General features: G+C 38.5%; 1 protein-coding gene across 2 annotated transcripts; it reads left to right on the top strand.

Moving 5' to 3' along the window:
• Positions 1–28,495: 28,495 nt before the first annotated feature.
• On the top strand, positions 28,496–53,540 carry LOC126203399 (ankyrin repeat and SOCS box protein 14-like). Of its 2 annotated transcripts, XM_049937705.1 has the most exons (8): positions 28,496–28,572; positions 38,166–38,438; positions 44,136–44,261; positions 46,412–46,607; positions 47,468–47,711; positions 49,147–49,385; positions 49,922–50,131; positions 52,138–53,540. In XM_049937705.1, exons 2-8 carry the CDS (start codon positions 38,185–38,187, stop codon positions 52,243–52,245), a joined length of 1,377 nt encoding a protein of 458 aa, XP_049793662.1. In that variant the 5' UTR covers positions 28,496–28,572; positions 38,166–38,184; the 3' UTR covers positions 52,246–53,540. The 2 variants fall into 2 exon arrangements, with proteins under 2 accessions (XP_049793662.1, XP_049793661.1); XM_049937704.1 differs by lacking the exon at positions 28,496–28,572 and having other exon boundaries at positions 38,148–38,438.
• The last annotated feature ends 18,549 nt before the right edge of the window (positions 53,541–72,089 follow it).

The raw sequence follows: 72,089 nt of genomic DNA, 5'->3' as shown, positions 1-72,089 counted from the left end.
AAAGCAGTGGCGTCGTGGTTAAGGTGTTGGCCAACCACGCGGGCGAGCTGTGTTTAAAACTCCCTCGTGCCAATTTTTTTTTTTTCACTGTTCGCTTTATTCAAATTTGTGTCTGTGTCGTAGTGTAACGTCCGTTTGCAACAGCGACGTGTAAGGTAGGGACCTATAACGACAGTTGATTCTGCATAACTACTCTATTAGCAGCCGAAAGGAAGTGGCTTTCGAATGGGAACCGCAAACGTTTGATGACAAGGAGACGAGTCAACAGAATCCACCGGAAAACACATCTGATGTGTCATACACGGCGTTAGTGACAGTACATGTGTCATACGCAGTGCTTTTTTTCTAAAAAAAAGTTTGAGACTATTCCGACATGGGATATAATGCAGCGAAAATTAGTTATAACTGAAGCATGTGATACCACCCGTCTGCTTTTAGCCATGACGTCATCAACATGTCGAACTACAAAAAAATATGGTATCGGACTCTTCAGTTGCCTTTGCAACCAAATGAAGCAGGCGATACCGAGAAACACACAAATATACAAGATAAAGTGGTATCGAATACTTCAGTTTACATCACCTCAAATGAAGCATGCGATTTGACCGTACGTATATCTGTTTAACACTACCGTCGCCCACTATTAGCGGGCGAAGGCACTGCATGCTTGTCGAACTGGCTGCCAGCGATTCAGTTGTCAAGAACGGTTGCCGCAGCTTCGAAATGCTTGAAACAGTCAATGACATCGATTTTCCCACCAAAAACTGCACTGGTGTCGTTCGTATTGCAATTACCAACTCGAAGAAATGAAATAAAAAATTTAAGTCCGTGAAATAAATCTCTGGCACTCTTCCAAGTTCTCGACATCGTAAAAAAATTACTTTGTCGACGAAAAAGTTTAGGGGTACGCATCCCCCAGCGTTTCTTCAGTAAAACAGCACTGGTCATACGATGGGAATCTCTTATCGACGCATCTAATTTGTACACTGATCAGTGAGTGAGATATGCCTCCTTGCCCGATATAGGTGTTCGTATGAATGTGAATGTGGTCACTCTCAAAGAAATGATGAAAACATAATAGTTTGTCACGTAAGTTTCAACAGATAAACGCAACAGTTCCACAATCACACAGTTTCCACGTGTTTCATCAAAATATATGTTTTTAACATTTCTGAAGTTGCGTTCCATTTTGGAGGTCTTGACCCTTGAATTCCTTTGTTGTAACATAGTTCACACCTGTTTCTATGTGGTATCTCGCCTGCTCCCACTATTCATGACATTTACTTGCGACGGTAACGTATTCTTACCACATGAATCATATACTATAACCAAATATATAGTAAGACTACTGCCAAGACTACAAAAAGAGAATAAACATTTCAATGACCAGACGGACAGTTCATAATGTTATGAAAAAAAAAAAACAGTATTATGTCACAAGGGAATTTTGAACACGGCTCCCCCACTTGGCAGTCCTACACCATGACCCTTACCCACAACGCCATTGCTGCCTGAAGCTGTTCTTTATTGCAATTGTTGTTCTTGGACTCTTCACTGTTTCTATTTTGCTTTTTTTCACAGTTCAATACGTCCTCCTCCCGTTTTCATGTTTGGTCGGTATTCAGTTTTTGACGGGCTATCCACTGGGAGCTCTCTAAAGTACTGGAGGCGACTAGGAAATGCCGTTTAAGGTCCGAGACCCGATGAAGGGAAACTCCTGATCTACACCTCCGCGCGGTAGAGAGTGGGCAACGACACTTCATGTGATGGCTAACGTAGACAGGGACCGAGGGATGACCGGGATAAGTCATCACCCCAGCATTTGTTGGACAGGACATCCTCTTGCCCTGGAAATGAGAAATCATTTCTAAAGGCGGAAGAACGAGCTGATGGTCAACGGCATAGGATGTGGAAGGCAACGGGAAACCACCACATTAAAGAACTACGGTTATCAAATGGTTCAAATGCCTCTGAACACTATGGAACTTAGCTTCTAAGGTCATCAGTCCCCTAGAACTTAGAACTACTTAAACCTAACTAACCTAAGGACATCACACACATCCATGCGCGAGGCAGGATTCGAACCTGCGACCGTAGCGGTCACATAAAACAAATAGTGGGAAAAGCAGGCGCCAGGTTGAGATTCATAGGAAGAATTCTAAGAAAATGTGACTCATCGACGAAAGAAGTAGCTTACAAAACGCTTGTTCGTCCGATTCTTGAGTATTGCTCATCAGTATGGGACCCTTACCAGGTTGGATTAATAGAAGAGATAGACATGATCCAGCGAAAAGCAGCGCGATTCGTCATGGGGACATTTAGTCAGCGCGAGAGCGTTACGGAGATGCTGAACAAGCTCCAGTGGCGGACACTTCAAGAAAGGCGTTACGCAATACGGAGAGGTTTATTATCGAAATTACGAGAGAGCACATTCCGGGAAGAGATGGGCAACATATTACTACCGCCCACATATATCTCGCGTAATGATCACAACGAAAAGATCCGAGAAATTAGAGCAAATACGGAGACTTACAAGCAGTCGTTCTTCCCACGCACAATTCGTGAATGGAACAGGGAAGGGGGGATCAGATAGTGGTACAATAAGTACCCTCCGCCACACACCGTAAGGTGGCTCGCGGAGTATAGATGTAGATGTAGATGTAGCGGTCGCGCGGTTCCAGACTGTAGCTCTTAGAACCGCTCGGTCACCCCGGCCGGCACTACGGTTATCCCAAGCATCAGCAGTAAACCATGTCAGTATATTTTGTAAAATTTTCCGGAGATAAATAGTCTCCGGGTGGGGACTGCAAAAGATACAGACAACGTAAAGGAAAGGAATCCTAATATTAACATAGCCACTTGGAATGTGAGGACACTGCTTCAGTGTAGCAAGCTAGAAAATCCAAAACTTGAAATGGAACGACTGGAAATCGATATCCTAGGCATATCGGAGATGAGATGGCTCCAATCAGGTGATTTCTGGTCTGGAGAATACAGAGTCATTCACACCGGAACTGACCAAGATAGACCAGGAATGGGAGGAGTTGGAATAATTTTGAGGAAAAACTGTAGCTCACGTGTCAAGGGATATAGCTCTCGAATAATACTAGTCAAACTTGAAACTAAACTAAATGACACTGTGATAATACAAATATACATGCCAACGTCCAAAGAAGAAGATGCGGTCATTGACGAAATATACGAAGAAATAAGTAAGGCGATGAGAAATGTAAGGGAGGTGAAAACCTGATTGCCATGGGGGACTGGAATGCAATTGTGGGTGAAGAACTGGAGGAAGGAATTGTTGGCAAATATGGACTTGGAAGAAGAAATGAAAGAGGGGATCGACTTATCGAGTTCTGCTCGAGGAACCAATTAGTTGTTGCGACCACACTTTTCCAATATCACAAACGAAGAAGGTACACATGGAAGGCCCCTGGAGGCCTGAGGAGACAACACATTGATTACATTCTAGTGAAAGCACGTTTTAGGAACCAGATAAAAGATTGCAGGAGCTATCCATCTGCAGACATAGGCAGTTATCATAACCTGGTCCTGATGGAAAGTTCACTGAGATTCAAACGTTTGAAGAAGAAGCCAGTAAAACTTAAATGGGAACTAGAAAAACTGAAAACTGAGGGACTGACAAAGCGCTATGCTCATGAAACAGACAACCTAGCTAAGAATTTTCAACATGGTGGAGTAAATGAAGACTGGGATAAAATTAAATCTTGTATATACACAGCAGCAAAAAAGATAGTTGGAAGAACTCAACCCAAAAACAAGAGGAAATGGATTACAGCAGATATAATTGAGCTTATAGAAAACAGGAGACTATACAAAAATGCAACTGATGAACAAGGAAAAGCTGAATACAGAAGACTAAGTAATTTAGTTAATAGAGAGCTACGAAAGCAAAAGAAAATTTTCTTGATGAAATGTGCAGAGAAGTGAAAGAAAATATGCAAAACGGAAGAACTGATTTAGCCTACAGAACAGCAAATCAATTTTGTAACAAACGTAAAACAACACTCTCACGCACAAAAGAAAATAAAGAGGAGAAAATGCTGTTTGGTGAAGACATTGTGAAGAGATGGAAAGAATACATAGAGTTGTTGTATGCCGGAAAACCTCTTTCGGAGGAAGTAATAGGAAGAGAAGAGCAAGTAGACGAAGATGACCGGGGAGATGACATTCTGCAAGAAGAATTTGACAGAACTCTAAAAGAACTACGGGACAACAAAGCAACGGGTATTGATGACATCCCTGCAGAACTAATAAAGAATGCTGGTGACAGCACGAAAATGATGCTGCTTAAACTTATTAGGTCCATCTATAACACAGGAGAGATACGGACAAACTTCCAGAAATGTATCATTCTTCCTATACCAAAGAAGGCAGCAGCTACAACATGCGAACAGTACCGAACTCTAAGCCTAATATCACATGCATCAAAAATTCTCATAAAAATAGTTCTGAAGAGAATTGAAGAGAAGGTGGAGGATATGCTGAGTGAAGATCAGTTTGGTTTCAGAAAGGAATTGGGAACAAGAGAGGCGATTCTGCCACTGAGACTCGTTATCGAAAAGCAATTACAGAAAAATAAGCCAACTTTTATAGCCTTTGTAGACATGGAAAAGGCATTTGATAACGTTATCTGACAAGAGATGTTCAGAGTGCTGAGGAAAAGTGGAATAAAGTTCAAAGACATCCGTGTGATACTCAGTTTCTATAAGAATGAGGTGGCAGTGATTAGGAATTGTCCCCAGGAACAAGAAGCAAATATTAGAAAAGGGGTAAGGCAAGGATTTGCTCTCCCTCCTCTTATATTCAATGCTTACATCCAGGAAGCTATAGACCAACTTCGAGAAACTACTGAGGTGGGGATCAAAATTAATGGACAGAAGATAGACATGCTACGTTATGCAGATGATATTGTTATAGTCACGGAGACAAAAGAATATCTAGAGGAAGTCCTCAGAACAATGGAAAAAATTCTATGCAATCAGTATGGAATGAGAATGAACAAGAAAAAGACTAAAGTGATGATATGCAGTACAGGAGCAGAACATGAACCTCTGAGAATGAGAATTGGAAGAGAGGAGCTGGAAGTGATAGAGGAATTTACTTACCTGGGAAGCAAAATCACAAGAGATGGTAGAAACCGGAAAGAAATTGCGATCAGAGTACAAAAGGCCAAAATTGCATTTAATCGGAGAACTTAATCACCAGCAACATCATCAGTCTGGAAATAAGGAAACGTATCATGAAAGGTTTCGTTTGGAGTGTGGCCCTATATGGATCTGCATCTTGGACAATTTGAAGAGAAGAGAGAAGACGGATAGAGGTCTTGGAGCTGTAGTGCTGTAGAAGGATGATGAAGATCAGCTGGAGAGACAAAGTAACAAATGAAGAAGTGCTTAGAAGAGTACAGGAAACCAGATCTGTGTGGAGGCGCACCAAACAAGAAGAGACAAACATGTAGGGCACATCCTACGACACAACAACATCATTGGAACAATAGCAGAAGGAGCTATTGAGGGAAGGAATCGGCGGAAGCGACCAAGGATATCATACATGCAACAGATCATGAGTGTCGTTGGATGTAACACACGTGGAAATGAAGAGGAAGGCAGACAGAATAGAGGAATGGCGCTCTGCTGCAAACCAACCTCAGCGATGAACACTAAAAGAAAGAAGAATCCACTGGGATTGGGTCATCTTACCACTAAATCTCTAAATCTGAGGGGCGGGGGGGGGGGGGGGGTGCGATGTGAAGTTTGCCTTGTGAGATCAAGTGGCGCAACAAAGTGCCTTTATTTGCTAGTTGTTATCCTCATTGTTTATACGAGTATGACGCAAGCATATAAATACACTACTGGCCATTAAAATTGCTACACCACAAAGATGACGTGCTACAGACGCGAAATTTAACCGACAGGAAGAATATGCTGTGATGTGCAAATGATTAGCTTTTCAGAGCATTCACACAAGGTTGGCGCCGGTGGTGAAACCTACAACGTGCTGACATGAGGAAAGTTTCCAACCGATTTCCCATACACAAACAGCAGTTGACCGGCGTTGCCTGGTGAAACGTTGTTGTGTTGCCTCGTGTAAGGAGGAGAAATGCGTACCATCACGTTTCCGACTTTGATAAAGGTCGGATTGTAGCCTATCGCGACTGCGGTTTATCGCATCGCGACATTGCTGCTCGCGTTGTCGAGATCCAATGACTGTTAGCAGAATATGGAATCGGTGGGTTCAGGAGGGTAATACGGAATGCCGTGCTGGATCCCAACAGCCTCGTATTACTAGGAGTCGAGATGACAGGCATCTTATCCGCATGGCTGTAACGGATCGTGCAGCCACGTCTCGATCCCTGAGTCAACAGACGGGGACGTTTGCAAGACAACAACCATCTGCACGAACAGTTCGACGACGTATGCAGCAGCATGGACTATCAGCTCGGAGACCATGGCTGTGGTTATCCTTGACGCTGCATCACAGACAGGAGCGCCTGCGATGGTGTATGCAACGACGAACCTGGGTGCACGAATGGCAAAACCTCATTTTTTCGGATGAATCCATGTTCTGTTTACAGCATCATGATGGTCGCATCCGTGTTTGGCGACATCGAACACACATTGGAAGCGTGTATTCGTCATCGCCATACTGGTGTATCACCTGGCGTGATGGTATAGGGTGCCATTGGTTACACGTCTCGCCTCGCATTGACGGCACTTTGAACAGTGGACGTTACATTTCAGATGTGTGACCTGTGGCTCTACCCTTCATTCGATCCCTTCGAAACCCTACATTTCAGCAGGATAATGCACGACCGCATGATGCAGGTCCTGTGCGGACCTTTCTGGATACAGAAAATGTTCGACTGCTGCCCTGGCCAGCACATTCTCCAGATCTCTCGCCAATTCAAAACGTCTAGTCAATGTTGGCCGAGCAACTGGCTCCTCACAATACGCCAGTCACTACTCGTGATGAACTGTGGTATCGTGTTGAAGCTGCATGGGCAGCTGTACCTGTACACGCCATCCAAGCTCTGTTAGACTCATTGCCCAGGCGTATCAAGGCCGTTATTACGGCCAGAGCTGGTTGTTCTGGGTACTGATTTCTCGGGATCTATGCACCCAAATTGCGTGAAAATGTAATCGCATGTCAGTTGTAGTATAATGTACTATTTGTCCAATGAATACACGTTTCTAATCTGCCTTTCTTCTTGGTGTAGCAATTGTAATGGCCAGAAGTGTATGTTGAAATTGTCCATAGGCCATAATGGATAATTCCAAGGTAGTAATACCGGCTTTATGGCCTATCATTTGCCTGTTGGGTGATTGTACAACGGGCTACCTGATAGTTCTTAAACATCTTGAAAAAATTCGACGTAGGGAACTCGGGCATGCTTTATGCACCATGAACCTTTTATATTGGCCACAAAATCTTTTGTTACAGAGGTACTTGCACCTTTCAGTTATTATTATTATTATTATTATTATTATTATATTCATATGCAGAGAATATATGGCGGGTATCGTCAACTTCTTGTATCTTTAAGATAACTTAGTGAAACATTCACAATAAAATCAGAATTATGAATCTGAATAAAATAGTTTTGTATGATTACTACCCAAAGAGGAATAGCTTCCACATTGTACATCTACATGTACATCTACATGAATACTCTGCAAATCACATTCAAGTGCCTGGCAGAGGCTTCATCAAACCACCTTTACAATTCTCTATTATCCCAATCTCGTATAGCGCGTGAAAAATGTACACATATAGCTTTCCGTACAAGCTCTGATTTCCCTTATTTTATCGTGGTGATCTTTCCTCCCTATGTAGCTCGGTGTCAACAAAATATTCTCGCATTCGGAGGAGAAAGTTGATGATTGGAATTTCGTGAGAAAATTCCGCCGCAACGAAAAACGCCTTTCTCTAATTATTTCCAGCCCAAATCCTGTATCATTTCTGTGACACTCTCTCCCATATTTCGCGATAATATAAAACGTGCTGTCTTTCTTTGAACTTTTTCGATGTACTCCGTCAGTCCTACCTGGTAAGGATCCCACACGGCGCAGCAGTATTCTAAAAGAGAACGGACAAGCGTAGTGTAGGCAGTCTCGTTAGTAGGTCTGTTACATTTTCTAAGTGTCCTGCCAATAAAACACAGTATTTAGTTAGCCTTCCCCACAACATTTTCTATGTGTTCCTTCCAATTTAAGCTGTTCATAACTGTAATACCTAGGTATTTAGTTGAATTTACAGCTTTTATACTAGACTGGTTTATCGTGTACCCGAAGTTTAACGAGTCCCTTTTAGCACTCATGTAGATGACCTCACACTTTTCGTTTTTTAGGGTCAACTGCCGTTTTCGCACTATTCAGGTATCTCTTCTAAATCGTTTTCCAGTTTGTTTTGATCTTCTGATGACTTCATTAGTCGATAAACGACAGCGTCATCTGCAAACAACCGAAGACGGCTGCTCAGATTGTCTCCAAAATAGTTTATATAGATAAAGAACAGCAAAGGGCCTATAACACTACCTTGGGGAACGCCAGAAATCACTTCTGTTGTACTCGATGACTTTCCGTCAATTACTACGAACTATGACCTCTCTGACAGGAAATCACAAATCCAGTCAGATAACTGAGACGATATTCATAAGCACGCAATTTCTCTACGAGTCGCTTGTGTTGCACTGTGTCAAAAGGTTTCCGAAAATCCAGAAATACGGAATCGATCTGCAATCCCTTGTCAATAGCACTCAACACTTCATGTGAATAAAGAGCTAGTTGTGTTTCACAGGAAAGATGTTTTCTAAACCCATTTGACTGTGTGTCAATTGACCGTTTTCTTCGAGGTAATTCATAATGTTCGAATACAATGTATGTTCCAAAATCCTGCTGCATATCGACGTTAACGATATGGGCCTGTAATTTGGTGGATTACTCCTACTACCTTTCTTGAATATTGGTATGACCTGTGCAACTTTCCAGTCTTTGGGTACGGATCTTTCGTCGAGCAAACGGTTGTATATGATTGTTAAGTATGGAGCTAATGAATCAGCATACTCCGAAAGGAACCTAACTGGTATACAGTTTGGACCAGAAGACTTGCTTTTATTAAATGATTTAAGGTGCTTCACTACTCCGAGGATATTTACTTCTACGTTACTCGATTCGAATTCTGGAATATTTTTACTTCGTCTTCTTTTGTGAAGGCATTTCGGAAGGCTGTTTTTAGTAACTCTGCTTTGGCAGCACTGCCTTCGATGGTATCTCCATTGCTATCGCGCAGCGAAGGCATTGATTGTTTGTTGCCACTAACATACTTCACACACAACCAGAATCTCTTTAGATTTTCTGCCAGGTTTCGAGGCAAAGTTTCGTTGTGCAAACTGTTATAGGCATCTCGCATTGAAGTCCGTGCTAAATTTCGAGCTTCTGTAAAAGATCGCAAATCTTTGGGATTTTGCGTCTGTTTGAATTTGGCATGTTTGGCAAATGGTTCAAATGGCTCTGAGCACTATGGGACTTAACATCTATGGTCATCAGTCCCCTAGAACTTAGAACTTCTTAAACCTAACTAACCTAAGGACATCACATAACACCCAGTCATCACGAGGCCGAGAAAATCCCTGCCCCCTGGCATGTTTGTTTCGTTGTTTCTGCAAGAGTTCTAACCCGTTTTGTGTACCAAGAAGGATCAGCTCCGTCGTTTGTTAATTTATTTGTTATAAATCTCTCAATTGCTGCCGATACTGTTTTTTTTTTAATTTAAGCCACATCTTGTCTACACTTATATTATTAATTTGGAATGAGTGGAGATTGTCTCTCAGGAAGGCGTCAAGTGAATTTTTATCTGCTTTTTTTGAATAGGTATATTTTTCGCTTATTTTTCGAGGATTTGGGGATTACAATATTCGTCTCGCTACGACAGCTCTGTGTTCACTAATCCCTGAATCGGTTTTGATGCTCATTATTAACTCAGGATTATTTGTTGCTAAGAGGTCAAGTGTGTTTTCACAACCGTTTACTATTCGCGTGGGCTCATGAACTAACTGCTCGAAATAATTTTCAGTGAATGCATTTAGCACAATTTCGGATGGTACTTTATGCGTACCATCGGAATTAAACATGTACCGGGTGATAAAAAGTCAGTATAAATTTGAAAACTTAATAAACCACGGAATAATGTAGATACAGAGGTAGAAATTGACACACATGCTTGGAATGACATAGGGTTTTATTAGAACCAAAAGAAAAGTTCACAACATGTCCGACAGATGGCGCTGGACAGCAAAACGTCAGTGACTGCGCATGACAATCGTGTATAAAAGAAGCTGTAATGAGAGAGAGAATCAGATGCGCCAGCAGTCGCAGCATGTTGACGTTACCTGAGAAGACGTTTTTAGTGAAGCTGTATTATCAGAATGGAGAATGTGCTAGTTCAACGTTACGATCCCATCGCCATAGGAAGGGGATTCGAACGGGTAAAGGTCCGTTGACAAATGCAGCTGTGGCGAGAATGATTTCGAAGTTCGAAGCCACGGGTTGTTTAAACGATAGACCCCGTAGTGGCCGACCGAGCACAAGGCGTAATGCTGCTGAGACAGTTCAGGAAGAAATGGAGACTGTAGCGGGTTCGTCTATGCACGGGGAAGTCAGCTCTCGTGCAGTCGCACGTCGCACCGGCATTCCGTACACTACTGTTTGGTTGGCACCTAGGCGTAACCTCCGATGCTATCCGTACAAAATCCATCGGCATCATGGACTGTTACCTGGCGATTTAGTGAAGCGGAGGGCATTTGCGGTGTGGGCGTTTCAAAAGATGACGAGGGTCTGTCAACGCCCACAACTACCGAAAATCCTAGAACTGTCGTGGAAACTCCATTGCCCGACGAGAAAGTCACGGTATGGGTTGGGTTTACCACATCTAACGTTATCGGGCCTTTTTTCTTCGAGGAAATGCGTGATTCTGGTTTTGTTACTGCCACTGTGACGGGTGAGAGGTACGCCGATATGTTACAGAATCGCATCATCCCCAGCCTGGCTGATAAACACCTGCTGGAACGTTCTATGTTTATGCAGGATGGCGGACCACCCCATATTGCTAGGCGCGTGAAAGATGTCTTGCGCGCGTCGTTTGGTGATGATCGTGAGCTCAGCCGCCACTTTCGTCGTGCTTGGCCTCCCAGGTCCCCAGACCTCAGCCCGTGCGATTATTGCCTTTGGGGTTACCTGAAGTCGCAAGTGTATCGTGATCGACCAACATCTCTAGGGATGATGAAAGACAACATCCGACGCCAATGCCTTACCATAACTCCGGACATGCTTTACAGTGCTGTTCACAACATTAGTCCTCGACTACAGCTATTGTTGAGGAATGATTGTGGACAAATTGAACAATTCCTGTGAAGAGCACCATCTTTGCTTTGTCGTACTTTGTTATGCGAATTATTGCTATTCTGATCAGATGAAGCGGCATCTGTCGGACATTTTTTGAACTTTTGTATTTTTTTGGTCCTAATAAAACCCCATGTCATTCCAAACATGTGTGTCAATTTGTACCTCTCTATCTACATTATTCCGTGAATTATTCAGTTTTCAAATTTATACTGACTTTTTGATCACCCGGTATTTTCGCCAACATATCGAGGGTAAATTAGTCACCACCAACTATTATCGTATGAGTCGGGTACGTATTTGAAATCAAACTCAAGTTTTCTTTGAACCTTTCAGCAACTGTATCATCTGAATTGGGAGGTCGGTAAAAGCATCAAATTATTATGTTATTCCGGTTGCCAACAATGACTTCTGCCCATACTAAGTCACAGGAAGTATCTGCTTCAATTTCGCGACAAGATAAACTACTTCTGACAGCAACAAACACGCCACCGCCAACCGTGTTTAGCCTATCCTTTCGGAACACCGTTAGGTTCTTCGCAAAATTTCGGCTGAGCTTATAACCGGCTTTCTATTAGCGCTTGGAGCTCTGGTACTTTCCCAGCACAGCTACGGCAGTTTACAACTGTTATACCAATGGTTCCTGTATCTACGTTCTTCCTGTGTTCAGCCCGCACCCGTTGTGACTGAAGCCCTTCTTGCGTGTTCCCGAGACCCTCTAACCTAAAAAACCGCCCAGTCCTCGCCACACAGCCCCTGCTACCCGTGTAGCCGCCTCCTGCGTTTAGTGGCCACCTGACCTATTCAGCGGAACCCGAAACCCAACCACTCTTTGGCGCAAGTCGAGGAATCTGCAGCCTACACGGTCGCAGAACCGTCTGAGCCTCTGATTCAGACCCTCCACTCGGCTCTGTACCAGAGGTCCGCAATCGGTCCTGTAGACTATGCTACAAATGGTCAGCTCTGCTTTCATCTTGCAAGCAAGGCTGGCAGCCTTTACCACTTCTGTTAGCCCCTCGAATCCAGAGAGAATATCTTCTGATCCAAAGTGACACACATCGTTGGTACCGACGTGAGCAACCACCTGCACATGATAACAACACTGTGAGGTAGGTAGGGAATGTAGTGTTTCACTTTTGGGCCCGTTTGTTTCATTATGCTTGAAATAAGCAGTTTTTGGCATACGTGAGAGTTATCTGAGACTTGAAGGGGAACAAACAGCATTCCTCTCATTCACACACACATATTCATAGTCTGCACACAGTATGTGATCATAATTGCAGTGCTTGGTGAAATGCTGGTAATTATGAGTGCACATTTCAGTGTTATATTGCGTAAATTATGACATTGTCAAAGCCGGCCGGAGTGGCCGTGCGGTTCTAGGCGCTACAGTTTGGAGCCGAGCGACCGCAATCGCAGGTTCGAATCCTGCCTCGGGCATGGATGTGTGTGATGTCCTTAGGTTAGTTAGGTTTAATTAGTTCTAAGTTCTAGGCGACCGATGACCTCAGAAGTTAAGTCGCATAGTGCTCAGAGCCATTTGAACCATTTTTGACATTGTCAAAATTTATTTCTGTTGAAGTTTTTAAACTAATTGTGTGACACACGCAGGCCTACTTCTCAATTAATAGACATATGTTTACCCAACTGCTATATTTCTCTGAACTGCAGTTTCTTGGGCCACATGCCAGTGTGAGGTACTAATGAAAACAAATTATTGTTACTACATTAAAACGTTTTATTTTTGTGATTATTATTATAGTAAAACCTTTTATTGTTATTATTATTAAAACCCCAGGTATCTGTTGTACACTAACAATGTGGGTTGATGCGAGATAACTAAAGCTTGTAACAGTGGAACAAAAACGTGTGATCATCAAGCAATTGCGGTTGTGAAGTTTCGGACTGGAATAAAAGAAAGTACCTTAATACGGGAACTCTACGTCAGGATCTTTTAGCAGCAAATTTGTTTGTCCACACCTCAAGTCATAGTAACAAGCATAAGAACTGTTACATTGTGCTTAAAATAACTTATCGAGTGAACCGAAGCTATCAAAATCGAGTGAACCAAAGCTATCAAATGCCCACAACTTTTGTGTCTAAAAAAAATTAAAATAAATAAAATAAATAAAAAAATTTGGAAACTGAAGCATTGGGAAAAGCAAGTGTTTTGACTGATGCAGTAAATCTTCACTTCGAAATATCAGAGGTGCAAAATAACGACACGAAAGTGGATAGCAGAAACAGACCTCCACAAAAACAGTGCCATGAGTGATAAAAAAATTAAGATGCCGCTTCTCTCCGATCGCCATGGACGTAATATTTCGCAGAAACTTCAATGTGATATTCTTCGTAAAACCTGGGATACCTGTGTGTGAAGTAATAAAAGTCCGCAAAAATCTATCCGAGTTTTAACGGGAAACGACGTCGTTGTGTTAATGGGAGGATCTAACAATGTATCATAATAGCGCAAAACAGACTGAGCAAAAGAGAAGGCCCTCAACAGTATAGCAAATGAAAATTTCATCCTCTCCAGTATACCCATACGCTATGATTTAATTCATACTCCGTGTGTAAACAAAGAAATCGAAAAACACTGATAGGAAACTACAGAAAATATGTAAAGCGTTGTCAGATGCACCCTATCTTGAATTGCATGTCTATGAAAGAACACATTTCACCAAGCTTGGCCTTTAGTTAAACAACTCTGGTAAAAGATTTCTTTTCCATGAAAGAAGAGTCCGTAGCTCGTGGTAGCGTTCTCGCTTCCCGAGCACGGGGTCCCGGGTTCGGTTCCCGGCGGGGTCAGGGATTTTCTCTGCCTCGTGATGACTGGGTGTTGTGTGGTGTCCTTAGGTTAGTTAGGTTTAAGTAGTTCTAAGTTCTAGGAGACTGATGACCATAGATGTTAAGTCCCATAGTGCTCAGAGCCATTTGAGCCATAAAAGAAGAGAACACAACAGAAAATCAAAACCACCAAAACAAACCTAAAATTATCGTGAATATGGAATCACAACGACAGACGAAAACATCTTCTTAGACTGATATCGTGAAATAGAAAAATGCTTCGCCAACTGACCAACAACTGGAAACACAAGATTCATCTAAAATTACCTCATCTGCTGAAGTTGTGCCCTTACCAAAAAAACATCGTCAGCAAAAGAAGAGGGAACGTAATCTGCAAAAGAGATGGTACCAACCACAGTATCAGTAGTATAGCATCAACAACAACAGCAGTGCAAACATCAGCAGCAAATCTTCCGACAGCTGCAGGTGCAGCACCTGGACCCACGGAAACAAGCGCAAGGAACAGGAAGCCCACACAAAAGGACCAAAATCTTTGGTACCAGAGAACGATTGGTAGGATTAGCGGACCTCTCACAAGAGAAATAATCTAACAAAGTGATCCAACAGCCAGAAGAATGGGTATGTGAGTATCAGAACACATACCGTCATAGTGCACTAGAATTAAAGCATTAACTGAGCCACAGCGTCGAGAACTGAGACAAATAGCTCCCAGATGAATACAGACGGAGGCAAACTACTCACTTTTCTGCAAATTAACATATGTTGCATTAGAAATAAGCTTTTAAAATTAGAACATTTGTGTAACATTAAGCACATTGATATTATCATGTGTGGGCGAGCGTTGTCATGGAGAATGTGTACGCCCTTGCTCAACATTCCACTTCTCCGGTTCTGAATTGCCCGTTTGAGTTTTTTCAGAGTGTCACAGTACCTGTCAGCGTTAATTGTGGTCCCAGCGATTCAGTTCCGACGATGAGGTGAAAGAAGAGGTTCATCTTTCTGAACAACATGGCGGTGAGCTGGTATGACATTGGCATACAAAAACTGTCACAGCGTCTACAAAAATGCATCGACAGGAATGGTGATTATGTCGAAAAATAGCTAAATGTTCAAGCTGTAAACTGATGTAAACCATTGTAGAAATAAACAGGTCTATATACTTATTTAAAAAAAAGAAGACCTTACTTTTGGGATTACCCTCATGTATTTGTTCCGTAATAGTATGTTTTTACAGACATAATGCGTAGAAAACAGAGAAATTATGCTGGGGCTGGATATTTTTATGTAAGAAGAAGTAAAATGCATCAGAATTTATTTATCTACATGTTACTCAGAACTGGATGGGTAATTTAGTTGTGTAAAACTAGAGAATAAAAATATAGGCGCAGTTAGGCTGTACAGGTCTCCGGATGGAGATGTAAATCTGTTTATTGAAAAAATGTGAGTTAATAGTTTAAAAAATCCTGAAAAATAAGGCAAGAATTGATATATATTGCGATTTTAACATATAAACGGCAAGCAGAGATGGGTAAGTCACAAGGACATTTCTCAATATGTTAAGAACATTGGACCTATATTGTAAAATAACTGTCCTACATGTAAGAATGCCTGCATAGACAACATTATAGCGAATATCCACAAGGAAAACTTCATAGTCAGACTTGCAGGACGAGGTCTGGCAGATCATGAGCCTTTACTCCTCACACTGTATAACAATTATTGAAATCTAATTATAACCTGAAGTGGTACTGGTAAGAAGGAAAAAGGAGGAGTACATAAAGAGTGTTTATTGCAGGACAAGGTGTGGCAGATCATGAGCCTTTACTCCTCACACTGTATAACAGACAATTATTGAAATCTAAGAATCTGAAGTGGGTACTGGTAAGAAGGAAAAAGGAGGAGTACATAAAAAGTGTTTATTGAGAGACTATGTCGTACAAACAGGGACTTTGTATATAAATGCCAGTCAGGGAAAAAAGGAGCAGAAATGGCCTTTGATAATTTTTTAAAGAAATCTGTAGATTTGTGATATTCTTGTTCTCCAGTAACAAAAATTAGATCTCCAAGTGTACCGAAAAATAAAAGATTGAACTGGTTTTCTGAAGAATTTGCAGAAATCGGAGGGAGGCAGCACAGCAAATAATAAAATAAGGGGACACACCAAAATACACACATGCAGCTCTACTAGAACCTGAGGAATTAAATCGCTAAAACTCGGTGAAAGGAAAAGATATTAAAGCGACAAGTTCATCTGCAATGAACCTGATTGATGCTCCACTGCCCAGCCACAAGATATTTCAGTGGAGTACTATCACATCTGCTGATATTACAAAACCTGTTTCCAAATTTTCAAATTCTAAAGGTACGGACTGCTGTTGGTTGTCGAATTATGTCATTAAAAAGGCGGTAAAATCAAGTCTCTAAACCATTAGCCCTTATTTTTAACAAATGTGTAGAATTTGGAGTATTTCTGGAATCACTAAAGGAATGAAAAGTTATCCGCCTTTAAAAAAGAAGACAAAAACCTTCCGCAAAGCTAAAGAGCAGTTTCAATTGTGACAATATTTTCAAATATATTTGAGGGACTGTTACTCGCGCAAATAAGCAGCTACTGTGAAAAGCTTAATTTCCAATGTAACCGTCAGTTTGGTTTTTGCAAGAGGAGAAACACAATAGCAGCCATTTTCGAAATTGTGGATCAGACTGTAACAGCTCTTGGAGACAAAACATGGTATCACTACTATAGTGTGACCTAAGCAAAGCATTTGATTACATTTCTGTTGACATATTAATAAGGAAGCTGGAGTTTTATGGGGTGTGTGGTAATGTAGCACATTGGCTGTGATGCATTCTTATTTAAGCAACAGAAGACTGTTTGTCTTAGTCAGAAACGTAAATTTCTCCTTCATGGAACTCAGCATAGGTGTTCCACAAGAGTCTATTCTGGAACCCTTCTTCCTCACTAGAGCAGTCAATGATTTATCTAACTCCTGCAGCTAATAAACTCATGTGTGATTCCAATAAAACCGAACAGCTCCTTATGGGAATGTCTAATGAAACAGAAAATAATTCAGTAAAAATTTAAGTTTTTACATCGACTCCAAACTCCGCTGGGACGAACATATCAATAATGTATGTGGAAAAAATATCTTGGTTATGAGAACACTCCCCTCACATCAAGAATATTTTTAAAATCTGAAAAAAGTCCTACATATAATTTGTGAAACAGGACGCATGGAGCACTGTCGTCCTCATTTTTTCTGGGCCCAGAGTACTCAAAATCATAATTTTATACTTCATTGTCTGTACTCTATGTTAAAAATAACGTTTCAGAATTTGCTGTTAGGAGGAAAACTCACGAACACAACACCAGAGCTATGGCGAATCTAGATGTACCAATGCACAGATTAGCAAGAAGTAGAAATTCTCACAAAGTGAACTCACAAAGAAATTTTAACGAATCACGAGGCTGTGTTCAGTCTATGGATCTAAAGATTTATTTTAAAATAAATGGCACAGCTGGATACTGGATCACCCACTATACCATATTAAAGGATTCCTTGACATGTCTGAGGAGGATATTAGCATTTAACACAGTTTCCTTTAGTCTATTGTATCATTATGTGTTATGTTTATGTTTCATATAATTATGCTTTGATATTTTGCATATTATGCATTATATATTCTATCCAGTTATTATTGCACAATGTGTGTACCATACTACTTCATAGTCTGTGTTATGGACACAAGCTCTTAGAAATCTTCCTGTAGCATGTTTTATTATTGTGGTGCTTAATATGTGTACTACAGTTAATTGACATTAGTTCATTTTATTATTATGTACCAGTATATGACACTACTTCCTATACTATACAACAATGAAAATGCCTATTTCATTGTAAGTTGATCAATGGTGAATAAAAATTGTCAGTTCCTAATTCTTGATTTGGGAGGGAGGAGATGGTAGTAATAAACTGCGACCTATTCCAGAACTGATCTGTGGACCTGCACCTTGACCTAGCAGTACCAACTCCTGCCCTGATCTAAAGATTACAGAGATGTGCACAGGAAAGGAGAGAGGGAGAGGCACTTAGTGTGTCAGTGTGGTTCACATCACTTATCCTAATAAATGATAAACAGTTGCTGATTGTCACTGCAATTACTTTAACTGCAATTGCTTTAACTAACTTAAAAATAACAAATATTAACAAACATCCACAAAGAAAACAATTGGACAAGCCTAAATTAATAAATATGCTTGAAGGTGTTCACACTTCATAGGCAGTAATCAGTCAGCCAGATTCATACTTTACTAACACTGTAAGAATAATGTGTACATGATGTATAACTGCATGAGGTTATTTTCTTAAGTGTAAAGCAACAATACCCAACTCCTTCAATGATTTAAAAGAAAACTACAAAATCTATTACTCTTACAGTTACCTATGGTGTCCAAACATGCTCAGTTCACCAGCTGCAGTTGTTTATGGTGTCCAAGCACACTCAGTGCTCTCAGCGGTAACTGTTCTTGTCTATTTGTAAGTGCCAGGAACAACTGAAGACATCCTGGGGCAAGTCTACTGACATACATATTATACAAAACGTGCAAAGAGGAATATGATTTGTTGCCACTGATTTACTCAGATAATTGGAGGGTGCTTTTTAACTGTCAGTTTACTGAAAAATAGTGTTTGTCATCTTGTGAAAATTTACTGAATTAATTTCAAAGAATGGGTTCCATACAGGGATTACAGTGTTATACATTTATCCATGTACTCCTCCTATAGGCATTGTAAATTAGATTGATTTCAAAGACAATTATGTCTTAAGATTGCCTCTTTGATACAGTTATGTGCTGTTGGCGAAACATTTATATTTTGTTGTGCCTCAGTTGTGGGACAAATAGTGGCCAATCATAAAAGTTTTGGCCAGCCGATGAGAGACATGCACAATTCATTCAGGGGAGGGCAGAATGTGTTTGTGTATTCTCATTTCTTCCAGCCAGTTCGCACTATATCACTGTCTTTGAGCCAGATAAGCACTGTGAAACTGTACAGAGTCATGACCTCTCAACCATTACCCACAGCCCACAGAAATCTGTCATAAATCAGTCCTAGGCTTGTACATCCCCCTTGGTAGAATTGAAGTCAGCTGACTTTAGTGATTATATGACCCCTTCTCTGTCTGCAGGGTGTTCCTCTAACAATTCTGAAATAATCTGGGAGTGATGGTATGGTGTATTGTCTTTTTGAATGTACAGATTGTCCAGGTGTGCTTTTGGTAAGTAAATGGGTGAACCAGATCATAGAGGTAGGTATCTGTATCCATTCACATGCAAAAGAAGATGGCAGATGTACTAGTGACATTATCTCGTTCTGGGTAATCATATGTGAATAACTCCACCACCAGCCTGAATGGTCTCCTAGTAGCAAGCAAGTTACATTGTCCCATGTTCTTCCATGTATTTGTACCCTTCCATCAAACTCTATGGTGATTCATCAGTACAAGTGACCAGTACCCATGCCTTGATCATCCACAACTCCAGTGATATTGGTGGGCTGCTGGAGGGAGCATGCTCTGTGGTATGGAAAAGGCTCTTAAGCAGCACACTGGATGAAATGTGGAAGTTGGAGAGAGCAGGAGGTCAGTGAGATGGCTGTGAGGTGGCGCAGAAGACTGTGATATTGGCAGCAGCTCTGTGGGTGGCAGTGACAAGAGACCGGTGAAGGTGATGGGAGTGAGTGAGCACTGCAGGCTGGCTTAGTCACCTCCTTTTGAGGAGACGTGATATGTGGGCATCCTGTGAGGTGTAAGGCATTCAGGAGCATAGTTTGACAGCTGTTTCTATGGTGTGCTGGAACTTTGAACTTTGGTAGACTGTGTTGGTGTCACAGCTCATTAAAAATGTCATACAGTGCCTTCACTTAGGCACTGGATTTTGAATTTATGTCCGTGGACATATTCAACTTTTTACTCACTAGTGTTAATCACACTTCATGCTCTGTGTGAGTGGCTGCTTGCATATTTCTTTGGTAGAGACCGCAATTGTGAAAGACGCTATTTTGGAAGGGTTGACATATTTTGCCACCATCTATGACATTTGTGAAAGAATCATTTTGGATTGATGTGTTTTATCAATTGTACACATTTTAACTGCTAATTAGGTGCACAAATTGAAATCTATTTTACTTGAGTAAACTAATTTCATTTCTTTGTTTTTTGTAGAAACCTGATAATCAGTGCACTTATTTTCCATGCTACTATGTGATAGGTTTGCTATTGCAAGCAGCCTGCAAGAGTTTTGTCTGCTCCTAACCAGCCAATGGGATGGTATATATTCTGTCTCTGATCCTGTAATCTTTATTTATTGAGTTTCTAACGATTTAGATGACTAAGAGTGTGTGAAGTTGGATTGCAACCTTCCCACTTCTCTTATACGAGTTGACTTACTTGGCGTACACAGCCGATCTTCTTCCCTCGATAGCCAGCTTCTAGAATCTCTATAAACTTCTTCTACAGAAACCTTAACGACTCTCTCTCTCTCTCTCTACTTGCAAAATAATTAGATACTCGAAGAATACTTTTCAACAACTATCGGTGTATTTGAGCTTCATAAAGAACAAAATTCACACTTTGCATATAAACATTTGACTTCTTGTAAGCAACTCATATAATCTCAAATTAGAAACAGATTTAAGTACATTTCAGAAAAGAGTTGGCTTAACAACCATAACTCTATTACAAACAAATAATGAAATACATCTTACCTCCAGCAAGGCCAAGATAAGAGTTTTTTTCAGAATTCTGAATCTCAAATGTTCATGTTATTTATAACAATGGTCACTGATACGATTAAGACGGAATAACGCAGTAGTTCCATAGTTCTTCCTTGCTCTTTCATGACAACTTCCATGGATCAACTGACAAGTACTTGTTGGTGCCGTTCGACCGCTGTGTCTACAGTCTTCTCACGACAAACTTCAAACCTTCACACACAAACATGTGATGCACAGTAGGTATGATTCTATCATCCCACTCTCACATCTAAAATATCCTGTGTTCAAGACAGTGGAAGGCTGAGTGTTTCTAGAATTCATGCCACAATTCTCGAAGCACTACATATCCCTTGCCCCCCCCCCCCCCCCCAGATCGAACATGTGACATTTTATACAATCATTATGTACATTAATATCACGCATAATAACAGTCACATTTCAACAGTAGACTTTTTTTTCTTTCTTTTAATAATCACGAGGACTATAATATTATTTTCTTTTTTCTGCTATCTTTTCAATTGAAACTCCAGGTGCTCATGACACATGAGTAATCTACTTCCTGTTTTCATCTTTTTGTAATACCTTTCCTAAGTATGTAATAATTGTAGTCTTTTTGTGTAGTTTGGAGGAACTCTGAGCAAAATGAAAGTATTCTTTTGACAGTTGTAAACTTCCATAAAATGTAATAATGCTGCTCGAACAGTCCATGGGTATACTGCCAGTTCATAGTGTCCCACGGGCACAATATTTCAGCAATCAGACATGTCGCCATCGTCAGGTGTGCTGACGAACTGCTAGTTGTGCATAGAATTCGAACTTACCAGAATAATGCCTAAAAAATGTGTGACTTCTGTCATGATACTGTCCCGTTCTCCTAGGATCAGTACCTATACCTTGCATGTGGGTTGACCTTCGAGAGCACTTCCTCTTTCCGTTCTGGTAGGTACGCCCCTTAATAAAACATTCCTATTTTTCAGGCCACAGGTCGTCCTATTTCCATGTAGGTATGCCTGCCCTTTACACTCAGCAAATGCCAGGTATGCCCCCCTTATCCTTTCTGAGTAGGCCCCATGGTTCATTACCCTAGTATACATTGATATGTATACTATAAATATATTCTGGTAAAGCTACAAATCTATTTTACACTTCACATTCACTTTTACAATACATGATTTAATCCCTGGAGTCCTCCTCTACTTCTCAACTCCTATACATTTAGTATATACAATCTCTACCTATAATCAAAGTCTCACTATCCTCTTATTCATCAATTTATCAGAGTATTTGTTACACTGACTTTTATTAAATAAGGATCATGATTTACTCCAATCTTGCTTGCATTCATGCCTCGTCTGCTTGTGTCTGTATATGTGTGGATGGATATGTGTGTGTGTGTGCGAGTGTATACCCGTCCTTTTTTCCCCCTAAGGTAAGTCTTTCCGCTCCCGGGATTGGAATGACTCCTTACCCTCTCCCTTAAAACCCACATCCTTTCGTCTTTCCCTCTCCTTCCCTCTTTCCTGATGAGGCAACAGTTTGTTGCGAAAGCTTGAATTTTGTGTGTATGTTTGTGTTCGTTTGTGTGTCTGTCGACCTGCCAGCACTTTCATTTGGTAAGTCACATCATCTTTGTTTTAGATATATTTTTCCTACGTGGAATGTTTCCCCTCTATTATAACCATATATATATATATATATATATATATATATATATATATATATATATATATATATAGGGAAACATTCCACATGAGGAAAATATATATAAAAAACAAAGATGCTGTAACTTACCAAATGAGAAAGCCCTGGTATATAGACACAATAAAAAACACACGAACACACACACAAATTTCAAGCTTTCGCAAATCAAGGTTGCTTCATCAGGAAAGAGTGAAGGAGAGGGAAAGATGAAAGGATGTGGGTTTTAAGGGAGTGGGTAAGGAGTTATTCCAGTCCCAGGAGCGGAAAGACTTACCTTAGGGGGAAAAAAAGAACAGGTATACACTCGCACACATATTGATGTGCGGATATATATTGAGACCCAGTGGATAATGGGAAGAGAGAATATATTGAAGGGCAAGTTACCATCTCTGGAGTTCTGATAGGTTTGTTATTGTGTCAGTGGGAAGTATGCAGATAACCCGGACGGTGTCTTCCCGTTACCCACCAGGCCTCAACCTCTGCTAATTTTTGGTTGCTGCTGCTCGTACCTCACCTGTCATTTAACAGCATCTTTGCCTCTATACTTCTGCCTTGACTGACATCTCTGCCCAACCTCTTTGCATTTACGTATGTCTGCCTGTCTCTGTATATGTGCGGATGGATATGTGTGTGTGTGTGTGTGTGTGTGTGTGTGTGTGCAAGTGTATACCTGTCCTTTTTCACCCCTAAGGTAAGTCTTTCCGCTCCCAGGATTGGAATGACTTCTTACCCTCTCCCTTAAAACCCACATCCTTTTGTCTTACCCTCTCCTTCCCTCTTTCCTGATGAAGCAACCTTGGGTTGCGAAAGCTTGAAATTTGTGTGTGTGTTTGTGTGTTTATTGTCTCTATCAACATACCAACGCTTTCATTTGGTAAGTTACTGCATCTTTGTTTTTTGATATATTATCATTTAATTGAATATTTACTGAGTCTAATTTAAGACTTTGATCTTCTAATCGAGAATTCATCAAGCCTAATTGTATACTCTAAGTTTTAATTAGATTTACTAACTCAGACCAGTCAGGCCCTTCTTTGGTAAATTTCATAGCCATGACTGGTTCTGAAGTTTCTCCAACTTGCTGCATACTGTCCATGCTTTTATAGGCTTTAGCTCTTATGAGCATTTAATACAAATTTCAGTTATACCAATTATACAGTAAAAGATCACCCCACAGTATTTTATAACACTTCTTACTAGAGTAATAAAGTTTTTATCTCAGGCTCACCCAGTGTAGAATTCTCGCTGCATAAGTGGGTGGATGTGGCAGCAGGTCAGTACTGGTGAACAGAAGATGGTGCTGGTGGTGGTGGATGTAGGTTGTTTACTGCATCTGCATCCCCGCAATGTGTGTGAGAGCTGTATACTTGCCGCACTGGATCTTCTTGGCCAAATCATTCAAGGTGTATTTCTTCTTAGTCTAATATGTCGAGATCTTATCTCCAGTTTTTAACATTGTGACTTTCTTACGTCTTCTCTTTTTTTACATTCACAAATTTTCTCCATCTGATACTTTGAGCTTAATTCAATTTCTTGGAATGATTCTTTCATCTCGTTATGCTCGGTTGCTATGGCAACACATGATGTCTTCTTATCTTGTTTTCATCTCAAAATTCCTGTTTTCTGCTGTCCTGTCATGGTCACCACATTCTAACGATTTGGATGACTAAGAGTATGTGAAGTTGGATTGCAGCCTTCCCACTTCTCTTATATGAGTTGACTTACTTGGCGTACACAGCCGATCTTCTCCTCTAGATAGCCGGCTTCTGGAATCTCTATGAACTTCTTCCCCAACGAATGATGCTAGGTACAGGAACCTTAAAGACTCTTTCTCCACTTGCAAAATAATTAGATACTCAAAGAATACTTTTCAACAACTATCGGTATATTTGAGCTTCATAAAGAACAAAATTCACACTTTGCATATAAACATTTGACTTCTTGTAAGTCACTCGTATCGTCTCACATTAGAAACAGATTTAAGTACATTTTAACAACCATAACTCTGTTACAAACAAATCATGAAATACATCTTACCTCCGGCAAGTCCAAGAAATTCTCGAAGCACTACAAGTTGGATGTCCTGTCATGGTGTACATGAATTTTCTGGGCTTAAGTTTTCGAGACTATTTTACTGCTTTGTTCTTACTTAGTGTTAACCAAATGCCAATGATCAATAACTGTTTGTTGATGACAGCATATTGTTCTTAGACTGTAAGCCACATGATGTTGTTATTTCCTGTAATGCACTACTATAAAGATGGTTAAAGTTCACCTTTTGTGGTCACCCATCGGTATTAGTTAATGACAAAAATATCTGGTGAATAGTTTAAGATTTTGTTTTAATGACTACATATTACAGGCAAGGATCCACAGAGATTTGTTTTGCTATTGTAATGTCCTATATTGTTTGATGTATAATATGTTAATAGTTCCTATTTGATTGTATCATTCTGTTTACATTAATGTTATTTCTGCTGGTACTTGGTTCTGTATGTTCTGGTTTTTAGAGAATAATATATTTACTCTTTAATTGTGTGGAAGTTCTGTCAGTGTATATTTTTTGAGTGCCAAGGAATGTCATAAAGTTTATTTAATAATTCAAAGATCCTGATTGAATATTCAGCAGCTTTCCACTGGGGAAACACTGTTTCCTAGCCATCCTGCTCAGTTGGTGTAAAATCTTAATAGAGAATGGTTTCAGATAGCAGTTTTCCTGCACCACACTAATCTGTATACCCTGTGATAAGTCAAAAATATGGGTACTTGTATGGAACAGTTGCCTCCATACCCCATAGCAAAATTGTTTTAGATGGTATGACTGCCCACCATTAAATTTGTTATTTTCTGTACTGTTCCCTGTCTATTGGTCGCTATAACCTGCAATAATTGACCAAAACCTCTGTCATCAATGTAATGTTTCCCATGATGCCTGACTGATTGCAGCAGTTTTATCCAAATCAAGGTACTTATTTAACACCCTCGATGCAATGAATGATGTCTACAAGGCCATGGAGACATAGTCTGCCATAAGCTGGTAACCCATAGTGTGACCATAGTCAAATAAGATGGCATTCAAAACGACCACTGCTCAAAAATCAATAGCTAGTCTTAATTTACAGTAGAAAACATTGTTAATGAAAACTGTGTGGCAAGAATTGCAAGAACAAAAGATGTGTTACATAGTCCTGACCCATTTTGAGACTCTTTCCAGCAGCAGGATGTGTTTATATCTCCAGAGCATGAGGAAAACCATAGACTTCTGATCATCCAATTCCTTTGACTATATTCAATGATTCTTAGCAGGATTCAAGCATTTTTGCATGTAAGTTGTGGCCATACATCTTATTACATAGGGTTTTATATTGTTTTTTCTAACCTTTAAAGGAGTATATTTCTTCTTAACGATTACTGAATTGTTCAAATACATATAGTGAGGCTATAATCAATATATTTCACTCTATATTTATTTGTGCAGAGTTGTCCAGGGGTCAATTTACTATACCCATTATTAAATGTGGCACTTCATGTAGGAGGTGAGAGAGGGAGGGAGGGGGGCTGGGGTCTCTGCAGAGCGATATCTGTCACTAACTTCACAAGACAGGCAGCATATACAACAGACATACATTAGTAAATACTTAAGGAGCAGAGGAGACCACTCACCAAAAAGCGGAAGCATTGAGATGTCAACAGACACACACAATAAAGAAGAAAAACTTGCTAGCCTTCAGAATGAATCCTTTATTGAGCTACAATACAAATACACACACAAAACACATACACATGAGCTTGTGCCTCTACATAGTGCCAGCTGGACACTGGATTGCGCAGGCAGGTGTCACCATGTAGGGGCGCAGGTGCAGTTTTTTGCATGCATGTGCGTGTGGGTGGGGAGGTGGTGTGGAGTGGGGGGGGGGGGCCTCACACATGTGTTGATATTATAGTTTGAGGAAGGATCACCCCAAAAGCTAAGGTTTCCTTCTCGTTTGTGTGTGCCTGTCGGTGACTCAACGCTTCTACTTTTTGGTTAATGGTATCCTTTACTCCTAAAGTATTTACGTTCTACTAGAATTTTCCTGCTATAAACATGCATTAGTGTAGAACCCAAGGAACAGAAGATATACAGTGCTAAAAATCATTTAAATGATTTTATATAAGTTTAACAGAAGTACAAAATGCTAATATGCTAGTGCAAACAGTATTGTTTCCTAACTAAGGGTGGCACCTACCTGAAATAAGTCAATAGCAGCTGACTTCTGTTGACATCTCTGCATCTGACTCCCTCCACAAAAGTGCCAACTTATTTTGTGCTTAAATTATAATATACCTGAAAATCTTCTTCTGTAGCTTAATTAACTTGTGGATAAGACATGGTCTGCAGCCCCTGTCTTATTATGCAGTGCATTTACTGTCTCAAAGTTTATCCCAGTTAGAAATGTGCTAAAGCTTATTTTCAAGCAAATTACATGGGTGCAACCTTTACGTGTCTCATTTATATCAGTGATCTTCTACTTCCTCTGAAACTGAATCTAAAAACTAAGACAAATATAATCTGATAGTTATAAAAAATTGTCAAATGACATTGGTGGTGGGAGACCACAAGGGGTAAGCTCAGCTGCCAACTTGGAAAAGTTTCTGCTTTGGTGCAATTGACAACTGCCCTTCTTGTAACATGATTGATATATCTCAAGTGTAACTGCTGAGTTTAGGAGACTGTGACATTCTGTATGCATGTGATTTGCTTGTTGTACTGTTTCCACTTCCAGATCGATTTTTTTTTTTTTCAAAGCTATGTTCCATCCTCTCTCATATGTAGAGAAACAGTTAATTCCAGTCCTTTTGAGTCTCCATCTTTTGTGAGTGTAGTGTCATCTGCATGCATTATTATGCTTTAACTAGTACTAATGGTATGTTATTCAAAGATAAAATGATGAGAAGTTCTCCTAGTACTAGTACCAAAGGAACACTATATTTTTTTATTTGAAAATTTTGAGCATTCACTTTCAATAGTAGTATACATTTTACTCTGCTCAAGGGTTCTTTGAGTTTGTAACAAATGACCCACATTTCTTATGAGAATGAACAATAAATAAACAAATACTTTATTATATAACCCTATACATCATGCAGTGAACTATTTTATTACTATCTTGTGTACTTATTGTTATTTTTCTGTTTTATTATTTGTTGTCTCTGCTGTTTACTTAACTAAGCAGTGAATTTAACTTAAAATTTCTCCGTTAAATAATTATTTATTGTTGTTATCATTCATTTAACCATGCAGTATATCTTATCTTGTGTTATTTTCTTGTACTCAGTGACATTTGCCTTAGATTTTTTTTCTGACTGTCAACACCAGTTGCATATAAAGATGATTAAAGGTGTGAAAAGCATTTGTATTTGAAGGAAAATGATCCAGCTCTTCTTTAATGTAATACAACAATAGAAATATTTGTTCATCAACAATTATTTTAATAAACACAGTGCTACAACAATACATATGCGATATGTTGCCATGCTGTTAGGTAAGGTCACAACTATTAAGGCATGCTGATTTTTGTGTATGATTTTGTGTGTGTGTGTGTGTTGTGTTGTGTTGTGTGTGTGTGTGTGTGTGTGTGTGTGTGTGTGTGTGTGTGTGCGCGTGTGTGTTTGCACACGCGCACGATTGCACATGTGGATACTGGGAAGCTGTCTTCGAGAGGAGGAGAGATGGAGGGGAAGAGGGAAGTCCATGTCACGTTGGCTGCGTCTGCGTGTGCCTGCTCTATAAATACCTGGACCAGATGCGCAGCTGCCAGTTGCGTTGTCTGAGCTCTTGCAGTGAACTGTCTGTCTTACTCCTGTCTGTAGCTAATTGCTGGGTAAGTTGATGTGACAGCTGAAGTGTGTGTTGGTTTTTGGATACTGTGGAAGCTGTATTTCTCTATACTAAGTTATAATCAAAGCTAGAAGACTGCTATTATTTCATACAGCGCCATAGTTATTTTTTGTGTTTTGGAGAAGTGATGCAGAAGTGGAAGAGTATTTTTATGTTGTTGTAGTGAAATACAGAAGAAAAGTGATATGTGAAGACAACTGGAATGCATCTTAAAGGAAGTAAAACACATGCTGATATGTTGTGTACTCTTGCCATATGCACACAACACTTTGTTCTTAGAGGTGTATGGATCAGGAGGGTCATTTAGAAACCATTTTTGCACATGCATAAAAAGATGACATATAATCCTATTATGAACAATCATGTACACAGGCTACATAACACACCTGTACAACTATTTTCAACTTGTGCTTGTGTCAGCACATACATAGACAAATTTCAATACACAGTGTTTACTCTAAAATGTCTTTCAGAGACATATTAGTTATATATGCTCGCATGCTCATTACAGATATCATTTGAGAGTCACACCTCTTTCAAAAAGGTAGAGGGGGGGGGGCTGTCATGAACCATTTACACATTTATGTATTTCAGGTCTGTTTCTTCCTTCAAGGAGTCAAGCATCATACTTGAAGTGAAATGAAATGAAAGTATCATTGTTGGTAGTTCTTAAATATATCAGAATAAAAAATATGAAACCATTAGGTTTTTCTAATTGGGAATCAATGTTGAACCATGGACCTGATGGAAATGCCACAAATAAAAAAAAATGTAAAATGATAATCTGAACAAGTCTGAACTATAAAAATGGCTAGTAAATTGGAAATGAGATATTCATGAACCTGAAAATAAATAAGTTGTGTAACAAAAACATAAAAATAAATCAGCACTGCTTGGCTGTGAGAGGCAATGCATCAGTTCTTTGTCCTCTCACTGTTCAGTGGCAGGGCTTCCCCAAGAGCATGACCTTGGTAGTTATTTGTGGAGCTTCCCTAATGTCTTGAGATGGCACAGAAATAGCTTCCAAACACATGGCACTCAAGTTTTCTTTGACAGTTGCCAGACAAATGAACTGAACCAGAGTGGCCGGATATAATATTTAGCCAATGTTTATTTCTATATTATCTTGATTGTTGAGGTATTCCATGTACTTCATTAAATCTTTATAGCATTATTAGCCATTGTAGCTTTTGTAATAGATGAAATTACTTCACAAGGCTCTTTCCTGTCTCACAAATTTTCCTAGGTGAATGATCTCCATTTCTCTTTTGAAGTATTGTAAAATAAAGAAGTTTCACTGAACTAACAATAAGTTGAAACACTATCAACTAAAGGAGAAATGCAAAAGTACTTCCATCAGTAAACCCAGCTGCCACTGACATCATAAAAGCGTATACATAAATGGTGCTCAACAATAATACCCAGAGCTGTAGTTACATACTGGACTTCTGTTCTGAAGCTTGGTTAGACCCCTACATGTCAAAGTCCCATGAGTCTCATATTTTCTGATTAAATAACTGCAGTAGATGGCACTGTGAGGTCATTACTTCCTTTTCTTAGTATTGCGTCTCACCTGTAAAAGTCATAACATGTTAACACACAAAAAACATTCTCTATCAAGGGGACCTGTCTCCATAAAATACATTCAGTCATCCATATTTCACTTATAACAAGAATCAATTGATTAACGATCATTGACTGAGGAAACTTTGCTGTGATAAGTATTCTGTTTTAGGACAGTAACAAAATTGAGCAGGACAGTAGTAAATACATTCATTGCAACAGTACTTACAACAGTTCATCAGGCTACAAATTCTACAAAAAGGAAAATTTCAACAATGAGAGACTTGTTTTTTACTCTTTCCAAATCCCTGAGCATTCTTCATCAGGAATTAGGAAATGAACATAACACAAGGAAACAAAATACAGAAAACAGTTTTTTCAAGTTGTTTTTATGGATCAAAGAGTTTCATGGTATGGGACTTTGTGCTGGAATCCATAGAATGTGTTGTATGTTTGTATGTAACTGGAATAGCCAATTTTAGCATGCATCTGCATTTCAGACACATCATTATCAGACTGAAAAATCCCCAATTGATACTGCAATGCATCTAGGAAAGGAGGCTTTTAGATTTCTAATTTTTCTGCTTATACAGATATACTGGGAACAGCTTACTGGGTGGATAATGTCACTTGGTGTTTGAGAAGTTACGTACAAAACATCAGAATTTGAGAAAGGAAAAGGCATGATTTGGATTTCTTTGGATTATTTATAATGTTGAGAAAATTACTAGTTTTGAATGCAACTCAGGGAGAAGAGGGAGGGCATGATGTGAAGATGCTTGCATGCTGCAATTACTTTTAAGTATTATTTCATCAGGAAGTTGCACTGATGGCGTTTTGAACTGCTGATGGCACTTCTCAGCTATGCCATGGATGCTTTCCAGCTGGCCGATGTGACCACAGACAGGTGGGCAGCAGCAAATGTACCAACACAACAGACACTTATTTTAAGAACAATGTCATTAACATTGCCAAGCTCATTGTGTAGGCCACTTCCTCGCACTAAAACCTGCAGAAATATATACACAGAGCTCATTAACTAAGACAGTAGAGATACATTCTTAAGCATGTTATTACAATGCATAAATTTCTTAATAAAATAGTCTAGACATATATTGAAATATTTTTAAATTGTGAGTTTCGTACCTTGCAGAAAACATTTTACTCCATTAAACTTCAATGCAATTGTATATCCTAATATGTTTCACTAGCTTTTAAAAATGTAGTAGTGGAAATTATAAAGTACACAAATTCAGGAAAAAAATCTATTGTGACAACCAAATATCAGTAATATTTCCAAATGCATAAAATCCCATAAATATGAAACAGGTGGATATCTGCAGATAAAATCAAGTAAAACCACATGCCAGTGAGCCGACTGTCATTCAATATACAATTATTACAGTCAGTAGGGTCATTATTCTCTGTATAACTGCTAACTCACTTTTAGTATGAGTGAATCATTCTCAAATTATAAAAGTAAGTGCTTTGTGTTAACTGTACCTTTCCACTTTTCATGACACAATTTTAAATGTTTTTACATACATGGAGGAGGTGCACAGAAATAATAAAATAAACAGTCCACATATAAATAAATAATAAAATATGCATAAATTGAGGTTTGATTGCTTTCACTGGTGTCTTATGGATGTAATAACTATACTCACTTCAAGCAGTTTTCTTTGAGTGTTCATAAGTGTGTTGCTGAAGATGTGTAACATATCACTTATTATTGGCACAGTCAGACAATTTGTATGAATTAGAAATATCAATGATTCCTACACATTTCTAATAAAACAAGCCCTCTTCTTGTTTTTGATCATTTACTGGTAGTATTTTTCTAAATATTTTTCATGGTAGCACTCTGTAAATGACTTTCTCATAAAACATAATCATTCTTTCTACATTTAGAAAAGTGACAGGTTTTCTTGTGATTATGATTTACCATCTTCTGCTGCATTCATTGCTGTTGTGATCCACTCACCATTTCCAGAGTACTATATTAACTAACACATATTTTTAAAAAAATATAAACTTCTGTAACAGATTTCTACACACCGATTAATAACTCCATGTAATATTGTGAACCATACTTTATGTGGTAAATATAATTATCATATACTAAACTGTGGAATACAGGAGGAAGGAGCAAGCAAAACACATTCTGCATGTAGGTTAAAGTGTTGCAGGAAGTACTCTGAAGTGGAAAATAGAACTAACTTTACTGAACAGCTATTTTATATCTGAAATTTAACTGATGTACTGGAACTTCAATTAACTGTATTACCTGGCATCAATGTTAAACTTTCTTTAGTGGGAGTTCAAAACTACTGTTGATAGTAAAAGGAACTTACTTAGGAAGATGATTTTTCTTTTAACTCATTCCATATGCCCGAATGTCATCCTTCTTGATATGGTTCACTTAATGCAGGAGTTTGTGTGTGTGCGTGTGTGTGTGTGTTTTCATGTTTATAAGGGTAGGGTAAGTATTACTCTTTTTATCTAAACCATTTATGAATTCATTTAGCAACAGCCTGATTAGAAGCTTAAGTTGTGTTTGGTGATTTATTTTGAGGATGACTACCAGATAGCTCATAATAACTATCTTCTGAAACTGTTCTTGAATCACCTATGTGAGAATACTGAGATTTAAAATCAATTATTAAAATACATCTCTTAAAATATTACAAGCATTTTTATGTGATCAAACACAAATATTAACTCTTTAAGAACTATGTGCAAGTTGAATACATAGTAACAGAAAGAACACTATTAAGATAACAGAAATAAACTGGCATCACATTAATGTGAGGCTGGATAATAATTTGATAAAATGTCAAATTACTACTACAAGTTGAAATTTTCTCTGTGCTAATTTACAAAAATTGAAATTTAATAAAATACTTTTAAAAATTTACAAGATATACGTTTTCATCAGTTAAAATGGTAGAAAGTCCTTTGGAAATCTGTAGCTGTCCTGTTATCAACCACTAAATCACAGGGAGTGTAAACTCGATGTAGCAGAGAAAGCAGTGTTTAGCAGTTGATCCTGTCATCCAAAGATGTAGTTGTGTGTCATAGGAAAATGTTGCACTCCGAGCCAAATCATGGTCTCCCTTTCTTTTATGTAATTGGAAGGATGTGGCTGTGGTCAATTGGTGGTCTATCACATTTTCTCTGTTATGGAGAACCACTTTTCATTCCACTGGCAAATGGTTCGATATGCAAGGAGACAAGTGTTGCTTGCAACTGCATTCCCTCCAAAATAAAGTGTCCTTGGCTACTGTATCAGCAACATTACCGCTCCCATATTCTATATATCCTAATTTTCATTACATCAAGTTTAGAATACCTTTTAGCATTGTCTGTTGCCCACTTTACAGGATTCTCTATCATTGCATTGATTTTCTATTAAATCTCTTGATCTCAATGCTTCTACAACTCCTTCTTTCCAAGTTTTTCTCAGCCTTCCACATTTTCTGCAGTTCGGTGTTATCCACAGGTTAGTTTTCTTAGGTAACATGGATTCATCCATCCTTTGGGCATGATGGTACCATATTAACTGTTTCCATTCCATGTCAGGTTTTAATAGCCCTTCTACATCCATTCATAATGGATCCTATTTGCTATGTATTTTCTGTCGTCTGGATATTCCCAGTAGTCATCTGAATACATCTATTTTGGAGAACTTCAACTTCCTCTCCTTATCCTTTGTACCTCTTCATGACTCTGCCCCATATGACAAGGAACTTTTAATTATATCTAAAAACAAAGATGATGTTATTTACCGAACGAAAGTGCTGGCAGGTCGATAGACACACAAACAAACACAAACACACACACAAAATTCAAGCTTTCGCAACAAACTGTTGCCTCATCAGGAAAGAGGGAAGGCTCCCGGGATTGGAATGACTCCTTACCCTCTCCCTTAAAACCCACATCCTTTCGTCTTCCCTCTCCTTCCCTCTTTCCTGATGAGGCAACAGTTTGTTGCGAAAGCTTGAATTTTGTGAGTGTGTTTGTGTTTGTTTGTGTGTCTATCGACCTGCCAGTGCTTTTGTTTGGTAAGTCACATCATCTTTGTTTTAGATATATTTTTCCCACGTGGAATGTTTCCCTCTATTATATTGGAACTTTTAATTAGAATTTCATAGATAATGCATTTCCATTTCTCTGTTGTTTCACTACTCCCAAGGATTCCATTTAAACAAGTGATCAGTCTTCTAGCCTGAGTTATTCATTTCATAATTTCTTGATCATCTTTACTTATGATATAAAATCCCACTCCTAAATATGGATAACTACTACAAGCTGTAATTTACTCTGTAATGAGTCGGATTCTGGACAGTTCTGCCATTATTGCAAGATATTTTATTTTCTTTGCGTTAAGTTGTATGATCCATCATTTATATCTTCCTGAAGTTTTTGTACCATATATTTTAGATCATCTTTTTCATTGGCAATCATAACTTCATCATCCACAAATTGCAGTGTAAAGCAGGAGGTTTCCTCTACATTTTCTTTTCCATTGATTGAGAGATTTTGCTAAATACATTTCAAAGAGGGTTCAGGTACTGATACCAACATAAATACACTTCCTTTTTCAATTTTGTTTTTTTAGGCGAGTGTTGTGAAAATTTTTCCTTGGTTTTCTAGAGCAGACTGAGAGGCTCCTATTGGAGGAGAAATTTCTCCCTGTGGCAATGTTCAAATCACTCAAATCCATTTTGGGTAGCATAAAATTCTATGTTGCACATGTTAAACTTATCAGAAACACAATGTTTTGGAGAGTAGCTTGGGGAAAGTAACAGAGTAGTCCTGGATGTTCCCCTTTTTGGACCAATTATGATGTGTCATGGTTCAGAACTGGTGTACCAGGATATTTAAAACACAATTAAAATAGGTTTATAAACACCTTTGGGAATATAACTTACTGTTTGCAGTGTTTGGCCAATGGCTTTGCCACAGAGGTAACATCGGTTCTCATCAGATCACCAAAACAAAGCACTGTCAGGCTTGGCTAGCACTTGGATGGGCCACTCTCCGAGTCTGCCAAGCACTGTTGCAAGCAGGATGCATTCAGATCTTGTGAGGCCAATTGAAGAGCTACTTGACTGACAAATTGAGAAGCTACTTGACTGATGAATAGCAGCTCTAGTCATGAAACCTGACAACGGCCAGGAGAGCGGTATGCTGACCACATGCCCCTCTCTGTCTGCATCCAGTGACGCCTGTTGGCTGAGGATGGCACGGTTGCTAGTTGGTACTGTTGGGCCTTGCAAAGCCTGTTCTGAAGGAGAGTTGAGAATTGTTTATAGTGATTTGTCACTTTCAAAATCTATGTGGACCTTTTAATGCCATGTGAGTGAGTAGTGATATCTCATATGTGTATAAGAAATGCATTATGGAGCTCTGAGTCCAACTGGTTATACGGAGTGTATCAAAAAGAATCATCTGATTTGGCATGTTTATTTTTCTGAAACTAATAAACATATACAATGAATTTTGTTTTTTGATGAATGGGAAATTAAAAAAAAAAATTCAAATCTTTTCATATGTGTTCAACATGCCCCGCTTGTGATGCACGGCATATGCCAATGCAGTATTCAAATTGTTCCCACACTGCAGTGAGCATGTCTTGATTTACAGCTTCCACAGCTACTGTTATGTGATGTCTCAGTTCATTCACTGTTGTTGGTAATGGATGCACATAAACAGAGTCTTTTATAAACACCCACAAGATATAATCACACACAGTCAGGTCCAGTGACCTTGGAGGCTGTAATGTATGGCTGAATTACTTGGTCTGGTGTGACCGATCCATCATTCAATAATCCTGATTTAAAAATTCCTGTGCTGCTGCTACCTAGGTGGAACCATGTAAAACTCTAAAGTTTACTCTTTCCAACAATATGTTGTTCACACTCATATCTCAAGTAACATAATAGTTATGATTTTTTTTAATTGGGTGATTCTTTTTGATACACGCTGTATTATATGTGATATGTATTTGAGAGCTACTCCTGATGATGATGGATGTCAATGTTTAAAGCTGTCAAACAGTACTCTCAGAGTAGCGAGCACATTGCTGAAACTGGCAATTCATCAGCCTAAATGGATCTACAGGTTCAGTAAGCATTGGATATTAGCATTGTCTCTTCACAATAAACAGCATCAATCATCTTACAACACATCTGTTTCCCATACATTATAAAGTACAATAATATTGAAAAAAATATTTCCAAGATACCTTGTAAAAGTATGGTACTTGAGACCATTCAGCTCCAAATGTCAATTACCATAAATGCTTCATAACTTCTAGTCCCTGGGTGTATCACACATTTAATCCTTGAGAAATGATAGCTGAGGTAATTTGTTATAAAAATAGTATCCAAAACCTTCATTGAATGTATAAGATTTGAAATGGTGCCCCCTTCACTGAAGGTTCAACTAAATCAAGCTAAGTTTAAAAATTAAAAACTACATAGATAATGTCTTCTGGTGAAGCAATAAAACCTGCCTTTTCTGATGGTTCTTTCAACATTTTATTCGGCATATTGTGGCTGGAAGAAAAGAAAATTGCATATAAATAAATAGTATTTGACATGACTCTGTGCTATGAATGAAATTTTTTGTCTGTAATAGTGAAGAAAATGATGTTCATTGCGTTTCTTTAAGGGAGAATATTCTACTGCAAGAAGTGTTCAAAGATAGTATAATGAGCTTAATAATGAAACAGCAATTCAACCCAGAAGGGTTAACATTAAAAGGAAAAGGTGTATTTATGAACCACATGTTGTGCACCCAAGTAGCCTTAGAGGCTTCATTGATGTTGAAGAACATTCTCCCATGGATTTATTTGTGCAGGAAGGTTTACAGTACTGCTGTTGTCAGCAGGGTCAGGTTTTCAGGTGTTGTTCTTTATGCAGTCCACTACTAAAATATGCACCAGAGACTGGTGCATATTATCAACTGGCACTACTGATATAATCTTATTAAGGTTTGGGAACCAGCATTGTGTCTTATTAGGAAGACACTCAGCAAACACAATATTCTAGTAGCAAAGGCAGACAGAGTATACCCACACCACACCAACTGGACCACAGACATTGTCACAATTGCCTCTACAACTGGTGACACATGCTCTTGGGCACAGACAACATACAGAATGTCTCAAAGGGGAAGGGGATTCAAGTTGGCCGTGCACCCCCAGGAGGTCAATTCATCAGTGGACCATCAGTACACCCATGGACTGTTCTGTAAGCTATATATATATATCTTTAATATTCAAGGCAAAATGCAGTCATTTACTCTCTGTAGTCTCACAGTACATATGTAATTGAGTATTTGGTTGACTCAATTGGTATTACCATGAAAGGTTTTCTTCATTTCCTGGGATGTAGCCTTGTGCACAGAAATTATAGGCAGGAGAGAGTGGATTTGTTTTTCAGCCCTCGTGAATTATCCTAGATATCTTTATTTTAGTTGATGATGAAAGAGGTTTATAAAATTCAAGCATTTAATCCATTTCTTATTCTTACTCTCCCTGAAAATCTTTCAAGCTTTTGCTTCCTCTGTCTGAAATAATTATACATTTCATCTTGAGAGATCAATTTTGAATCTTTACATCTGTAAATGTTAATGTAATGGAAAAAAAACTTAGAAATTTAAAGGAAAAAATAGAAATCTATTTAATGTGACACAGTATGTCAAAAGGAGCTAAAATTAAGGCATTAAATATAAAAGAAGACAGAAGCAAATTCCATATCCCAAAACTGAAATATGAAAGTGAAATGAGCTGAGTGAAATTAAATGAAAACATAAGGTGCTAATAACAAAAGGTTGACAGATGTGTACTTTCCTTATAAAGGTACCTTCAATTTCTTACAGATTCGTATTCAGTTTGATTTTCTTTTAGTTCCTGTTTGCTGGAAAACTTATTTTAAATAGTTTTTTGTGTATATTCACAGTTGCCTCTAGCACCATGAGTAATTCAGTTGCTTCACCAAACAGGTAGTGAGCATTTGCAGCAATGAGGACAGAATGCCTTCAGCGCGAGCTGGCAGACAGCATCGTGCGGATGGAACCTCTGGATGAAATACGACTGTTGCTAGCTGGAGGAGCCAAGGCAAATGAGCCAGTTACCGCCCAGGGTCTGCGACCACTGCACTATGCAGTGTGGCAAAGGTATTCTGGAGCTGCTACTCTGTTACTGGTGCGAGGTGGAGATGTCAATGCCCGGGATGAATGTGGTTATTCAGCTCTGCATTTAGCTGCCGAGCATGGGTTAGTATAGGGAAACATCCATTATTATCAACATTAATAATAAATGCTTTTAGCCTATACCATATGCTGTAAATGTTACACTGATGAGCCAAAACATTATGGCCACCTGCATAATAGCTTGTTTTTCCATCTTTGGAATGAAATATATAACTGATTCTACATATGGTTTGTTGGTAGGTTTGTGGAGGTATGAGACATTCAATATCCATGCACAGGTTGTGTAATTTGCATAAATAATGGGCTGTTGATTTGCATATGTGGTGGTGGCACCCGACAATGACCCAAATGGGTTCCATAGGATTTACATCAGGCGAATTCTGTCGGCGAGACATCAACTTGAGTTCACTATAATGCTCCTCAAGCCACTGTGGCTCAGAAATGGCTCTGAGACATGGACAGTTTCCTATACCGCTGAAAGATGATATCGCTGTTGGGAAGACATCAAATGTGAAGGGACGCATGTGGTTCACAGCTGTCAGCATGTCTTCAGTTATTAGAACATGTCAAACACACATGCAGGAGAACGTCCTCCATAGCATAATACTCCTCCCATGAGCCTGCATCCATGATAGCCTGCAAGTTTTGAACTGCTGTGTCAGCTCAATGTTGGTATTTGTGGAGATGACCATTGACCAGGTGTAGCAAAAATGTGATTATCCGAAGAGCCAACACATTTCCATTGATCAATGGGCAAATCCCTATGGTTCCATGTCCCCTGCAATCATAATTTATGTCACTAGGTCAATATGTGAATATGTAGGGGTGATCTACTGTGGAGCTCCATGTTCAACAATGTACAATGAATGGGATGCTCTGAAACACTTGTGTGTGCACCAGCAGAGCTGCCACAGATCATCATCCAGCCTACTTTAAGGAGCAGACAAATCTCCGAACCCCACATTCTGTGAAGAGTAGCTGATGTCCAACCATTTAGCGGCTAGTGCTAGTTGCACTGTCCTACCTCATTCCGTAGATGCTCACAACATTAGCACATTTGATCAGCTCTGCTGTTTTTAAGATACTCATTTGGAGGATCTGCATTATAATAATAATCTGCCCTTTCATAAAGTCACTTATCCCAATGTATTTCCCAATTTCCAGTGTATATCTTTGTTAGGATGGTTACCCAATCGTGTCTGCTCCACTTATACAACTTTGTTACCATGTCATGCACCTGCAATGTCGCCAGGCAGCATCCAACCTCGTGGTGGGCAGTGGCCATAATGTTTTTGCTTATCAGTGCATAACACTAGTTCAGAGGATATATATGCAGGACATCATCTATTCATATGTGTAATTAGTTGTAAATAATCATAAATATAAAGATAAAATTGGGCTAAATGCAGAAAAACGTCTACCTATTTGAGCAATGAACTACAAAAAACCGATAGTCTTCAGTTTTAGCCTCTGAAGGTAGATCACAACCACAGATTTATTGTTTCATCTTAATTTGGATACATTTGCTGCATACAGTATTACAGACATATACAATTTAAAAGAGAAGAAATCAATTTATTCACCATGTTTCCATTATAAATGGGTTGTCCAATCAATGAAGGAAAATTAGGGGAAAAAAATTCATGTAATCACAAATTTTTGTACAGTGATAGGGGAGTGCCATGAACAACATACTAGAAGTCCCCACCTGTGATGTGTGAACATTCGGATGGGCTTTGGGTGGTGTGGCTTTTAAAGGTCACTTTCTTATGTTTTTCTTGAATAACTGAAAAGCAGCTTCTAGATAAATTTTTCCCTGATATAGAATTTAACTACATGAAACTTCCTACCAAAAAATATTCTATTGATTTTTTTCTCTAGGGGTAATGTTTTCTCTAGGGGTAACGTGTGGTCTCAGCTCTCTGAGACTGCTGATGTGTGTGCAAGTTGCATTTATGTAAGTGTGCGCATGTGTGTATGTGTGTTTACTGCTGACAAAGGCATTAATGGCCGAAAGCTTTAATTGTGTGAATCTTATTATTGTACCTATCGTGACTCAGCATCTCCATTATATGGTGAGCAGCAACTTTCCTTCTCTGGTATTGTTACATTCCATTATGGATTTTCCATTGTTTGTTTTTTGCATTAGTATTATTAGTAACTCAGTGCACAGTGCAGAAAGTAAATGTGACCTGGGCATGTTTCCACATTGTGTCATCAGTGATTCGTAAGGTGTTCTGCAAATGATCAATACAACTGTGTGAAACACCCTACAGTTGGCTCTTGTAACTTAGTGGGGTAGGTGGAGTGGGGAATCACCTTCTTGCTCTTCAGTTTGCAGACCTATAAATGAGGAAAGTCACTTATACTTCAACCCTTCACCCCTACCTCCCTCTAACCTGTTAGACGTCCTTAATATGATTCTATTGCGCTTAGATGTGATACACACATTCAATATTTGTTCTTAACTTACTTCATTTAACAGTAATCATTAATTTTATACCATCAAAACATTGTTTTTAATAATATGTAATTTTCTATCCCATTAAACATGGATACTATTAGCCCTAGAGAAAAAATTAATAGGATCCTTTTTTAGGAAATTTAACTTGATTTAAATTTGTACTGAGATCCCCTATTTGTCCTTTTTTGATCTTTGATGAATGGTTTGGGGTTGTAGAATCATTTATAGAGGAAAGCAGGCATTCAGGGACAATAAACGGTTCAGTCACATTAATGTGAGCACCACACTATGTTTGACGTAATGTGAGCACCACACTATGTTTCACGTCAACATGCAATAACCATGCACAGATGTCTGGTGACGGCACTAGCAGTGTAGGTTATACAATGCATGTCAGGGGGCTTCAGAAAACAGTGCCATTCTTGCAATGTGTCACGGAGCAATTTATCTGATGTACAAGAGGTCTTGATCATGGGCTTTCAGGGCAAGGCTGGAAGAATTTCCAAAACAGCTGTGTTTGTAAACTGTTCGTGTACAGTCATATACTGTGCATGGCAAAATGGCACTATTCAAAACATACTGAGGCAACTGTGCTGCACCATGAGCCATAAATGACAGGCATGAATGATGGCTGCAGACATGTGTATGGGCGAACAGACATTCAACTGTTGATCAACTGCCCACCAAGATGAACCTAGAGGCTACCAACAGTGTTTCCTTAGTGCCCACTCAGCGAATGTTGCTGTGTATGGGCCTCTGCAGCAGCTGCCTAGTTCATGCACCCATGTTGAGTGCTATTTATCAGTGACAAAGGCTGGACTTTGCATGCCACTATTGCAACTGGACATCCAGTGAGAGGCAACAGGTAATCTTTTCAGATGAATCATGTTTCATGGTTTATCAGACAGATGGTCAAAGGCGTGTACGGTGTGAAACATCTGAAAGCAAACACCCTGCAACAGTCAGTGGAAGGGTCCAGGCCAGAGGAGGGAGTGTTATGATCTGGAGTGATCTCATCATTCTGGGAGACACAATGGATCAAAGGAAGTATGCATCTATCCTTGCGGACTATGTCCACCCCTATATGCAGGTTTTTTTCCTTGGTGTGATGGCATCTACCAACAGGACGATGCAACGTGTCGCACAGCCCGCAGTGTACATGCGTGGTTCGGAGAGCATGAAGATGAGTTTACTGTACTCCACTGGTTACCAGACTCCCTATATTTAAACCTAATTGAGAATCTGTGGTACCACCTCAATTAGGCTGTACATACCATGGATCCTCAACTCAGAAACTTAGCACAGCTGGCCATGGCACTAAAGTCAGCTTGGTTGCACATCCCTGTCAGTATCTTCCAGAACTTCAGTGGCTCTCTTCCTGCACATCTCACAGTGGTATGTGCTACAAAGGTTGGTTATTCAGGCTTTTGACAGGTGGTCACATAATGGGATTGTACAGAGTATATCTGAATACAAAAGAATGTTTCAAGAATTGTATGTGGTGTTATTTCTGGAACATCCTGCAAAGACATTGCAAAAAATGTGGTATTTTGACAGCTGTTTCACTATAGATGTATTCATTGATGTTCTGTGGTCTAATCAACATTTCTTTTGTCTCAAAAAATAATTGAAAGCATGAGTTCATATTAGGATAAAAATAACTTCTTACAAAGACTAAGTGTTTAATGTTAGAACATAAAGAAGCCACATTCTAGGATATACATGTATTCAATAACCTGCTACAGCATGTTACATGTCTTGTAGTTTTAGGTATAGGGCTGTTTTTAAAGCAACTGTGTTTTTTGTGTTCCATTTAAATGAACAAACTGGAATACCATAAATAATGTTTTTCTAATGTTCATTAAACATTGGAGAAGGCTTATAAACAGTTTACTCATTCATTTTCAATGGTTTGTATATGGGTGACTGAAATCAAGAGACAAATTTACTGAGAAGTTGATTCATGTTAGGGACATCCCAAAACGTTGAGCAACCATATATGAAAGTACAAAGGAAGTGCAAGGCATAGTATTGGATAATGAGCAAATTAATGTGCATCAAATAGCTGATGCCACAGGATATTAGATGAAAGAGTGTGATACTTTTTACCTGGAGAGTTAACCATTGGATAGTTTTGCACAAGGTGTCATATTTGTTGAATGCTGGTCAAAACTAAATACGTAAGTGGATTTTTCAGCATTCCAACTGAATTTCCGCACCAATTTTATTAATGTGGTATTAATTTATACTGGAAATGAAACATAAATCGAAGTAGTGGAAGGAACCCCCTGAGCTGTGCGCAAAACGGGATAAAGTCAATTTCATGTGCCAGAAAGGTTAACCAATGCTTTTTGAGATGCAAAAAGGGTTCTTCTGAATGAATGCTGTGTGAAGGATAAAACTATAGCTAGTTAATGCCACACACATTTTCTGGACCAATTGAATGAAAAATATTTGAGAAAAAGGTTGGGTTGCAAAAATGTAATAAGTTAATTTAAAAAAAAATAATTTAAATTTTTCACTAAGACTTTGATCTCAACCACAAAGAAGTTTTGACAGTGGGAAAAACTAAGGAATCTGAATTATGAACAGTTGAGACATCTGTCTGGGACACTACTACTACATATAAAGAAAATTGTGTCTAAAAATGTTATCACAATGAGAAGGATATGGCTGCTGTACATGGGTATTTGCACATCTTCAAGAATCAAAGTACAGGGGTGGAATTTACATGCTGAAAAAATATTTGATGATGTGCATGGACCAAGAAGGAGACTTTCAACAAAGAAGGGCAATGTTTACATAATAAACACATTCTTTTGCTGACAGACCAATTATACTTCTTCTCTCCTTCATAAACCCAAATGAAATACTATATTGACATTACAACTTACATACTTTGTAACACTGAAGAAAGAGCAGCCAAAAATTGTTTAATTGTTTGTTAAATAATTTAAGATTAGGAATTTTTATTTTACATTACCATTAATTACATTGTTGGGAACTAAAGGCAAGATAGGAAAAGTGCCATAACTTCCAAAGATCTGACAGACTGATCAGAATCATTGTAAGGCATACAGTAAATTAAAAAAGTAGCATCTGCATGCAGTCATTTAGTAATGAGTATACCTGAAGGACAAGTTTCACATTTTGCTGTATACATATTAAAAAACCTGCACGTAAAAACCTTTATATAGAACAAAATTTTAACTGTCAGAATTATATTGACAATGGAATTTTGATGTTTCTTGTACCACTAGCTAGCTGTACACTTACCTCACATTTGTGTCCAATAGATACACAGAACTGGTATCATTACTGCTGCAGCAAGGAGCTCGCGTCGACTACCGTGAGCCTACTGATGACCCTTTCCCACGCACCACACTCTGCGATGAGCCTCTGCGTCTTGCCATCCGTAACAGGTAGAACTAATATTATGTGACATAAATTAGTCTGTGACTATGTGCTATACTGTATTTTGTAATATTGTGAGAATTTATGGAGGTATATCCATATTTAAATAGTTACAATATAGCCAATAATCCCTCATGTTTCTCCCAATATTTTGTTTAGTTTCAGTTTGTAATTAATTATAGCTACTTAAAAGTTTAAAATTGAATTTGACATTTTTAATATCATTATTTTCATATTGCTTTTTTTGCAATACTTATTTTGTAATTTGATAAAATTATCTAATTTACCACAAATATTTCTCTTATTATGGTTGTATATATACCAAAACATTTACATAATGAATTTTCAAATAAAGGTTGCGCCATGATCTCTTATGTTTTCCCAGTGTAACTGATTAACGCTGTTTCCATATTATGCAGTATATTTCAAGAACCAATCCAGTCATATTCTTCAGGTGTTGCAAGTTGTGCCACTATGTGTATGCACTGCCTTGATCCAACCAGACTGTCAGGAGTTGAACTCATAATCAGCTATAAATAGTGGTGCGAGAGCAACAGTAGTTCACAATCTGATTGGAATCAGACAGCAAGTGCATATAACAACACAACTCATAGCACCTTAAGAAGATGACTGGGTTGGTTGTCAAAACTTTGTGCATACTTATAAAATGGAAAAAAAATCAGCTGAACATCCAGAAGTATGCCAGCAAGTTTGTGGCAGCTAAATTGGAACTGATTTTTATCTGAGTATTTAGTTATGCAACATCAATAGTTAACTGCATTTTCTAAGCATATTTTGGCTGCTGAGCACAGAAAAATCTTTGTACGACTTGTAAAAAAGAAGTTCCCATGAATAATTGTCATGAATATCTGGAGCAATGGAAAGATCTCAAATGTTCATTTCAAAGGATCCTCTTATATCATTCATATAAATGGCTACATCAGTTTTGAATGCAAGTTAGAGAACCTTATGACTAAAAGTGTGGAAAAATCTGGGAGATATGTCTTACATTATTAAAGTGTATGAAATGCTTTAAGGGCACATCAAAATTAAGGCAGCTGCACATTCCACATTGATATAGCGTTCCTTGCGATATGAGACAGCTAGTAAGCACATTATCATCCCTCGCCAGATGAAAAGTCCTTCAATCATATGAATGATCTTGTGTTAATTATTCATCCCAAGGTTCCTGTTGTGATCGACACTAAGTTGCAGTTAGTTTTATGCATTACATGTTATTTCAAGTAATGTGATTTTTTTCAGAAAGATTATATATGTGAGAAAAGACAGTTATGTTCAAGTTTATTGATGACCTGATGAAGAAGTTATCATCTGCAAGGGCATATGAATCCTTGCAAGATGGTGCATTCATAAGCCATTTGAGACAAAACCTGTACTCTGATAATGTCAGGCCTTTCAGTCAAAGGGGTTTTGTTCTGCAGCTAACTAGCTCAATGTAAGTTAGTCACTCTTTTTTGCCAGCACCATTGTCAAGAGACCCAGTAATCAGTTGAAGTACCCCTATGTGCCACCTCTCAAACTGGCCATTATGCTGACTGACATTTTAAGAAATGAACAGAGAACAACTGAAAGGGTCATAGTCTTAATTCAGACCCCAAATTTTTATAGTAAGCACTTTCACCTGATACAGTTAGGCAAACAAATCAATTAAACTATTGGAAAACATGCTATTTTAAATTATAAAATTCTTTGATTATGGAAGAGCAATATGGTACTTCATTGCTACAGCTGTAAAGGAGCGCTCTTACAAAAACATTACTATTCTTAGTTGCCAAGTGTATTTATTAACAACTGCAAAAGGAAAACCTTACTTTTTCCCAATTTGGCTGTCACATTTGCTTTTATACTCGTTTGTGTGCATGTATCAGATACCAATTACAGATAACTTCATTTTTGTGTACAAACATGATATAAACAAAGTCAAAAATATGATTATTGTTGTGAGCTATTTAGTACCAGTTTAATTTATTTTCTGATAAGCTTTAATATTTTATTGTTGTTTTGATGTATTACACACAATCTAATTGTATCCAATAATCTTTCACCAAAATAAGCCTGTGTAGTGCTTTTTGTGTTTTCAGTACATATAATGCATAAGCTGACTGATTTCCAGATGTTCATTGTAATGACATTACAGACATGCAGATGTAGCACGAATTTTGCTAGAACATGGAGCTGATCCCAACAAGCGTTACTTCTTTGGTTCTGAGATAAATCTCGTATCACCACTTGATGTTGAATTTATGCAGCTTCTATTGTCTTTTGGTGCCAATCCAGACTCACGAGATCGTGCTGGCCTAACTCCACTTATGAAAGCTGCTCGTTTGCCACAGGTTGGTGTGTATTATATTGTGTTATCACTTTAACATCAATACATCTGTGCTGGAATCATAAACACAGCCCATGTTTTGTAGTGCATACTGAAGTTTCTGGAAGCACTACTAGAATTGTCTGTGAGGAAGGAATGTAGCAATTGAAAGTGGTCAGATGCATGATTACCTAATGAAAAATGAAGAACCTACTTCGATAAAATTACATACTGGTTCACATATTTTGTTGCTGTCCAGGATTTATGATTAAAAAAAAAAAAAAGATGAGCTTGAGAAAAATTATGTTTGAATTATAATAACAGTCTTATTTGACTAGAAACATTATTTCCTACACTTTTGTGAAGAATTCAAAGACTCCATATGGTCAGCTAATAAGCAAAATGTGTTGCCGGTGAGACACCTTTGATTTGTTGGAGTTTTTAGCATTCTTAATCTGAAAATGACTTTTGAAACAGAATATCACATAATTTTATTTCAGAGCATGGTTGTTTAATCAAAACTAAATTTCAAAATCAGCCAGCTGTAAACACCATATGCTTATCACTAACTTCTACATAATAAATATGTTAATGATTTGTAGAGTGCTGCTTCAAAGAATAACCTGGAATTCAACTATAAGTAAAAGATTTGAGATTTTACTTTTTGTTTGAAGGAATAAAAGAGTGTTGGATTTTAATGTCTCATTAACACTAAGAGCATTGGAGGGCGCTAATTTTTGTTTGCAAGAATACTCAAATTAATATTCTTCATTTAAAATATTGAGCTTGGGTAAATCCAGAGTTTCACACGTTGTAGGCTCTTAACTTCACTAATAAAGAAATGAGAGACTGTCACTCAGGAACAACATTCACTCTTGCTTCTAGGGAATGGAGTCTGTATTGTTACTCCTGTCATTTGGAGCTAATGTAAATGCAATGACGGATGAACGACATGATTATCGTACAGTTCTCCACTATGCTGTGCTCTCAGGAAATGTGGCTACAGTAAATCTTCTACTGAAACAAGGAGCTCGAGCATCATTTCCCCCAGAATACCAGAAACCAACTCCTTTGGATCTGGCCATTCTAAGAGGGGATCCAGAGCTTGTCCGAATTCTCCTTGAAGCAGGTAATTATTTTCTGGACTATGTACAAAGTCTCTAATTTGATTTTTAATGAATAATATTCGGAAATGGGTCTTTGGTATTTATGAGTATTAGAATGAATAATAATAATATAAAGATAGAAGGTTTAGTAATTCAGAAATAACTGGTATGACAACTTCCTCCAGAAATTTCACTTTCTGGTGTATTTTCCTATCCAGTTTCGTTATAGAAGTTGTGTCTTCTGATAAGTCAGTAATTTTAATTTTTTATTCTGTTTCCTTGAGGTTTATCTCTCTTTTGTTTACTTTCATGTTTTCCATCAATGTTCGTTTAAAAGGATATTTTTTATAACACTCCCAATGGTTGCTGAAATCCTGTCTCTCTTATGTCTCTTGTGATATAATAATTTGGATTACGTCTTAGTTTTAAAGTATTACTAAAGCATACCATACTGCGTGAATTAATACAGCATGTGTGTATGGCCCATAAGTGACTATAATGATATTTATTTATTTGATAAGGAGCTGATTCCAAATAATGTTCTCTCAGAAGACTAAAATGTATTGGAAGTATTAAAATAGTAGTGTTGTTTATATTTACAGCCATTCTTCTTTAGTTGCTGCTACAATGTTTATCTTCTTCTTCTTCTTCTTCTTCTTCTTCTTCTCCTCCTCCTCATCTTCTGCCTTTCACAGATTAGGCCTTTCAGCCTGTTCTGGCCTAATTTCACCAACCAAATATGTTTCACCTATTTCTATTAGGCATCATCAGGGACTGTAAAAATAAATAAAAGTGATGACATGTTTTTTTATGAGGTATATTTGCTTGTGATTCAGCACTGTATTTTTCCCAGTGGCATATTTATGTACTCTTGCTATTTACAGTATTTACAATTATAGGACAGTGATTTAGTATTTAATTTTCTGTCTTCTGTTCTTTTGATGTGCTCATTCACTCTTTTGTAAGCATTCAATGAACATCATGTAGTGCTTACACAAGAGACAGAACATGAACAAAAATATTAGTAGACATAAAGTTAAATGCTAAAGCACACTGTTATATTTTGTAAATAGTGTAAATAGTAAGATAACCTATATGTACTGACAGGAAAAATTATGCGTTCCATAGTGTAAATAGTAAAATGCCCTAAGTGTGCTGACAAAAAACATTACACATCTCAGCAAAAATATGTTGGTGTGTAGTTAAACAATTATATCTTTTATTTATTTTTTTTTTTTTGTAGAACGCTGATAATGCCTAATATGACATGGTAAAATATATGTGCTTGAAAACAATAAATATTCAGTTGCTAAACACGAATACCATAAAATTTATCTTTATCTACATGATAAAAACAATCAAAATACTTGCATCTGTTCCTATTTCTTACTGTTCTATGCCAGAAGGCATTTTTCCATTGAATAACATTCTGAATACAGTATTGTCATATTGTTACAGGAGCAGAGGTGAATGCCAGTTCTCCCATAATTGGCTCCCCTCTGCATGTTGCATGTGCGGAAAACATACCACACCGAGAAGAGCTTTTGCGTCTGCTGTTGAAGGCAGGTGCAGATCCTAATTTGTTGGTTGAAAGTGATGGTGGGTCGAGTCTAAGGCCTGTGCTGTCTGAATATGTTGCTTCATCAGAGCATGTGTCTCCTGAGATAGTTGCATTACTGCTCAGATATGGGGCTAAGGTTTGTATTAAAATATATTTGATTATTAATATGATATGTTTCTTTGTATGGTAATACTGTCCTGCTTATGAAGATTTATCCTTCCCAAGATGGCTGATTTCAACAGCTCTTCCATGACTCAAGCTTTCAGGGTGCTTATTTCGACTTCAGCAGCTCTGAACTGCACTAATGAAAAATATTTCTGTTCCAATCTCCAAGATCACAAAATCCACTTGGCCTGAATCTCCCAGTTCTCCTTTGTCCTTGTCCTCTTTAAGATATCAAACTACTCCTTGTCAATTGTCCATTTCAGTTCCTCTTGATGCCTTCAAGCTTCATTTCTTAGTTTATTTGTTATTTTTAATTTATTTTATCCTTCCAGAGATTACTTTCTGTCACCCTTAATTTCCTCCCAAATCCTCTTTTTATATGCAGACTCCCCCCTGTTACCACCAGCACATAATCATCACTAACTAACATCACATCAAAGTATTAAATATTTTTTGTCATTATTCGAGGAAAGGATCATGATCAGTATTCTTCTGTTCACAATGCAGGTTGTGATGAAGACACAGTTTCGAGACCCCCATGGAATACTGAACTCTCTACACAACCTGTCAAAATCACCTCCAGGACTGTTCTTTCAACTAGCATCAGCAGCAGAGAGCTTTGATCCATGTATGATAAAGCGATCAGCAGCCCTTACAGAGGAACAAAAAGAATTTCTTATCAGCTTGGCCAGGAGTCCACTCCCACTTCTTAGTCAGGTCAGTAAAACAAAAGCAATGTTATTGTACCTTGTACAGAAAATTGTTGGGAAAAAAATTAGAATTAATATGCCTTAGTAATTGAGATAGCTACAAGTTCTGCTTAATTTAGTAGTGTGCTGTATACTGCTTATATTGTGTTATTGTGGCATATTCTTACTGCAAACCATTTTAAATATTTCCAATATTGGCATTTGTTCCTTGAAGTTAGGAATAAATAGCCGAATAGTATTTCAGTACAGTGTCTTCTGGCCACCTTCAGGTGTAACCTGGTAAAAGTATGTTGAGGTCGTATACTCAGTTTTCTATTGGTACCATGCTTGTTGTACTCACAAGTTGCTGAGCCACAGAAATTATCTGAATGCATGTTTCTCTAGTGTATGTTGGTGGCTTGCTCCAAGTGCCATATGTGGTAAAGGTCTTACACAACATTGCCAACTGGTAACAACTATTTATTATTACTGTTATTTTTTCCTGTATAATCAGTCTTCTGTGAGTACTATATAGCACTGCTCTTAACAGAGCTATCTGATTAGCCATTTAATGTAACTTAACCATTTCATGCACCAGCTCTCTTGTCATTGGCAGGCAAATCATCTCAGTGTCAAATTCTCTGAAATGACTGGTACAGTCATTCTCTACAATTGCTTGCCATGCATTCTGCTCAATGAATGTTACTTTGTTGTTGTTGTTTGGAGGAAAGAGACCAAACAGCGAGGTCATCGGTCTCATCGTAATAGGGAAGGATGGGGAAGGAAATTGGCCGTGCCCTTTCAAAGGAACCATCCCGGCATTTTCCTGGAGCGATTGAGGGAAATCACAGAAAACCCAAATCAGGATGGCCAGACGTGGGATTGAACCGTCGTCCTCCCGAATGTGAGTCCAGTGTGCTAACCACTGCGCCACCTCGCTCGGTCAATGAATGTTACTCCTCATGATGTTAAACACTTCATTGTAACCAGAGATGTAGTTTTTACTTACTCTCACAATTCTCCAGTGCTGTTGCTCAGTATTCTCACATGGATGTAATAACACTAATTTTTATGATATAAAATGGATCAACCTTATTCACTGAACCAATATAAAAAAATGCAGATTACTAGGGAAGTGAGTGTCCTCATGAGAGGATATTATGCAGTAGCCAGCTGGAGCCCACCATTCCAATTGATGTGTTCTTTCAAAAGTCATATTTTCCATGATTCCCTAATGTTTAAGTCTAAAAAGTTGGATATATAGGCCACAATTTTCTGTTTGTCATTTTCCATTAAATGACTTGTGGAAATACAATATTCCACAATAGTGGATTTACTGGTTAGAAAGAGGTGAGTATGCTGTAGGTTCATAACACACCCCTGAACTGTGCATTTGGTTCACCCTATATAAGACTTCACAAAGCCATGTGAAATCCTGTAAACTACCGTGTCACGTTGTGAAAAGCCATCTCTCACTGAATCACCAAGCACCAGTGTTTTAGTTGGAGGATAAAGGATTATTTCAAATTGTTTCCTCATAAGTGTACTTATTTTTCTGGAAACATACCCTATGTATGACAAGGAATCTGTCATCTCATGGTCACCATCTTCATTCTTTTTCTGTCATGTATACAGCTGCAGTGTTCTCCCTATTTGATAAAAGTATATCAGTTTTACTTTAATAAAATTCAGACATGTCACAACTCTGTTTGCAGGCTGTTTGTTACATTCACATTTTGTGTTGATATTGACATTCATTGTATACAATTCGACTGGGGAAGGATTGAGGTGTAAAAGTAATTAAATCAGACTGACATTAATTTTGTTTCTATACTTTTGGGGATACTTAAGCTGTTTGGTGAATCATTTTTCCAGTAATGTAAATTTGTTTGAAAATCTGCCAAAAATTCACGTCCAGTTTGGCCAGTGCACCAGACCAATAGTAATTAACTTGGCATACAAAGAGATAATGAACTCTAATTTTTTTTTTAAATCCTGAATGAATCTCATATTATGAAATGATTTTGGTTGCAGGCACGACTGTTTTTAAGGAGGTGGCTGGGGAAAAGGCTGCCAGAGGTCGTACCACAACTTCCACTGCCAAGTGTGCTTGTCGGCTACCTGTTGTATGAGTGGCCTTAATACCACAAATGCAGCTCAGGTGGCCTCCAGGATGTACATTCAAGCTACTCAGCCTGTGATCAAAATATGTTTTTTCTACTGTATTTGTACTTTAGTAGCTGATTGTTTTATTTCCAAGAAAATTTGTAGATTCTATATAGCATTTCTTAAAGAAAAAACATTTTTTACTGTTTATCACTATAGATGTGTGAACCACACGAAGGCAAAAGCTTCCTTAGTTCAGAATAGTTTTCAATGGCAAGCAACAATAATGTAATCTGCAAATGTAATATCAATTACCATGAGAAAGCATGTAATGCCTTTAGGCCTGGCACTAGGATTGATAAGGCTCAGAGCACATATAAGTGAGTGGTGCCCAAATTTATTTCATTGTAAATAAACATTTAATTTGATTAACAGTTTGTGATGTGAGCACATACTGGAAGTTAAATACGAAATTGTCCTTTCACTTGAATTCTTTTCTACCATAAATCTCTCTTTAACTTCTTTTTAATCATCTGTCTCTCATTTCTTCCTCTTTACCATTATCCCCTTCCTTTAATCTTCTTCTTTCTTTAAATTATGTACAATAGGGCACCACAGAACATTTATAGAGCATAGATAATAGAAAAAAACAATGAGACAGAAAATAAACACATCAATTGAACTGCGCTTGTGCCTATCCTGAATGCATCATAATATAAGTTTCATCTTGTAAGGAATTGCATGCAATTTAGACAGAAAACAATTTCAATACGAGCATTGTGATAACTGCATGTTTATGAAGAAAGAGAAATTATTTGTTGTTATGTTGGTGGTTATTGGTATTTGTGTGACTTAAAATTATTTCTACATCTTTGATTAAAACACATTCTATACATGTTTACAGTGCCACAAGTGTGCTCTTAAGAAAAGAATTATCAGTTTCTTGTTATACTTTTCAAATATCATTCATTAAGAGTAGATGCTTATGAGTATACAATTATTTGAAGAGATGTCTCCAGCTGTTGATTAAATAATTGTATCTGCACATTTCTGGAGATTTATATGTATACCAGTCTGTTGGTTATCTCTGCATATGGAGGTAGATACTGAAAAATGACTGAAGTAATTGTTGATTATTGTGATTATTTTTGTAGGTTTTAGAATTGTATATTTTTATACCTTTGCTATGGTGATGAGATATGATGCAAAATATATCAGCCACTAGGCTCGTTAAGTAATCTCTTTGTGTCACATTGTTCAAACAACATGCAGTATTTCTTAAGTATTACAACTTTTTATCTAAAGCTTAAAATAAATTTATTATGATGAAACATTTTGTCTTTTTTCAAAAGAAAGTCAATTCCAGATACCCTAATCCTGCGCCTCCAAATAGAATTTCAGCAGCAACTAAGAATACCAATGCACAAGACAATATTGACAAGTTTGTCAACAACTACTAACAACTACAGAAAAAAATAATGTATTTAATTGTGAAATTATGGCAGACTCACAGTTCTCTGTGTATTTGTCTTACTTGGAAACAATTTCACAGTGCATCATCGAGCTTGAAGTTGTTGCACCTTGTAAAAAATTTCATGGGTGGGATCGCATGATAACTTTATTTTAGGACAATGGAGAAAACCTGGTTAACCCATATCTGTGGTGGCTGGGGGGAAGGGGGGGGGGGTCAGAACTGGAACTGATCTGCAAAACAAGTGAACAGTTAGAAAAGTCAGGAACATTATCTGTTACAATACTTCTCTCATAATGCTTTACAGATACACAATCAAAATAATTGCAGATAATGTAAGCTTTACAGAAGACATACTGATTCATACAAAATATGGTTCACATCAGAGAACAAGGACTGACAGGTCACACAATTAATTTTTTATTACTAGCCATGATATATATCTCTTCCTATGGTTATTCTGTTCAAAGTATGCCAAAGAGGTGGGTGGGGGTGTCTTCTTCTAACCTATTTGCATTCTACTTCCAATTTCGTGTTGTGAGAGAAAACTTCCAAACTGAACTCCACTCTTCACAACCAAACAACCAGAAATTCCCTTGTGTTGTGAGAAGCAACTAATTGTCCCATCATATGATCATATTAGCTGATCTCTCACATCTTAAAGATTCATATACATTCACATTTTATGTGACAATGTGTTTTCTTGGCATCCAAAACATAATGAGCAAGTTAAATTTTCTTTTAGTGCTTGTCATTGAGCATTTTTACTGCAGAATGGTTTGAGAACCACTCCAAAGATAAGAAGGTGCTCTGTATGCCCCACTTCCAATCTCAATCTTCCCTTCCAAATCATCTGGTATCAGACCCATTGAGCAAATGTGGGATGTCATTGAGCAATATGCGAAGTCTGACATTGCTTGGGTGCCTACAGATCAGAATATCTCCTTGTTGCTATGGACATCTTGTGGAAACCAAGCCATGATGCACCACCAGTGTGATTGGACTGAAAGTCATGCTACTAAGTAGGTGTCTCTGATTAAATTCCTCATAAGAATATGTTTTATAAGTCTCATAACCAGAAACCTTTACCCACTTCTTATTTAGTACTTATGAATGGCAGTCTCATGTTATCATCTTATTCTTCACTTTTACAGTTTCCCAAAAGTTCTAATACTGTTTACTCCAATTTGTATGTCATATGTCATAGTCATAGAGAAAAAAACAAAAATACAATGGTATAGAAATCAAGAGCCTACCCAGACTCTCAGTTGACAGGGTGTGATGGAGTGGTAAGTAATATCAGTTTCTTGAACAAGGGAGGTGGATGGGAAAGGTTCAAGGAAATGATGCACAATTACTTAAAAATTAAAATTCAAAACTATCAAAAAACTGTGTTTTTTTTCTCTAAACATGGTAAGCCTATTATTTTATAATAGGTACTACTGCATACAGTGTACAGACCTGTTGACTGTATGGTTTGTAAGATATTTGTGCGCCTTATATTTGCTTGTAGGCCACAAAATAATACAAATGATGTCATTACTTCATCCAAGATAACTACTTTCTTCAGGTCTCCTCACCTGAGCAAAGGCCTAACAAATAACAATGTGAAAACCATTGCTGGTGAACTTTCATTAGTCTACCACACAGTACCACACAATCTAAGCTATTGGAGCTTGGACTGTGCAATCAAACTTTCAAAAAACATGTTCAGCGAATCTAATATGCCAAATAAAATATCTTGCAAGCGAACTAAAGCTGAAATGATCATAATGAATGTATTGGTTCCTAAGCAGTGTGAACGATTTTATGGAAGTTTTAAATGACCCCAAAAAGTGTAGCATGTTCTTTTCCTTAAAAACAGAAGCTTCCAATCACCTAAACAGTAAAATGTTTCCAGTTGGAACAGAATTTTTTGACCCCTTTAGTGAAATTCAAAATAAATTGTTGGATTTCGTAGAACAGGTGGATGAAACTGCAATGGGTGTCCATAGGTTCTTAAAATACTCACTGAAGTCAAATAATTTGAATGTCAGTAATATGTCATCATTGTCCGCCCCTCGTGGTCTCGCGGTAGCGTTCTCGCTTCCCGAGCACGGGGTCCCGGGTTCGATTCCCAGCGAGGTCAGGGATTTTTCCTGCCTCGAGATGACTGGGTGTTGTTGTGTCGTCTTCATCATCATCATTCATCCTCATTACGGTCGGAGGAAGGCAACGGCAAACCACTTCCATTAGGACCTTGCCTAGTAAGGCGGTGCGGGTCTCCCGCATCGTTCCCCTACGCTCTGTAAAGAAGCATGGGACTTCATTTCCATTTCAATATGTCATCATATAATTGCCTATATAAATTATAGCAAGCAGTGTTCAGTCATGGAACTATTAATTAATGAGAATGAAAAAGTCCTCAAAGCCAGTTGTTTTAACTGTATGCTTCATAAAGCCATGAAACGTGCATGCAATTGTTTAGAATATGTACATGGTGAAGTGTTAATATTAAAAACATACAGCCACTTTTCCTGTTCTGCCAAATGAAGGAAAATGTTAAAATCATTTTTTGAATTTTTTCATGCTGTATTGGCTGAAATCCTGTGACATGTAAATGCTAGATCGTTATCTATCACACCAACTGTAAAAAGGCTTTTAAAAATTGTGAGCCTATAAGAAGCTATTTTAAAAACATAGATGATTCAGACCTTCCTACAGTTTTGAAAAAGTACTTTTGCAACAAAAATTTGTAGGTAGACACAATTATTCAGGCTTATATTAGTTTCTTTGTGAATATTGAAAATGTTTTCATTCAAAAAGCAAAATATTCAAATCTTGGTATTATGGAATAGCATGAAGCTGTGCATTTACTAATTAGTAAAATTAAACAGAGAAAAGAAGACAGATTTTTTGGTATAGGTACTCATAAATTGTTAGCCACTGTTCTGTATTCAAATTTGATTCTACTAGTGAGAACAACTTCCATGAATTCTATGATTCTTTAAATTCTTACTTAGTTAACAAATTTGATGACAGCTTAAAGTGTTTAATCCCACAACACCTAAAAAGGAAATTAACAATCAATGACATGCATGAAGTTGTGGAATGTGTCAAGCTGGATTGTGTGAATGAAGATGAATTATATGAGGAATTTTGTAGTTCTAATGATGCAATTAAATGTACTGTCTCTTTAGAGGGTAGCCTTAGCCAGAAATGAATAAAAGTTTCAACAACTTGGAAATCAAATAACATGAATTTTGAAAACTTGAGTAAGCTGGTGGGGCATGCTATGAGTATACCAGGAAGTAATGCTCACACTGAGAGGGCATTTTCTGTTATGAATAAAAAGTGTTCAAATGTTAGGAATAGAAGTAGTACAAACCTAATCAAACCTCAACTGCAAGATGCCTTGAGTTTTCTTTATGCATGCAGTGAATTATTTGAAAATGATATAAAACTACTGACTGCAGCAAATTTGTTGCAAAATATGTGTAAGTATTTGTGATGTGTAATTAAATAGTTATCTTTTACAAATACTGCTTTGATTTTTGGTGAAATTTTACTGTGCTCTTAATCTCCCTTATTTTTTGTCAAGGATATATGTATCTCCCTTATTTTGTTTTAAATGAGTTGGTCACCCTACCCAAGAGGCATCTTGCACTTTCAGTTGCAAGGAGAATAGTAGTGAATGGTGAAATATTTTTTAATTTAATGACAAATTTCTGTTTCTACACTTGCTACTAATCAATATCTATTACATATTTTGGCCTTCAGTAAACTGATAATGAGTTGATATATCTGATTGTGTCACATGTTGGGCTGCATGTTCAGTTTACAAAGACCTTAATATTTTTTATGAGTTTATTATTATTATTTTATTTTACAAAATAATTTATTCATTTTTGAGGTAGTTGCAAAGGAGTAGGGGATGGGGGCAGCAGAGGTGGCTGCCTTCCCCCACCCATCACTTTATACATCCTTGGTAGACATGTTGAAAAGGATCTCATGTTTCCACTAATTTGTGATGGAGGCACAGAAGGTAAGTGGAAATCATAGCAAATCAATGCAAATTAAAATTTAAAGTCCTAATAAATTGGTACCAAAGGAAAGACCCTATATAGATTCAACTGATGCTAAAGAAAGGGCAGTATACAGGTTGGTCCACTGATAGTGACCGGGCCAAATATCTCACGAAATAAGCATAAAACGGAAAAACTACAAACAACGAAACTTGTCTAGCTTGAAGGGGGAAACCAGATGGCGCTATGGTTGGCCTGATAGATGGCACTGCCATAGGTCAAATGGATATCAACTGTTTTTTTTAAATAGGAACCCCCATTTTTAATTACACATTTGTGTAGTACGTAAAGAAATATGAATATTTTGGTTGGATCACTTTTTTCGCTTTGTGATAGATGACGCTGTAATAATCACAAATGTATAAGTACGTGGTATCACGTAACATTCCACCAGTGCGGACGGTATTTGCTTCATGATACATTACCCATATTAAAATGGAACATTTACCAATTGCAGAAAAGATTGATATTGTGTTGATGTATGGCTATTGTGATCAAAATGCCCAACGGATGTATGCTATGTATGCTGCTCGGTATCCTGGATGACATCATCCAAGTGTCCGGACTGTTAATCAGATAGTTATGTTATTTAAGGAAACAGGACGTTTTCAGCCACACGTGAAACATCAACCACGTCCTGAAACAAATGATGATGCCCAAGTAGGTGTTTTAGCTGCTGTCATGGCTAATCCACACATCAGTAGCAGACAAATTGCGTGAGAATCGGGAATCTAAAAAAATGTCGGTGTTGAGAATGCTACATCAACAATGATTGCACCCGTACCATATTTCTATGCACCAAAAATTGCATGGTGACGACTTTGAACGTTGTGTATGGTTCTGCCACTGGGCACAAGAGAAACTATGGGCCAATGACAGATTTTTTGCACGTTTTCTATTTAGCGACGAAGCATCATTCACCAACAGCGGTAACGTAAACCGGCATAATATGCACTATTGGGCAACGGAAAATCCATGATGGCTGCGACAAGTGGAACATCAGCAACCTTGGTGGGTTACTGTATGGTGCGGCATTCTGGGAGGAAGGATAATTGGTCCCCATTTTATCAATGGCAATCTAAATGGTGCAATGTATGCTGATTTCCTATGTAATGTTCTACCAATGTTACTACAAGATGTTTCACTGCATGACAGAATGGCAATGTACTTCCAACATGATGGATGTACGGCACATAGCTCACATGTGGTTGAAGCGGTATTGAATAGCATGTTTCACGACAGGTGGAGCGGTCATCGAAGCACCATACCATGGCCTGCCCGTTCACCGGATCTGACATCCCCGGGTTTCTTCCTGTGGGAAAAGTTGAAGGATATTTGCTATCATGATCCACCGACAACACCTGACAACATGCGTCAGTGCATTGTCAATGCATGTGCGAACATTATGGAAGGCGAACTACTCGCTGTTGAGAGGAATGTTGTTACACATATTGCCAAATGCATTGAGATTGACGGACATCATTTTGAGCATTTATTGCATTAATGTGATATTTACAGGTAATCACGCTGTAACAGCACGTGATCTCAGAGATGATAAGTTCACAAATTTTCATGTATCACATTGGAATAACCGAAATAAAATGTTCAAACGTACCTACGATGGGATTTAATTTAAAAAACCTATCTGTTACCAACTGTTCATCTAAAATTGTGAGCCATATGTTTGTGACTATTACAGCGCCATCTATCACAAAGCGAAAATAGTGGTCCAACTAAAACATTCATATTTCTTTACGTACTACATGAATGTGTAAAAAAAAATTGGGGTTCCTATTTTAAAAAATGCAGTTGATATCCATTTGACCTATGGCAGCACCATCTAGCAGGCCAACCATAGCGCCATCTTGTTTCCCCCTTCAAGCTAGACAAGTTTTGCTCTTTGTCGTTTTTTTGTTTGACACTTATTTAGTGAGATATTTGGCCCGGTCACGATCAATGGACCACGATGTATAGGTACACTTAACTAACACTTCTGGACAGCTACTATAAAATAAAGAAAGTGAAAGGCTATGAAAATATATGGAAAAGGAAATATTTGTTTTTAGATATCATGGCTTGTGGACATGAGTGTATGAGGTCTTTTAGGTTAGATTAGATTAGATTAATTATTCATTCCATAGACCCACAAAGAGGGTATCCTCCTGGGTGTGGAACATGTCAGATAAACACATTACAAAAATATAATTAGAAAACTTGAATTTAATTAATTTTAATGCTCCTCAATCAATAAACAGTAAAATTATGTACATGAATTAAAATTAAACTTTTAATATTTACAGGTTTAATACTTACATCTGCTTTCATTAAATCCATCATTCACACAGTAGCTAGTTACTTGGCTATTACAACTAAGTATTGTCAAAAATTGAAGTAAATTATTCATTTTAATGATCTTCTGTACAAGATTTAAAATTAAACTTCCACTATTTACAGACTGAAGCCTTTATCTGCTTTCCATACATCTATCAATCACACAGTAGGTAGTTACTCGGCTGTTACAACTAAGTATTGTCAAAAATTAAAGTATAATACATTTTCATTAAAATGGTCTACTGCATTTGATGAGAAATTCATGGATGAACTAGAAGGAGTTGGCCACCATAAATTTTTTAAAATTATGTTTAAATTATGCCTTGTCTAAAACTAAACTCTTAATGGTTTCTGGTAACTTATTGAAAATATGCATTGCTGAATACTGGACTCCTTTCTGGACAAGAGTAAGTGATTTTAAATCTTTATGTATATTGTTATTATTCCTAGTATTGATACGGTGTACTAAGCAGTAAGCTGGAAAAAGAGATGTATTATTTACAACAAACTTCATTAAGGAATAAGTATACTGAGAAGCTGTGGTTAGTATGCTCAGTTCTTTGAATAGGTTTTGACATGATCTTGGATTTACACTACACATTACTCTTATTATACACTTCTGTACTCTAAAAATTTTTTCTCGGTTTGTGGAGTTACCCCAAAATATGATACCATATGACATAATGAAGTGAAAATAAGCAAAATATGCCAGGTTTTTTTATATTTATATCTCCTATGTCTGACATCATTCGCATTGCAAACACAGACTTGTTTAGGTGCTTTAGGAGTTCGTTAGTATGTCGCTTCCAACTGAATTTATTATCAAGTTGTAATCCCAAGAATTTTACACTCTCCGACTTCTCCTATTTCCACGTCATCATATTTTATACACACACTAGAAGGGTCTCTACAAAGTTTAATGACAGTGCATTGGTTATGAACCACTTATTAATGTCAGTAAAAATTTGATTAGCTGCCCTTTCTAAATTTAAATTTGATTTACTATTTATTGCAATGTTTGTATCATCTGCAAATAAGACAAACTTGGCATCTGGTAATGTAAGAGATGACAGGTCATTAATATACACAAGAGTACCTTCAATTCACACACTTGTGTAGTAGTGTCTCCACTTCGGCACTTAGTCCTGGAAATACATAAGAGTGTACCCAGAATCCAGAATCTGAGCTGGAAACGGGGGTGGGGGTGGGAGGTTGTGATGGGACTCATATTAGTTTCACTGCAAATGGCAAAATTGTTTCGAGATTCATGACAAATGGTCAAGCAGTTCTGTGTACACTTGCTAACAGTCACTATCCATTATGTGTTCTGCCTTCATTGAAACTGATACTCAACTCATAAGCCTGCCTGTGTGGTGGGGCATGATAAGAGTGCAGTTTGGATTTATGATCGGTTTTTTCTAAGGGGGAGGGGACCAGCAATACACTCTGCTCTCTCCCTGTCTCTCTGCCCTTGCTGGGTTCACGCATGGAAACTCCCATCAGTGTCCACCACGAATTCTATTTAGTGTCATCAATTGTTTTAACCCTTTCAGATTGGAATCTTTTCTGGCAGACAGAAAATTTTTCTTTTTTGTGGTAATGCTCACAGGTGATATTAGATGTTAGATTTGTACAGAAATATGTACCTATTTTCAAAACATATTTTATACACTTGGTTTCATTTTATGGACCTAACTAATTATGAAGTAATCTCTATTGTAATCAATAGTAAAATGATCATTCAATGATTACCATACAAAATAATAATAACAATATTCAATTATAGAATGGAATATAGAGAACCAACCACATCTGTGTATTATCGTTGTCACAAGCTGCTGTGCACTGCAAAACTGACTCACTGATATTTTCATAGAGATGTCCGACAGTTGGCAGCACTTGCACATGGTGAAAAGATTGAACATTCACAAAAATGTGTCTTAGGTTTCCATTGGGAAAAAATATTTCTCTTGCAGTAAAGAAACAATAAAAGTTACTGTACACAATTGTAGCCAGGGGTTATGAAAGGGTTAAAATGGAATTTTTTTGACTATTTGTTGTGTTGTATTCAAGAACTGTACTTGATGGTCAACATTAATATGACAGGAAGAGAAGCTCTTTCACAGAGAAAGTGGCTGCTGTTATGAGGTAGCTTGCTTGCACACATCAACAGTACAGCTTCATCACAGGTACAAATAGGGTTACGCAAAATCTGTGACATAATAATGGCAGCACAGATTAACAACAATTTACAATGATTTATTTAAAAAAATATACATTACTTATCTTGAGCATGAAGGGAATGTATGGCAATGTAGTACACTGCTCATTTGTGCTTATCAATTTTTGAACATTAGTCTAGCCCAGAATCCAGTGAATAATGACTAAAATAACTTGTAGAATGTGAGGTTGGGCTCTTGTTGTTGGTGACCATAGATAGTCATGATGCTGTCTTGAGGCGCACTGTTGATACTGTCGAAATAACTGTTAATACACTCTGTATGCATGGAGCTGTGTGACCACTTATATCCATGTTTGGCAGATGGATGTTCACTTGAGAACTATTTGTGCAATTTTAGCTGGAAGCATAACATTGTCCCTGTTGTGTGCACCCTTCATCATCTGACCATAACTACCTTGCACATTTCTGAGGGCTGGCCTTGCTGTGTGTTGCCATCACTGTGTATGGATGTGTCCGATATCTTCTGGCAGACACAACACTAGTAATGCCAGTTGACTGTACGGAGGAAAAAATTTGAAACTGTATTTCTGTTAACACTGAAAAGTCTCTAAGCATCACTTAGACATTGATCAAGCAATTAATGGCTCTCTGGCTGCGGAGATCCACTGTCAACCTTCTAGGATGATTGGACTTCTATCTCAATGTCATATCTGTAAACCAAATATTCATCTTCTGTGTTAATCCTCTGAATGAACATTTGATTATTATCATCTTGTTCTATGATTGCTTGGCAAACATTCCTTTTGCTCTTCAGTCATCAAACGAGGAAAAGTCTATGCTGCTGTTTGAGGCATGTTCAATTTTTCAATTACAGTAACATTATTGATAAAGAACCAAACGGGTATCAACAGTGAAAAATGATTGATGTGTGCTGCCAATGACACACTGATAGGATGCCTCATTGTTGAAGAAAAAAGCTCAGTAAATTTGATTAGGCCTCATAAGCTGCGTGGAGAGGCCAAGTGATGCAACCTTCCACATAGTTCCATCTTCCACACTAGCATAGCCACATTCATACCAAGGTGGAAGTAGCCAAAATATTCGATGGTCTTATTATTATACTGGCAGTCACAAAAATTGACAGAAATAAAGTAAAATCATGGCTGAATTGTACATGTTACCAATTTTCTAATACACTGTTGTTGCTAATATCAATGCTGAATCATCTGAAAAAAAACGAAACTTTCAGTTAACAAACGCCAACAAATTAATTAAATTTCTCGTTGATAGTAGGTCTAATGCATCCTGGCAAATAGTTCTTCTTGTACCTTAATTTCATTCCATTGCTGAGAGGAATAACAGGCTCACGTTAAGACCGTATTTGACTTATTGACTTTATATATGCACTAGCTGAAAAACCTGGTGTTTCCTAACTGTTTATTTATCCAGTCTTCTATTAGTCCATCTGCTCCTCCCTCTTCTTTCTACTCGCCTCCTCCTCACCCCTCTCCCCGTTCATCTCCTCCTGCCCTCTCTCGTCTCTCGTACAGCTTCTTCTACCCCTTCCTCTGCCCATCTCCTCGTCCCCGATCTCTCTGTCCCTCTCCTCCTTAATATGTGTCCCAAGTTAGGGCCGGCCGGTGTGGCCGTTCGGTTCTAGGCGATTCAGTCTGGAACCGCGATACCGCTACGGTCGCAGGTTCGAATCATGCCTCGGGATGTGTGTGATGTCCTTAGGTTAGTTAGGTTTAAGTAGTTCTAAGTTCTAGGGGACTGATGACCACAGATCTTAAGTCCCATAGTGCTCAGAGCCATTTGAACCATTTTGAACCCAAGTTAGGTTTAAATAAATCCAGGGCCTTAGGAGATGTAAAACATATGCTTATGTGGTATATTGCACACATATATTGTCTGATTTACACCATACGACTCCAGACAGGATGTGAGATTTATCTATGATATTCAACCGTGTGGCTTGATGTTAGGTCCCGAAACACGTTCAGAAAATCATTGGCTCGATGCAGTAGTGCTCATTCTCGCGACCTCGTTGACACACTGAACGACATAAATAAGACTGCATTTCTTACCTTCCAAGACAGCTAATTACAGGAAATAAATACCAACAGGTTGTTTTCAAATATTTTCACGTCATCCCTTTTTATCCACACACGCTCCCCTAGTCGTAATGATGACTGTAACTACCACTGTATTTTTATAAAAATAATAAGTCACGTACCTATCAAAATTTGGTTGGAGCTGCTCTGAGTGTTCCTGAGTTGCGATTCAATGACTCCTCCTTTTCACTCTCACCTGCATGTGGTTCTTAACCCGATAGGGCTTCTTTAGAAATAGGAAGTAACCAGCAAAATTCGGGTTCTTTAAAAAACCGGATTCGCGTGCATAAAACAGCTTCCAACTTCCAATTATTGCACGAGTGAGTTAATGTGTTAAATGTTTTACGTTCAGCATGTAAGCGCGAAAAAGTTTAGAAACGGTTTGAAATTATGTTTAAAGTTTGTTGGAAGTCGCTAAGTGGTCACATTATCAAACACTGGATGGCTATAGTCTGCTTAACTTGCGCTCGTTTAAGAAAACCTGGTTTTTCACGCATCTCAGTCTACCTCCTGTACTAAGCGTCGTGCAATGATATCATTTTGCACGTACAGTCAATGGTGTACATGGATACAGTCGGCGAAATTTGTTGTAAAGAAGTAACAAATTGAAACGTCTGTCTGATGCAACAGATTTTACTGCATCTCAATGGTTATGACGTCATATTTCCTGAATTTTTGTCGTACAATAATGTAATTTCTAAGGCATATTTAATGGTACATGCGGACACTGAGAAAAATTTGTTGTGAATATAGCTGTTAGTCAAGAAGCAATAAATTATAATGTCATGCTCGAAGGGCGGAAACATAATAAGCGGTAGCTAAGGTTTCTTCGTTTCATCATCCTATGGGAATGTCAGCGAGAAAAAGTTTCGTAAAGGTTTGGAATATTTTGCGAAATTTGTTGGGATCGCTAATACTGCACGAATATAGTCTGCATAACTGTGCGAGTTGCGTTACGCTTTTTTTTTAATCCCCATCCCCTACTCTTTGAGAGACAAGTGGTTCCTACCAAGATAGCGCTCCTTTGCAGATAGCAAGTGATAACATCTATCAAGTTTGGTTGAAATAGGTCCACTAGTTTAGGAGAAGACGATAAACATGCATACACCCAGAATGAGATTTTCACTCTGCAGCAGAGTGAGCGCAGATATGATACTTCCTGGCGGATTAAAACTGTGTGCCGCATCGAGACTCGAACTCGGGACCTTTGCGTTTCGGGGGCAAGTGCTCTACCAACTAAGCTACCCAAGCACGACTCACGGCCCCTCCTCACAGCCTTACTTCAGCCAGTACCTCGTGTCCTACCTTCCAAACTTTACAGAAGCCCTCCTGCACTTGCCCGCGAAAGGCAAAGGTTCCGAGTTCCAGTCTCGGTCCGGCACACAGTTGTAATCTGCCAGGAAGTTTCATATCAGCGCACACTCTGCTGCAGAGTGAAAATCTCATTCTGGAAACATCCCCTAGGCTGTGGCTAAGCCATATCTCCACAATATCCTTTCTTTCAGGAGTGCTAGTTCTGCAAGGTTCGCTGGAGAGCTTCTGTAAAGTTTGGAAGGTAGGAGACGAAGTACTCGCAGAAGTAAGGCTGTGAGGACAGTCCGTGAGTCGTGCTTGGGTAGCTCAGTTGGTAGAGCACTTGCCCGTGAAAGGCAAAGGTCCTGAGTTCGAGTCTCGGTCCGGACCACAGTTTCAATCTGCCAGGAAGTTTCTTAACATACATATATATTTAAAATACACATTGAGACAAAAAGAAGTAAAACGAACCACGAAATATTTATCTGCATAGGACGGAAATCGGTAGTCGTGATGTACATGTACAGACAAACAAATTATTGCAGTTTCAGGAAAACTGTATGATTTGTTCAAGATAAAGAGCTTCACAAATCAAGCTAGTCAGTGATTCGTTCGTCAGGTTGGTATTCCACCACTGTCTTGGCCATCTCCAGGCACGTCTTTGTCCTGGAATCCATTCAGTCATTTACTTGAGTAGAATTGTCTTTAGCAATGAGTCCTGTTTCAAACAGAACCCTGATGACCAGCGAAGACGTGACTGGGAATACAAATCGGGGGATACGAACCTGACAGTCGCCCACCATACGGCCCAACAAAAAGGAATAATGGTCTAGGGTGCCATTCCTTTATATAGCAGCACCCCTTGGTTGTCGTCCGCGCACACTTACAGAACTGCAGTATGTCAACGATATTCTACGCCTGATTGTTGCCCTTCATGGCGAGCCATCCTGGCCTTACGTTTCAACAAGATAATACCCACCTGCACACGGCGAGGATCTTTACTGCTAGTGACCCTGCGTGCCAAACCCTCCCATGGCCTCAGGGTCGTTGGACGTCTTCCAACTCAGAACGTGAGGAGCTTTATGGATATGGCACTCTAACCAGACCAGAGTCTCGATGATCTGAGACATCTATTGGACAGAATGTCTCTCAGGACGACATCCAAGAACTCTATCAATCAATATCAGGCCTAATAACTGTTTGCATAAGGTCTAGGGGTGGACCAGCTCGTTACTGACTTGCTCAAGTAGTGCTCTTCCTCTTAAATAAATCATCCATTTTTTTCTGGAATTGTGATCATTTGTTTGTCTGCACATGCACATCACATCCACCAATTTCCGTCCCATATGGATAATTCCATTCTGGTGTGTCGATTTACTTTTCCTTTTGTCTTACAACGTAATACCGTGATTTGCACACTGGGACCTTGTTTCAGTTTTCACTAGTTATTTTTTAATGGGAGGAAAATCGAGAAGTTTGGCGTTTGCTTAAATACGGTGAGAAATCTCCCTAAAACTTATTCAGAAATCATTGACTTTCCTGGCGAGTACTCTTCTTTTTCATATCGAAGTTGACTGTGATCTCTAGCATACTTTGACAGGAGTTTATGATAGTCAGATTTTGTCCACTAAGACTTTAACTTTTCTCCGTTTTCCTCGAGCTTCTATTTTTCTTGCCGTCATCTGGAACTGATCTTTTTTCTTTCTTCGTTCTTAAGACTGACTTCATCAATCATTTCGTCTGTAAACGGCACTTTCCAGATATATATACTGGTCGGTTGTAATTAAACTTTCCCCATTTACTACGTTATAACACGGTAGCTAATTACCGCATGAATACCAAACATGGAAGCATTAATGTCAAGGACATGGGGAAGAGAAATAATGCAGAATCAATTCAATTGAAACGCTTTTAATGTGCTGCTACGGTAAAAATGTAAATGACGTGTGACTAGGGCCTCCCGTCGGGTAGACCCTTCGCCGGGTGCAAGTCTTTCGAGTTGACGCCACTTCGGCGACTTGCGCGTCGATGGGGATCAAATGATGATGATTAAGAGAATACCACATCCAGTCTCTGGGCGGAGAAAATCTCCGACCCAGCCGAGAACCGAACCTGGGCCTTTATGATTGACATTCTGTCGCGCTGACCACTTTTTTTCTGTAAACTCATTTTGATCGTTATAGTTCGTTGCAATTGTTCAAGGCGGACGTTCCCTGACGCCCGTTGAAGTTCATTATTGATCCATTCACTCATTTTTTTTGTTACAGAGGACAGCTAACCCGCTGACCGAACACGCTAAGCTACCGTGCTGGCTACCACTCAGATACTGGGGGCGGACTGCTGCTGTGGTACATCATACCATTACATACTGCTACCATTACTGCTACAAAAGGGGCTCAATACGGCGCCCATTAGTGTCCAGAAGAGTCTGAAAGAGCAGCACAGCATAACGAAGCATGTCCGTTGGTACGCTGGTTATCTCTCTTGATATGCTGCGGTCCAGATCATCACATGTGTGAATGTTCCCTTGGTAGGTCCTGTTCTTCAGATAGTCCCACAACCAGAAATCACAGGGAGTGAGGTGATCCTGCCGGCCAAGTGAACTTCATGAGCGATGTGAGGTGGGCCCCATCTTGCATGAAAACTGCTGAGTTCAGTGCAGTTCTCTACTGTAGGGCGGGTATGACATCGCAGTAACGCTGGCCAGTCACACTTCACGGCTTTGGTCCTTGAGGGTCAACTTGTTCAAAAAAGAATGAACCAATGATGAACGTAGCCGTGAAGCCACACTATAGGGTAATACGTTCTCCATACAGAGGAACTTCATGCACAGTAGCTGGAGGCGAAGATCCCCACACTCGAAAATTCTGTGTTCACCTAGCCCGTCAGAGGAAAGTGTCCAGGACCAGCCCTTGTAAACTTCAATCGTTGCGAGAAAGTGGAGAGCGAAGTCACCATGTCGTTGTGCGTCCTGTGGTGCAAGCTGCTCAACGATATGGATCTTGTACGGATACCATTTGAGAATGGTTCGAAGCACCTTCCGTTCAGCGGACCACGGGGTGTTCAACTGTCGTGACACAGCACGCGCACTGCCTGACCATCGGGAACTGCGCGCAGCGTTGTCTGCCGTAACAACAGCGATTTCATCAACCACCTGTGGTGCAACCGGTCGTCGGCCTCTTCCCAGAGCGACGCCCAGTTTTCCTGCTGTTTCGAACGTCTTCATCAAGCTCTGCACAGCAGGTGGAGAAAGAGGGCGGTTCCGTAATTCTTTCAGCCAGTGATATTCTCGAAGTGCAGCCAAACCATTACTGTTGTTTTGATAGTAGAGCTTCACCAATAATGCCCTGCTCCTCTTATCCAAACTCATGTTCACACATCAAGTGCAGTGCGACTGGTCAGGTGTGTGAGACTATGAATCACGATGACTGATCACGGCACCTGGTGGCCATAGTTGGAACTGGACTGTGCCGTTGTGTCGCATGAAATCATGCACCCCATACTCTGGAAATTAATGCTACCAAGTTTGGTACTCATACAGTAATTAGTTTCCATCTTATAGCGTGTTGAATAGGCAAATTATAACCACCCGGTATATATTTTGTGGCCATGGTGTTTATCTGTGGTATTCTCCCAAACACTGCAAGAATTTTCGACCATATGTACTCATTTTACCAGCTAAATTGTTTTCGTAAGTCTGAACATCATCACTTCGGCCCATTTTCAGTGTCACGGTCATTCTGTATATTAAATGGTTCAGCATCACTGATGTCAACTTCACTGTTGCCCTTACCCTTGTCAAAATCAACGCTGAGTTGAAAAATGTACAGAGACTGCACATGATAGGAGTGTTGCAAGACCCAAGACACATCCTCTAAGGTCTAAAGGAAAACCTTACTCACCGGCAGGGTCGGCTCCAGGGTTTTGCCGCGCCGTGCGAAAATTTCAAACGCACCCTTCCCCCTTCCCCTCCTTGCATTTTCAGCAAAAGTCGCCCTTTTCACTACGTCTTTGATCCATGACATTTGATTGCCACATATCACATTTACTAATACGTCTTTTTGACGTGAATACATTTTTAAGATGGGGCAGCGATTAGTGATACATACAGTAGTGAAATGTTTACAGTGTAATGCATTTTGAGTTACAACTCCGAAATTAATTATGTGAATCAGTAATAACTTATGTATCTCGCAGAGCATCTAACTAAAATCTGTTTAGTTTTCTCGTTCCCTGACCAGAGGGGGGCGTGCGTTGCAGTGGGAGGAACATCGTGACCGCCCTTTTCTTTCTGTTTCAACAAGAATACTCTTTGTTCACCAGTATCACCATATTGTTAAAGGGCGCTGATGACTAAGCTGTTTAGCACCCAACAATTTTAAATCCATCCATCGTTCCTCATGACCGCTGCGGAGAGAATACCACCCAGAAACTACAGTACTCTCAGTACTTCCAAGCTCAAGGTTTGCGTTTCGTACCGATTACTTGGTGTGCTGTAAATGACGCGCGGGTGCGACAGGTTTCGTGAAGGCACCCATTTACACAGGCGTTTATCTTCACATGCGGTACATATTCGCAGCACACCATAAAGATATTGTATCAAATGGACACCTGTTTACTGGGCCCCGAACGACTGTTCATTGCAGAGCTGAACGGTGGTCGATCGCATACATTGCCAGAAGTTGCAAAAGGCACAAAATTACGTCAACGATTTCCGAATTATGTTAACGAGTTCCGAGTAGAAGTGTGGGTCTCGCGGAACAAGAAAAAGACTATCGTATATGAACTACCACCTCCAACGATGGGTTTTCACAAGCCGTTGACATTTGGCAACGTATTCGCTGTTAGAAGAAACAAATGTAGGCCTACCCTACAACAAATCTTTATTAAGTTCATGAATGTAAAAGCAACGAATACATAAATAAATCAAAACTAAATTAATCATTAAGGTATGTTTACACACCTACATTACCGTATTACACAGATATTTTTCTTGCTTTGGCATCAGTGAACTCCTGTATGACTTCGTTGAAATCCAAACATTCAGCTAGCTCATGTTCAGTCGACACTGTTTTTAGCCCACACAGTCGTGCCTGCCCCATTGTTGATACCACATATGTTTTAACCCCAGCAATACCAAATTATTTTCCATAGCGCATACTACCAATGGCAACCACCAAAAATTTAAAAAATGTCGTTAACTGTTGTTAATTTTTATCAACAACATTCTTTTTATATACTCACTGATGTGTGATAAGGCTCCAAGATCTGAAAATAGTTAACAACACAATCTTTCAGTACCAAAGCATTTTCCGCAATGTGTACGTAGAGAGAAGGGGTACTTTATGAGTACCACAAAAAATTAAGAAAAATAGAGATTTCGTTAACTGGCGTTAAGCTTTATTCAGAACATAATGTTTAAAGATATATAGATGTGTGAGAAGGGTCCTGAAATTGAAAATATCGATATGGCATTTGTTGCGAAAATCACATTTACTGCTAAAATTTAAATTTTTGGGTTACATTTAAATGAAAAATTTAAAACAATTACGAAATCTGGTATAAGACATCATTAAAAACAATAAATATTTTTTTCAACATTTTAAAATATGAAGTATATGACTAGATTACGATATTTTCAAAAGGTGGGAATACAGTATTGCGACGGTTAATCAGCTTAAACTTTCAAAAAACTTCTTTCTCCACTTGCTACTGTCATCGATTGTGTTAACGGAATTTTTAATGCTAGACTTAAGGTTGGGTGCGAAGTCATACTCTTGTAGGAGTTCCAAAGTACCAGAAACAACAATTTGACGGCATGAGACCTGTAGCAACCAGCGCAGGTGAGTACTGCATTGTCGGCGGTATTTCGGTGCATTTGCTGTTCGAAATGAAAGATAGTAGGACAGCGAGTGACTTACATATAGGTGCTTTATTTTTTAGAAAAAAGTGCATAAATTGCCGGTGACTAAAAATGCATCCGTAGTACATAAAGAAAAAATGGCTACCGTTGGGTATCGAGGAGGCCTTCTTTCCGTCATGCGATGACCATTATTTACGGCTACAAAAATCGATTTTGAAAGCACTATCATTTATTATAGCGAGAAGTTAAATTCCAAATAACGTGTGAAGTACGACGAAACTGGATAAACAGTTCGTGCAGTGCAGTTTAGTTACTTAATCTTCAAAATAGGGTTTGATATCTCTCTTCCGTTCAAATAGTTCAAATGGCTCTCACCACTATGGGACTTAACTTCTGAGTTCATAAGTCCCCTATAACTTAGAACTACTTAAACCTAACTAACCTAAGGACATCACACACATCCATGCCCGACGCAGGATTCGAACCTGCGACCGTAGCGGTCACGCGGTTCCAGACTGAAGCGCCTAGAACCGCTCGGCCACTGCGTCCGGCTTTCTTCCGT

The sequence above is a fragment of the Schistocerca nitens genome, chromosome 9 (genome assembly GCF_023898315.1).
Source record: "Schistocerca nitens isolate TAMUIC-IGC-003100 chromosome 9, iqSchNite1.1, whole genome shotgun sequence".
In the NCBI taxonomy this organism is placed as follows: domain Eukaryota; kingdom Metazoa; phylum Arthropoda; class Insecta; order Orthoptera; family Acrididae; genus Schistocerca; species Schistocerca nitens.
This window is presented reverse-complemented; position numbering and strand designations above follow the sequence as displayed.

What these genes read in the sequence shown, in the direction of transcription:
- LOC126203399 (XM_049937705.1), top strand. Translation starts at nt 38,185, where the DNA reads ATGAGGACAGAATGCCTTCAGCGCGAGCTGGCAGACAGCATCGTGCGG. An exon ending in CATTTAGCTGCCGAGCATGG is followed by an intron (nt 38,439 to 44,135) that starts GTTAGTATAGGG and finishes TGTGTCCAATAG; the next exon opens with ATACACAGAACTGGTATCAT. An exon ending in AAGCTGCTCGTTTGCCACAG is followed by an intron (nt 46,608 to 47,467) that starts GTTGGTGTGTAT and finishes TCTTGCTTCTAG; the next exon opens with GGAATGGAGTCTGTATTGTT.